Source organism: Melitaea cinxia, chromosome 4 (assembly GCF_905220565.1).
Source record: "Melitaea cinxia chromosome 4, ilMelCinx1.1, whole genome shotgun sequence".
Classification (NCBI taxonomy): Eukaryota; Metazoa; Arthropoda; class Insecta; order Lepidoptera; family Nymphalidae; genus Melitaea; species Melitaea cinxia.
Window position 1 is genome coordinate 12,166,788 of NC_059397.1, and position 69,719 is coordinate 12,236,506.

The window sequence follows — 69,719 nt, forward strand, 5'->3', positions numbered from 1 at the left end:
CTTGGAAGTCACAAATAATTATTCCAATTCTGAAACCAGGCAAAGACCCACTAAATTCTAATTCATATAGACCCATTGCTTTATCATCCACTTTGTGCAAAATTACTGAACATCTTATCAAAAATCGACTGGAATGGATAGTGGAAAGCAGAAAAATTCTCTCGCCCTTTCAATTTGGCTTTAGAAAGGGTTTGAGCACCATAGATAGTTTGAGTATTCTATCAACAGACATTCGAACTGCTTTTGCAAAAGGTGAGTTCCTGGTAGGTATTTTTCTTGACATCACTTCTGCATATGACAATGTACTGCTTCCGGTGCTCAGGCAGAAAATGCTACAACTGAGTATTCCTCCGAGGATAGTGCATTTCATTTACAGCCTGTTGTCTTGCAGAACCATAGTGGTTAAACACCAAAACCACTCTTTACTCCCCAGACTTGTCTGGAAAGGTCTACCCCAGGGCTCAGTCCTTAGTCCTCTGCTGTACAGCATTTACACTCACGATCTTGAACTGTCTGTTAATAGTTTTTGTAATATCCTTCAATACGCGGACGATATTGTCCTGTATCGTAGATCAAATTCCCAGGATGATACTACTTTTCGGCTAAATTCTGCTTTGCACTATCTTGACCAGTGGCTTTCAAACCATGGCTTATCCATTTCCGTCCCTAAAAGCCACGGAGTGGTATTCACAAAAAAGAGGAATATCCCGTCCTTTGATTTGTATATTAGGGGTCAAAGCATTCACTTCACGGATAAGGTCAAATTCTTAGGCATTGTTCTCGATTTCAGACTGAGCGGATTTTCTCATGTAGACTACATTATTAAAAAATGCGAAAGAAACATTAATTCCCTTAGAGCAGTATCAGGTGTTTGGTGGGGTGCCCACCCTTACACTTTAAAATTAATTTACAATGCAATAGTACGAAGTCATCTAGATTATGGAACATTTATCTTAGACCCCTTTAACAAAAGTGACTCAGAAAAGTTAAATAGAATTCAATATAAATGTCTAAGAATTATTGTTGGTGCAATGAAATCTACACCAACAAATGTCTTACAAGTAGAGTGCGTTGACCCTCCTTTACATCTCAGAAGGAAATATCTGTGCGATCGTTATGTCATTAAAACTCTCCAAATTTCTTCCCATCCCTTATGGTCTCGACTAAACGAGCTTTCCCTTCTTTGCTCCAATAGTATGAGAACCCTCCCATCCTGCCTATTAGACAGCTTTCTTAAATTCACCAGATTACCCCATCCTCTAGCATCATATCCCTCTAACCCTATTTTTAATACTTCCTATCAAGCTTTAGTATATCCCCCTCCCGTCATCACAGATCTTGGTCTAGTTAAAGGTGCATCTGATACAAAAACAAAGTTTCAAGAAAAGACGTATCAAAATTGGTCAGACTATCTTCACATCTATACAGATGCATCAAAGCTCTCCCCAGATAGTTGTGTTGGTGCTGCCTGCTGGATTCCTAAATATAAAATTGTCCTACAATTCAAATGTCCTCCTCATTCGTCAGTATTCACAGGAGAAGCTGTGGCACTGTTGGAGGCAATTTTATTTACACTTTCTCATAATATTCCAAAATCTGTAATTTTTAGTGACTCACTAAGTTCCCTGTTAGCGATTAAAGCTAACCTGTTTCGTAGTAAATTAAGAATTTCTATCGTTTTAAAGATAAGGGAGGCTTTACTCTCATGCTATCATAAAGGCTTAGAAGTTTTACTGGTATGGATCCCTGGCCATTCTGGTATTCCAGGTAATGAGACTGCAGACTCTTGTGCCAAGTCAGCGGTTCAACTTGGCTCATTAGAACATTTTTGTAACTCAAGTCAAGACCTGCGATCGTTGGCGAAAACTCATCTGGACAAATCCTGGACTTCATCATGGGTTGAGTCAACATCGGTTAAGGGAAAACACTACTCTGTCATTCAGCCTAATATTCCAAGGCGCCCTTGGTTTTTTCTTCATAGACATGCCGACCGCTGGGTAACATCAACAATTTGTCGCTTGCGCCTTGGTCACTCATGTACTCCAGTGCATTTAGCAAAAATTAGGGTGCGTGATCACTCACTGTGCGAATGTGGCCTCGACGAAGGTTCAGCATCCCATATCCTTTTCAACTGTCCCAAACTCCTTTACCCTATTTATGATGTCCTTCCCCCTGAAATCCCCCGTCCTGTAAATATTGTTTGCTTATTGATGCTTGTATTTAGTCCTCATTGTACATTCTTGTGTAGATATATCAAACGTAATAGAATTAAATTGTAAATAAATTAGGTAATTGTTCTATTATTTAATTGTTTATAGTGTAGATGTAAATAAATTATTAAAATATTCTTGTTTATGTATACAGTATATTTAGTGCTTGTGTTGTTTTAGGTTCATAGTTTGATATATAATACCTACTATTTTGGCAGCCTTCAAAATTCTACTGAGGTTGCTACCTCTAATTCACCGACCAATCTCCGTCGTGTCTTCTCCATCTTACGTGACATTGGCGAAATCATCTGTGCTATTCGGCACTAGTGAAAGCCATTAATTCTAAATTCATTCGAGTATACCTATATAATAATAAAATACGGAGCCAAAGAGAATATAAGTATATAAGTGTATAATCTATGATATAAGGTCTACGGAGCTAGTAAGTTACCTACCCCACCCCAGCCCGCAAAATAATGATATTTGTAATAAAAAAAATACTAATTGATAGATTTTGAATTGCTCAATTCAACTACGTTGTCCTTTTAAATTGCTCACCTCAAATTATATAATTAAAAATCAAAATTAAAAAAAAAAAACAAATATTTTCAAACTCCTATATCTTTCGATGTATACAATATTTTAAATTGCTCAAAGTGTTAAAAAACTGCTCAAGTTGCATTTATAATTGCTCAAGTATAGTTTGGAACAGATCCACTTCCCTTAATTTTTAAATAAATATAAATAGTTTGCACAAATAAAATATTGATATTTGTAAAAAAAAAAAATACTAATCGATACATTTTCAATAGCTCAATTCGACTACGTTGTCCTTTTAAATTGCTCACCTCAAATTATTTAATTATAAATTAAAAAAGTCGTTGAAAAATATTCTTTTATCAATATTTTCAAACTCGTATATCTTTTGATGTATACAATATTTTAAATTGCTCAACGTGTTAAAACCCTGCTGAAGTTGCATTCATAATTGCTCAAGTACAGATTTGAACAGCTCCACTTTCCTTAATTTTTAAATAAATATATAAAGTTGGAACAAATTTAACGTTTATATCGATAAAGTGAGCGCTGCAGATGCGCATAGACAATGATAGGAAGCCAAAAAAATTGCGGATATTCGTAATTAAAAGATGCTAATCGTTCGATTTTCAATAGCTCAATTCAACTACGTTGGCCTTTTAAATTGCTCACCTCAAATTATATAATTAAAAATCAAAATTTAAAAAAAAAAACAAATATTTTCAAACTCCTATATCTTTCGATGTATACAATATTTTAAATTGCTCAAAGTGTTAAAAAACTGCTCAAGTTGCATTTATAATTGCTCAAGTATAGTTTGGAACAGATCCACTTCCCTTAATTTTTAAATAAATATAAATAGTTTGCACAAATAAAATATTGATATTTGTAAAAAAAAAAAATACTAATCGATACATTTTCAATAGCTCAATTCGACTACGTTGTCCTTTTAAATTGCTCACCTCAAATTATTTAATTATAAATTAAAAAAGTCGTTGAAAAATATTCCTTTATCAATATTTTCAAACTCCTATATCTTTTGATGTATACAATATTTTAAATTGCTCAAAGTGTTAAAGAACTGCTCAAGTTGCATTTATAATTGCTCAAGTACAGATTTGAACAGTTCCACTTTCCTTAATTTTTAAATAAATATATAAAGTTGGAACAAATTTAACGTTTATATCGATAAAGTGAGCGCTGCAGATGCGCATAGACAATGATGGGAAGCCAAAAAAATTGCGGATATTCGTAATTAAAAGATGCTAATCGTTCGATTTTCAATAGCTCAATTCAACTACGTTGGCCTTTTAAATTGCTCACCTCAAATTATATAATTAAAAATCAAAATTTAAAAAAAAAAAACAAATATTTTCAAACTCCTATATCTTTCGATGTATACAATATTTTAAATTGCTCAAAGTGTTAAAAAACTGCTCAAGTTGCATTTATAATTGCTCAAGTATAGTTTGGAACAGATCCACTTCCCTTAATTTTTAAATAAATATAAATAGTTTGCACAAATAAAATATTGATATTTGTAAAAAAAAAAAATACTAATCGATACATTTTCAATAGCTCAATTCGACTACGTTGTCCTTTTAAATTGCTCACCTCAAATTATTTAATTATAAATTAAAAAAGTCGTTGAAAAATATTCCTTTATCAATATTTTCAAACTCCTATATCTTTTGATGTATACAATATTTTAAATTGCTCAAAGTGTTAAAGAACTGCTCAAGTTGCATTTATAATTGCTCAAGTACAGATTTGAACAGTTCCACTTTCCTTAATTTTTAAATAAATATATAAAGTTGGAACAAATTTAACGTTTATATCGATAAAGTGAGCGCTGCAGATGCGCATAGACAATGATGGGAAGCCAAAAAAATTGCGGATATTCGTAATTAAAAGATGCTAATCGTTCGATTTTCAATAGCTCAATTCAACTACGTTGGCCTTTTAAATTGCTCACTTCAAATTATTTAATTAAAAATCAAAAAAGTCGTTGAAAAAAATTCATTTATCAATATTTTCAAACTCCTATATCTTTTGATGTATACAATATTTTAAATTGCTCAAAGTGTTAAAGAACTGCTCAAGTTGCATTTATAATTGCTCAAGTTCAGTTTGGAACAGCCCCACTTTTTTGGCAGGCAGATTTCATACTTTCCTCGTATAATTAAAATACATTGTTAAAGTAACATTACTTTCCACTGTTATCCTCAATTGCCGGTTGCTTCTATTAAATAGTTTAAGGTGAGCAATTTAAAAGGCCAACCTAGTTGAATTGAGCTATTGAAAATCTATCGATTAGTATCTTTTTTATTACGAATATCCGCAATTTTTTTGCTTCGCATCATTGTCTATGCGTACGCGCAGCGTACACCTGTCTTATGATATGAACGTTAAATTTGCTCAAACTATTTATATTTATTTAAAAATTAAGTAAAGTGGGGCTGTTCCAAACTGTACTTGAGCAATTATAAATGCAACTTGAGCAGTTCTTTAACACTTTGAGCAATTTAAAATATTGTATACATCAAAAGATATAGGAGTTTGAAAATATTGATAAATGAATTTTTTTCAACGACTTTTTTGATTTTTAATTAAATAATTTGAAGTGAGCAATTTAAAAGGCCAACGTAGTTGAATTGAGCTATTGAAAATCGAACGATTAGCATCTTTTTATTACGAATATCCGCAATTTTTTTGGCTTCCCATCATTGTCTATGCGCATCTGCAGCGCTCACTTTATCGATATAAACGTTAAATTTGTTCCAACTTTATATATTTATTTAAAAATTAAGGAAAGTGGAGCTGTTCAAATCTGTACTTGAGCAATTATAAATGCAACTTCAGCAGGGTTTTAACACGTTGAGCAATTTAAAATATTGTATACATCAAAAGATATACGAGTTTGAAAATATTGATAAAAGAATATTTTTCAACGACTTTTTTAATTTATAATTAAATAATTTGAGGTGAGCAATTTAAAAGGACAACGTAGTCGAATTGAGCTATTGAAAATGTATCGATTAGTATTTTTTTTTTTTTTTTTTTTTACAAATATCAATATTTTATTTGTGCAAACTATTTATATTTATTTAAAAATTAAGGGAAGTGGATCTGTTCCAAACTATACTTGAGCAATTATAAATGCAACTTGAGCAGTTTTTTAACACTTTGAGCAATTTAAAATATTGTATACATCGAAAGATATAGGAGTTTGAAAATATTTGTTTTTTTTTTTTTAATTTTGATTTATAATTATATAATTTGAGGTGAGCAATTTAAAAGGACAACGTAGTTGAATTGAGCAATTCAAAATCTATCAATTAGTATTTTTTTTTATTACAAATATCATTATTTTGCGGGCTGGGGTGGGGTAGGTTAGTAAGTTTCCTTATAGATCAACCTTATTTATTATTATACTCTTTGCTAGTAAGTTTAGTGCAAATATTTATTCTACTCTATGGTTTAGTGCAAAGAGTAAAGTAACTTGCTTATACAAGTTTAGTGTTGGTTTAGTGTGCTTTTGTGATTGTATTAAGATGTATGTTTATCAATTTGTCCAATAAAGTCGCGCTCAAACTTGAATTATAAAATAATATTTTTAATTAAAATAATTTCATACTTACGATTATTCCTCTACGCTAGTTTCTTTACTTAAAAACACCAATTAAACGTAATAGTTTTTTACTTCTACATTAAGCAGTAAGTCCACATTTTATTCTTATCTTAATATTATTAATAGTTAACCTCGAAAACTTAACTTTATCTATATAAATAAAAATGAATGTTGCTAAGCGCTCTACTCGAGAATGGCTCGACCAATTCAGCAATTTTTTTTTGTATGCTCCTTAAGGCTCACGGAAGGTTATAATACTAAAAAAAATAATTCAAAAAAAATAAATTTTTATTGTTAACTTTTGACAAAACGAGCAGCTAGTTTATAATATCGGTAAATGTAATTACAATTTAGAAGATTCATAATTTTCATTTCATTTATTTTTCATTTATTTTTATAATAACCTAAGACCGAAGAACTTCTCTTCTGTTTTTTTTTTTTTTCAGCCGGTTCCTTAGTTTCAAAGGATATATTTTAAGTTGACTAAATTTTTTTTTTATAATATTTTCAAAGAGGAAGCATAAATATACTGGTAGTAAATGTTTTAAAATGTTAATGTTATTTACTCAAACCAAAATATTTGTTTAAAAATTATAATGATGCAATTTAATATAATAAGACATTTTCAGGGAAAGAGCAAAGGTGAATAAAAGTTTCTATAATTTTTAATGTTTTTCATTTTAATTAATTTTAGCCCATTCCAATATGAGTCATTCAGGAGGATCAACAGGAAACTTGAAAAATGGATTAATAGACTTTACCGCTGGGTCCTTAGGTGATTTTTATGATCTAATCTGATATTGTTAATTGTCATAGAGCTTATTAAATAAATACTTGTATTTTTTTAGGTGGTGTAGCAGTCGTGTATGTTGGACAACCTTTAGATACAGTAAAAGTTAAAATGCAAACCTTTCCACACCTTTACAAAGGAATGTATCACTGCCTAAAACAAACTCTTCGTAATGACGGTATTGTCAGAGGACTATATGCTGGGACAACACCTGCAATAATTGCAAATGTTGCTGAAAATTCTGTGCTATTTGCTGGATATGGCTATTGCCAAAAGTTTGTGTGCAACATTGTGGGAGCAGAGGTAAAGTATCTAAACATACAGAAATTCTACAGACATAACATTTGAAGGATTGCGATTCTAATAAATTTCCAGGATAAAATGCTTAGTATAAAAAAAGAATATAAAACAAAATTAATTTTTTCAGAGTGTTGATAAACTTTCAATGTTCGGAAATGCATCGGCTGGATTCCTCGCAGCGTTCTTCTCATCTTTCACTCTGTGTCCAACAGAGTTAATAAAATGTCAGCTGCAAGCCATGAGAGAAGTGAACATCCAAAGCTCACAAACAGCTGTATGATGACTCTCCTTTGGGTATTTCATTAAATATATTTCATATATCTTTTTACATATAATATAAACTAGCTTCATTCAGGGAATAGTGACTTCACATGTTCAACGTGATTCATTAAATTGGCATAACTTTTTTTATTTGTGAACCAATTAACATGAAATAAATACTTAATGTTAAGCTAAGCTTACCACAATATATTAGTAAAGAACACATCTAAATCGGATAATCCGTTTCTGAGATTAACATGCACAAACAAACAGACAAAAATTCTGACAATCATTGTTTTGGGTGCTATCTGCATTGATAACAAACCCAATAATATTTTTTCTCATATATCGACACCAGAAGTATCATTTAGCTTAAGGGACAAACCACAGTTATACAGGAGAGATAAAAACGATTATTATTTTCGAAACCTGTCTGTATCTTTTGTAATTATGTTCCAATTTTAATGGTGTCTAGGGCAAATTTTCTTAAATTTTTCCATTCTTTAATATAATAATTTCAAATTTATGAAAACTTTGTAGTTTAGAAGATAGCATGTCCCTTACATTAAAAAAAAATGGTTAAGTTGTCCCTTACCCTACTCAAATTTTATGAACATTCAATGGGAAATAATGTAAGCAGCAAGAAAAAAATAGAGCATTATATGGTAACAGACTCTTTTATTTATTTATTTAATATTTTTATATTTACCAACAGTGTTTGTACTAATACATTCATAAAATTAAAAAACTAAAATATACACAAAATACAAAAACAAATTAAAGGTAAACACACCATGCAACTATACAAAAAATAATTGTGTTTGCTCGCAAACGAAAAAAAAAACCGACTTCAATTACATCGACGAGTAATACAACGTGGATCGACGAAAAAATAGTCAAGTAACTACGCGTTATCAAAGATTACTCAAAAAGTAGTTATCAGATCTCAATAAAATTTATATGTGACCACATGACAAACATCAGCTTTTGATTAAATTAAAAATTATTAAAATCGGTACACCCAGTAAAAAGTTATTGCGGATTTTCAAGAGTTCCTCTCGATTTCTCTGGGACCCCATCATCAGATCCTGGTTTCCTTATCATGGTACTAAACTAGGGATATCTTCTTTTCAACAAAAAAAGAATTATCAAAATCGGTATACCCAGTAAAAAGTTATTGCGGATTTTCAATAGTTTCCCTCGATTTCTCTGGGATCCCATCATCAGATCCTAGTTTCCTTATCATGGTACTGAACTAGGGATATCTCCTTTCCAACAAAAAAAGAATTATTAAAATCGGTACATCCAGTAGAAAGTTATGCGGCATAATACAACGTAGGTCTACGAAAAAAGCGTCAAGTAAAAACGCGTTATTAATTATAACTCGAAAAGTAGTTGTTATATCTCAAATAAATTTAAATGGAACCAATTGGCACACACCACCTTTCGATTAAAAAAAAATTTGTCGAAATCGGTCCACACGGTCAAAAGTTCTGATACATAAAAAAAAAAAATTAAAAAAAAAATACAGTCGAATTGAGAACCTCCTCCTTTTTTGGAAGTCGGTTAAAAAATGTAAACAATTTTCCGAATATCAGTCAGTACCTATCTGACACTGTATGCTTTCACTACAATCTACTTGTCACTGTTGGTGAAACTTGGTCAAATAAAACAAGCTCTTCACGTGACTAAAATTCGTGCTGAATATGTAATACTAGTGCTATAGTGGTTGACTATTCTACAGAGTCTAGGGATAGCGGAGTTGGCTCCTAGGAAGGGCAGAAGGGTGTTACAGGTTTTTGTGGGCACTCACGAGGGACCCTAAAATATATTTTTTGTAACACTGGCGGACAATCTATTTTATTATTAACTAGCTTCTGCAGGCCTAGCATGCGCGCCACGACAAAATTTTGTCTACCCCTTTTCTCGTATTATCTCTCTATGTCTACAGTAGCTAACATGCGTGCACGCGATACTCTTCTCGTTACGTCAATAGAAGAGATAATCATTAAATTTTAGTGATCTGTGATATTTATCTCTACGGAAGCTAACATGACATCGTAATTTTGTCGAATTTTGTCGTTTTAGGAAGAGAAACTTCTCGTTTTCAATATTATCGACGAGAAAGACGATAAATAAAAAATAAATAAAACCGGGTGCCTATTTTTTGTATACCATGGTGTTTCCCTATTATAATTATATAATTTCGGTATACGAAGAGCGGGAAATGCGAAAAGTCGAGTGAAGTGTGCCATATAATGACACAAAAAACGTATTTGCGCCCTGTTGCTTCTTATTCTAAATAATAATAATAATAATACTTTATTTCAGACCAAAGTATAAGTCCATATTGGGTTAGTACAACAAGACAAGACAACATTCAGAATAAAAAACAAAACAAAATTATATTAAAAAATCAATAAGTAAATATAAAATTAAATAGAATAAAAGTAAAATCAATAATCAAAAAAAAAAAAACAAAAATTCAAAAAATTTTAAAAATTAAAAAAAAAAAAAAAACAATGCGTGATAGAATTACAATTATCTAATGTGCGACAAGATATAAAGCACAACACGAGCATATTGTTTTACATATATAATTAAATTCATTTACTTACGCCGTTTTATTTTCCATATTAGATTTTTTAAATTAGATATACACTTTTTATCTTAGCCAAAAGGCCGAGAACATTGTTAAATAAAACATGTGTCACTCGTTTGAAATTATACTGTGAATCTAAACGTTAGCTCATCCCGGTTTGGCACGATTGGTCAATAACCTTGTAAATTCAACTTTACGGCATAAGAAATAAGAATGATATTCAGTTGTGATTATGGTTGATAATGTTTCTGTACTCGACAAGGCGAAGTCTTCGGAAGAGAATTTTGTCTCTCGTAGTGCGCATGTTAGGGTAATCGAGAAAATACTCGATGTAGACATTATCTCTCTCTCTCGTCAAGAGATATCTCGTTGTATGCATGCTAGGCCGGCTGGATGCAGTTAAAATCTATGTATTCAAATCTTTCGGTAATAGACGGTATTTTAAAATACTTTAACCGCTCGTTGTATCACTTCAACTGATTTGCCAGTCTCTGCGAGCAGGTAAGGTGCCACATAAACCTTTTCTGAATCCGTTCAATTCGAAGCATATGTAAAGCATAATGTGGACGCCATACTACACTAGCATACTCCAACAGACTTCGTACTATACTAAAATAGCGAGTTATCCTCCTCCTAAAGGCTCTTATATTTCTAATAATGAAACCCAACATCCTCGATGCTCTCTTTACAGTGTCATTAATATGTGCGACAAAAGACATCTTTTTGTCGAAAATAACACCTAAATCTCTAACCGAAACCTTTTCCTCCAATTCAACACCACCAATTAGATACTGGGTTCGTATGGGCTGACTCTTTCTAGTGAATGTAATTTGTGAACATTTAGTGGGGTTAATTTGCATACCGTTTTTGTCACACCATTTCTTTTAATTATTTTTTTATTTTATTTATTTAACAATTTATGTACACTAGGATAGCAAAAGGAAATAGCTCTTATAAACAATGCTGGTACAAAGGCACTACTTATGCCATGATGGAATCTCTTCTAGTAGTCCTGCTACAGGAAACTTATAAAAGAGTCGCAAAATTAGCGTGTACAATCTAAACATATAGATAATAAAAATATAATATATAATAAGTACATAATTATAAAATATATAAATGCACACATATACACACGTAGATACAAAAAATACGATACTTATACATACACGCATACACATACGATACATAATATTATAATACATACGATAATATATTCCAATACGCATAAGGACACTTAATTAAATTGATTTTAGACTAGGATTGATTAAGGTAGAATTTTCTCACTCTTTTCTTAAATAGCGATAGTGTTTTGCAATCGCGAATTTCATATGTTAGGGAATTCCAAAGTCTAACGGAATGTACAGTAAAGGAGTATGAATAAAAATCGGTACGGTGGGTGGGCATCTGAAGAAGAGAACGTTTAAGAGATCTGCACGGAGAATCATCATCGTGAGAGAAAGAAAAGCGGTCCCGTAGATACGAAAGAGAACGAGGATTAAAAAGAGTCTTAAAAAGGAAACAAAGTATTCTAAAATTTCTACGATGGCGGATAGGTAGCCATTGAAACTGCTAACGAAAGTGACTTACATGATTATATTTTTTTAAGCCGAAAATGAAACGCAAGCATAAATTTTGTAGTCGCTCAAGCCTGTTAAGTAATTCTTCGGTGGCATCTAAACAAGTACTACTGTGGCTAAGGTACTAAAGAATATAGCCACCCCCTCTCTTCCCGTGGGTGTCGTAAGAGGCAACTAAGGGATAACACAGTTCCGCTACCACCTTGGAACTTAAAAAGCCGATCGGTGGCGGGATAATCATCTAACTGCTGGCTTTGAAATACACAGGCCGAAGACGGGCAGCAGCGTCTTCGGTGTGACAAAGCCAGTACTGCGGTCACCAACCCGCCTACCCAGCGTGGTGACTATGGGTAAAACACATGTGTTCACGTTATTTTTGGCGTAAACTTGTGGAGGCCTATGTCCAGCAGTGGACTGTATAGGCTGTAATGATGATGATGATAATCTAAACAAGTGACATCGGCGTAATCAATGATCGGATTTATGAGAGTTTGCACAAGAGAAACTTTAGTCTTGAAGGGTAAAAAATTTTGTAGTGCTTTTAGAGAATGGAGCGAAAAGTATACCTTACGACTGATCTCATTGATATAAGCATTCCAGTTAAGATTGCAGTCAAAAACAACACCTAAGTTCTTAGCCGAGTCGGAAAAAGTAATAGGAACGCCGTCGACGGTAATAGGGGACGGTAGTTCAGTTATATCAAGTCGAGAGCGAATGCGTTTACTACCTATGATTAATGCTTTAGTCTTTCCCGGGTTAACAGTAAGACCGAAGCTATCAGCCCATTCAGTAATACGCCTTAGATCATCATTGATAGAGATAATAGCAAACGCGACATCATGTAACTTACAATGGCGATATATTTGCAGATCGTCAGCATATAAGTGGTATTTGGAAGATATGACCTTAGTGATAGAGTCAATAAAAACTAAAAAAAGAAGAGAGGAAAGTACGCCACCTTGGGGAACTCCCACAGTAAGGTTACACCAGTTGGAATACGATGTATTTACTTGAACACGCTGTGAACGATTCCGAAGATAAGATTCAAACCACGCTAATGCGGATAAAGAAGTATTAATAGATTTTAGTACGCCAAGAAGGATGTCGAAGTCGATAGAATTGAAAGTATTACTAAAAACAATAAGTATAAGGATTGTAAGCGATTTATTCTCCATTGCTAAGCGAATATCATCAGTTACGTCGATAAGAGCCGAAGTTGTGATATGGCCTGGACGAAAGCCAGATTGATATGAATTGAGAAGATCATTAGAGTATAAAAAGAAAGAAAACTGCTTGCGGACAATGCATTCAAAAACTTTAGAGAGAGTAGGCAATATGGAAATAGGTCGGAAATTAGCTAAAGAAGAAGGATTGGTAACTTTAGGCAAAGGAATAACATTTGCTTGTTTCCAGGCTTTCGGAAAGGTACTTGTGGTAAGAGAGTAGTTGAAAATATGGTTAAGAATCGGTAATAAGAAAGGGAGAATCAGCATAATCATTTTCAAACATAACTTGTCATTGCCAGCGGCCTGCGATGAAATTGAAAGGACTGCAGTTTTAATATCTGAATCAGTTATAGGTATAAAGGAGAATAGAGTATTGGGTAGTGGTAATTCTGATAAATATTTTAGAGTGACTTTTTTGACGTTAGAACAGTTTCGTAGGAGAATGGGAAAAAAATTTGTTGAGAGCATCTAAGTCAAAATCACTAGGTGAAAGGATAGGATAGGTATTAGGACCCACGGACTTAAGAAATTTCCACACGTTTGCATTACTTCTATTTTGGAGAGAAGAGTGAAAATATTGACGTTTGGCGGCACGACAAAGACGGTTGCATCGATTACGAAGAGTTTTGAATTTTTGGAGATTACCTTCGGAAGGACAAATTTTGAATTTCCTTTTAGCGCGATCTCTAAATGCCATTTCCTCCTTGATAGTATCGGAAAGCCAGGGAGCGGGATTATGCTTGACTTTGATTCTTTTAAGTGGTGCATGCCGATCATAAAGGTCTAAAATCTTCGCATTAAGGTTTTTAACTTTTTCGTCGATACTGATGCCACTCAATACATCAGACCAATAAACATTCGAAGCATCACTTTCCAGCGCCTCCTGATTAATATTCTTATAGCTACGTCGAAAAATTAATTGAGGTTTAAATTTAGGGGGACGCACACGATAGGACAGGAAAAGTAGATCAAAAAGTTATCTAAATCTTTCTACATTTATAACTCGTAGCAGCTTAAGATCATCATCGTATAAAAGAGCAGAGGTATTTTTAAAGCATCGGCATAAGTCATTCACAAACAAATTGAACAGGATAGGCCCTAAGTGTGACCCCTGGGGCACATCAGATGTTATTATAAATTTATCTGATTCAAACACATTAGCTATAACATAGAAATAACGATTTGTCAAATAAAATCTGAACCAGTCTAACATCGAGCCTGAGAAACCGTGCAATGATAACTTCTTTAACTATGCGCAATGTAGAACCTTGTCGAATGCTTTACTGAAGTCAGTGTCGTCCAGTGAACGTCCACTAGAGTATTTTTATCCAAAGCTTCAACCAACGCATTCTCTAACAAAATCAAATTAGTAACCGTTGATCTTGCTTCAAGAAAGCCATGTTGATCTTCTGAGAAGAATTTTCTGCAATAGGATCGTATTTTAGGGCATATCAGTGACTCAAATACCTATGCAAATATACACAACATAGATATAGTCTATAGTTTGTGACATAGTTTGGATCTCCACTTTTGGGTACAGGAACAACCTTAGCTATCTTCCACCGCGAAGGAAATACTCCAGTTCCGATCGAAGTTTAGTGTTGCAATTTGATGTAAAGATACTTATATCTACTTAAATAAATGATAGTACCTGGGTGACCGAGCTTAGCTCGGTATTTTTAGTAAATCGTGTTTTTCTTTGGAAATCATATTTAAATACGAATTACATATTTATAAAATATGATTATTATTTTTTACCAACAATAATAAAAAATATAAACAAATGTAAAAAAAAAAACTAAAATAAAAAATAATAATAATTAAAGAATAACAAAGATAAAATATGAATAACATTTTTCGATTTTACCGACAATAATAAAAATAAGAACTGGCTCTTTAAATAAAAAATAACGAGTGCAATTAGAAGAAAAAAAAAAAAGAAAAAAATAATAATCGATCTGAAAATTTGAGGATGGTCTTTTCGGTCGACCGCGATCGGCGATTTCCCACCTGAGCTATTACAACTTGATTGACATTTACGAAATTTACCTTCGTATTGTAACGATATTGTAGCCATTTTTTCATTGTCTAAAAACTGGGATAAAAGGACATCTTCTAAAAATGAACCCTAGCTAGATTTATTTATCTACCTCGAAATTCCCTGCATACTAAATTTCATGAAAATCGTTGGAGCCGTTTCCAAGATTTAGATTCATAATATAGAGATATATACATACATACATACATACAAGAATTGCTCGTTTAATAGTATTAGACTTAGAACCTTAAAGTCTATATTTCATTCACACTAATATTTATAATTCTAAGGAAATAATTGTGTGTATTTGTAAGATTTTTACAGCTAAGCCAGGTAATAAAAAGTATATATAGACATATATTATATGACCTATTATATGTACTACGTGGATAACTCTTGTATACATATATTCACTAAACTAACATGACAATTTTAAATATTTGCCATCCCTTTTCGCAGGAAAGTGGCATAGGCCTCTTTCCCCATGTAGGAGGATTTGAAGCCGCGTTGGCGCAACGGTCACAGCCATGGATTGTGCCTGTTGCGCTGGCAGTGCGGGTTCGCTCCCCGCACATGACAAACATTTGTATTGGCCGAACAGGTGTTTGCCGTGGTCTGGGTGTTTGTGCAGTCCTTGTGGGTCTCCCCACCGTGCTACGGAGAGCACGTTAAGCTGTCGGTCCCGGTTGTTATCATGTAAACCTGATAGAGATCGTTACTCATAGTAGGGATATAAATATATCCACCAACCCGTATCGGTGCAAACTCTTGTTTTTTTCATACGCAGATCTTTAATTTGTAAAAGTCGCTGAAGTAAATACTGTATCGGCCAGACTATTGAGATAAATAAAATCAGTATGTTCGAAAACATTTACACAGTATGGCTGAGGCCGTTTTCGGGTAAATTCCATGTAACTTGGCCATTGAGAAGGTGCCCAAACGATTAGTTTTTTAACTTCCTTCTCTATAATAGCATGCATGCTATCCACTGGCCTCACTACTACGTGCCTCATTCTGCATTATGTTTTCGTAATCAGAAACATTGTTCCGCTCTGGCCGTAATTTATCGGTATGTAACGGTAGTCTAGTATTCAATCTACGTGCCATTAGTAACTTAGGGGGGGGGGGGGGAACTAACTCCATTTCGTGGAGTGTTATGTAAGTAACTGAGATAAAAGTCAGATCCTGACTCCAATGACTTCTTAATAATATTTTTAACCGTTTACACGGCGCGCTCGCTCAATCCGTTAACTTGAGGATAGTAAGGAGATGTCGTAGTATGAGTAAACCACCAAGTAAAACAGAATTACCTAAACTCCTTTGAAGTATATGCAGGTCCATTATCAGTAACAAGTTCTACCGGAATCCCATGCTGTACAAACTGATCTTTTAAAGCCATAATAACAGCGCGCGTGCCAATTTTTGTTAAAGGACACACCTCTGTAAAATTAGAAAAATAATCGACAAGAATCAGATAGTACGTTTTTCGAAAAACAAAAATATCTGATCCTACCTTTCTCCAAGTTCCAAGGTGATAGTAGAACTATGTTATCCCTTAGTCGCCTCTTACGACAGCCACGGGAAGAGAGGGGGTGGCTACATTCTTTAGCGTAACCACACAGAAGTTCAATCATAAACCATAATAAATAAGATTAATCAACTTTGCAGAATTCAAACTAATGTATGTCAAAAACTTAATATAATATATTAATTACGTGTCACGTTGTTTGTCCGCAATGGACTCCTAAACTACTTAACCGATTTAAATCAAATTTGCACACGTGTGCAGTTCGATCGAACATGAAAGATAGGCTATATTTTATTTTAATATATGTAATTATTATATTTAAAAAATAAATAAGGCGATACGAAGTTCGCCAGGCCAGCTAGTGATTACTATATGATTTCATATTTGATAATAAATAATGTTCATTCAATAAATATTTGAATTTTGTGCATGTCATAAATTTATGGCTATATCATTACATAGTATAAAACAAAGTCGCTTGACGCTGTCTGTATGCTTAGATCTGTAAAACTACGCAACGGATTTTCTTTAGAAATAGTGATTCCAGAGCAAGGTTTATATGTATAATACACGCATAGTATAGCAGATGAACACTGATATTTTTAGAGGTTTCTAATGTGATGTCGTAAATAAACACATATTTTGCGTTTACATTGCAAATATATATTTTATCTTTTATATTTTGTAATCAGCATTGCGCCCATGTTAAGCCGGTTATAATCTTGTATTTAATTATTAAATCATCATTATAGTAATTTTACCACATCAATAATAATCATTAAGATAATCAAAATTAAATTAAAGTTGTAATTGAAAATTAACTAATATAAAAAATAAAAAAAAAACTGTGCGTAACTACCTATAATATTATTAAATAACCAAAATTCCATTAATTTAATTAAATAATGACATTGGGATATTTTCCGATTCTTATAATAAATAATACTTCACGTATTATGGAATTGAAGAGAACAATTTTTATTACATTATTCATTTGCATCAATCATGATTTAAAATAGTGAAATTCATTATTAAGAATAAATTTTGTTTTAGGTAAAAATTACTCCATTTCAATTGACACAACAAATTTTAAGACAATATGGAATACAAGGTCTATTTCGAGGGCTTATACCAACAATCATGAGAGAAATGCCTGGATACTTTTTCTTCTTTGGTGGATATGAAGGTAGTTTTTTATATGAACAAGATACGTTCATATTTTAAACTTGTATTGTGTAAAAGTAGCAAGTACATTAATAATATAAAAATTTTTAGTAGTTTTTTTTATTTTATTACATATTTATTTTATTTATGTATGCCTCACATTTTTCAGGTACAAGGGAACTATTAGCAAAACCTGGTCAATCGAAGGATGATATAGGTTTTGTGAAGACGATGATAGCAGGAGCAGTCGGTGGATTAGTGTTATGGACTGTTATTTTCCCTACAGATGTCATCAAGTCTCGAGTACAAATCTCAAATAAAAGTCAAAAATTTCTCACTGTTGGATTGGAAATCATTCAAAAAGAAGGTATATATTGCTAACAACTATCTATGTAATATGTATTTTTTTCCTAAATATTATGTAATGAGCTTTAATTTTTTTTGTTTGTATGCAAAACTACTCACTACAGTATTAAAACTACACTAAGGGCTGTTTTACCAATTGTAGAAAACGCTATTTGATGGATAATGATATCCTACAGATAAAAGTTTTTGATGTATTATTCTTTCGCACCATCGAAATCCAATGTATTTATGAGATACTAGCTTCTGCGCGCGACTTCATCAGAGTGGAACAGATGCGCGCGCAAAACTTGATCATTATTTTGCTGTGATGTTATTCATTGAAATCGAATTATGTAAAAGGCTATTTTGTTTTAAATAAATACTTGTGATGAATAACGTGTTTATTTCGATAAGGATTAATATCATGTTTATAAAAATATCTTCGCAAATAATGCATTATTTTAGAACGAACTTGATTAGCATAAAAAAGGTTATAGTGAGCCAACATTAAAAGATAGATATATGCTGTCGCGGACTTTTTTTAGAACTTTTAAAGAGGATCAATTCTGTCATACATGATTTTTGCGAAACTTTAACTGTTTTCACAGCGCACGCAGCGGAAGCTCTCAAAAGGAAAAAAGAACCCCCGATTTTGAAACATTCTTCATTGGTTCTCCGCTCCTTTTGGTCTTAGCGTGATGATATATAGCCTATAACCTTCCTCGATAAATGGGCTATCTAACAATAAAAGAATTTTTCAAATCAATCAAACAAATAAACTCTTCAGCTTTATAATATTAGTATAGATTTCTATTCCCAAAAATGAATCTAGAAGCTAGTTTCACGTCAATCAATTAAAACAGGTCCTAATGACCTAATCTACCTCCTTTTTCTAAAGTCTTATCATAACGTATTTCCAAGATAAAGTTTATCCACAATTGGTGAAACAGGTCCTTAATGTATTTGTGCTGATTAATTAACATAAATAATACCTACGCACACTTAATGTGTAAATTTATTTGACAGGAGTGTTGGCCCTTTACAATGGTCTGAAACCTACATTAGTTAGAACAATACCAGCGACAGCTGCATTATTCGTTGTATATGAATATTCGAAGAAATTTATGCATCAGTCATTCGGTGATTAGGTACAAGCTGTAAAAATGTATAATGTTTGATTTATAGTACAATAAAATGATTCTTGAGACTGTTTTTTTTTTAATGCGCTAATTGACCTTATTTCTCGTTAAGTGCTAATAACAAACAAGATAAAGTCAATCACTCAAGGCAAAGAAATTGATAAATATTATATTCCTGGCCATTTATTGGTATATTATAATCTAGTAGCATAATTTTAAAATTATGTTGTTGGTATTTACTTTTTTTTATACTTTATGAATTAGCTTTTTTAACCGACTTCCAAAAAAGGAGGAGGTTCTCAATTCGATTGTATTTTTTTTTGTGTATATATATATTTTGTGTATATATCATTTTTGTTTTAGTCGAAAGGCGGTGCGTGTCATGTGGTCCCATTTAAATTAAATCACGATCAAACAATTGCTTTTTAAGTTATATCAAATAATGCGTATTTACTTAACTATTTTTTTGTTGACCTACGTTGTAATGTTGTATTATACCGCATAACTTTTCACTGGTTTTACCGATTTTAATGATTCTCTATTTTATTCGAAAGCTTATACTTGTCTTGTGTTCCAATTTTATTAAGATATGATCACTACTTTTTGAGTAATCTTTGATAACGCGCATTTACTTGACTATTTTTTCGTGTATCTACGTTGTATTACTTGTCAATGTAATTGAAGTCGATTTTTTTTTGTTTCCGAGCAAAAAATTATTTCTGACAATTTTATTTTTTTCCTCGTTTAACTATAATCGCACAAGATCTACACTGCATTCCACGCGACATAGAAGACATAGATAATACATTAATAGATACGAACTTAAGGTCAATTGTCGTCACAATCGATAAACTCTAATCTTCAGTAGGTATTATATTATATTGTTATTATCGTTCGACTTTAATCTACAATCATTTAATACAGGAAAAGTTTGTTTGTTTGATAATGCTAATCTTATCTTATGCTGCAGTGTGATCTTACAAACTGACTCTACAATTTTTTTTTTGTAAATAAAGTTGTATTAAGGGGAAGAGCAAAAGAGAAAGTCATAAAATATCTATAGCATTCATTTTTATTTGCTAAATCTGGGAAGGTTTTATAGTTCTTATTACATTTTAATTATTAAATATTACTATTCCTTACAGTAGAATAAACATAATTTACAACATTTTGTATTGAATAATTATTAATTACTAAAAACTAAGTACTTTATTTTGGTAAATTACAGTACAGTGCAACCTTAATATAACAAATATCAATTTAACGATTTATATAAGATTATTAATATTTTTAAATTATTATATATAATAAATTAATTGAAATAATTAGATAAATAACATTAAACTAAAAAACCTTAAGTATATATATACATAATATAATAATTAAAAAATATTATTAAAAGGAGTCCCTTTAGGCAAGGTTCCGAAGATACTGGCAGCATTCCCCCTTTGAATAGCTAGACTAATTCTTTGTCCGAAGTAGCTGCCAGCTCTTCGGTCTCCTGTGACGTCGAATAACCTTTTAGATATTTCCTTAAAAAGGGTTATAGCACTAGGACCCCACGGACCAAGGGTCTCGACACCGAATGGGACAAAATCATATTCGGAGCCTAGACCCCTGTATTTGTCTGCTTTTGTTTTTTCCGCCGCTTCACAAGCCGCACCAGCTCTGTTGTTGGTTCCATGTAGATGGGAAGGGGCCAGCGTGTCTGAACAGGTTGCATCCCATACCAGCACCCGGCCCATCTTCCATGGAATCAAACTCATACCGTCCGGTCTCTTGCCATCGTCTCTTGCAATACCAGTCGGCTCAAGTAGACTTGGCACGTTGACGGTGGCAAGGGACCGGCGTATGATATCGTTAAGTGCGGCATGTCTCGAGAAGCGGCCTGCACTTTTTAGGCATGACAGACCGTGATGTCCTAGCTTATCGACATCACTGCCACAGGGACATTTATGAGGAGCGCAGACCGGAACCCCAAGCCGTAAACAGGTTGCGATTCGGAGCGTGTCAGGCTCAAGAAATGTTCCTGTATTTGTCGAAGGGTACGCGTGAAGCCAGTAGCCAGCCTCATGCGTACCCACGGCCAAAAGCCTAGCACGCGCCGAGCCTGTACTACAGCTTAAAAGATTTTCATAAGTCAATTTGCAGTTTATGTCGTCCCAGCTCCTCTGTGAATTTGGAGAAACTGGAAAATTTTGACCTGGGCATGCAATTTTAATTATTTATGTTGTTGGGAAATAAAATTGTCAACTTCAAAATAATATGATGCAATACTAATGTGTCAATACATTATGTCAATTCTAAACAAAGAACCTTAATGAAATTGTAAAGATTTAAGATAATTAAGTATTGATAACTTGAATTTTATATTAATAAGTGCTTATTTTGTTAGTATAGTTATAAATTAAAACAAAAGTATTACTGTGCAAGTAATGAGTGAAAATTACCAAATCCATGATATTTTACACTATTCAAGGAAGTCTAAGAAAAATCGAAATGGAACTTCCTTAGAAGCTTTTTCAAACAGTAGAAGAGATGATAATGAGGAATTACCAGAATCGCCAAGAAGCGATAGAGTAACAGCAGACACTGCAAGCTGTAGTTGCGATATAGACATGGATGTGGAAATAGCTAATATTCTTCACAAAAAATGTCCCGTTATTGTATTGGCTCAACAACAGTTACAACGACTTCTAGATGAAACGGATAAATTACTTTGTGATAATAGTCATTGTTGCAGGTAGATAACTTTAATAGAGTATTGTTTTATGATTATATACCAGGTTTTTTGGTTAAAAACAGGTCATTTTGAAAGGATTTTTTTTTTTAATTCAACATCACATAATTTATGAAAAACTTGCCAGAAAAACAGCTTGTCTTTTGCGGTAAACCAATCGATAAGCCATTTTCCAACTTTCTTGAGATTGCGAGCCTATACCCATGATGCGAAGAGCTCAAAGTCAAATAGCGCCAGGTCTTTGGAGTACGGCGGATGCGATTTCAAAGTGTCTGACTGATTTGCTGTGTGAAACAAAGCATTGTCGTGTAACGAAATCACATTGCCATGTCTTCTAGCCCATTTCTGTCGTTTTTCGATTAATGCGTGCTTTAAATTTATCATTTATTGACGATGGCGTTTTATATTAACGGTTTCGCTGAGCTTTAAAATTTCATAATACCTACTCAATATTACTCTGACTAGACAGAGAGCATGGTATTTTTGTCGAAGTGATTTGTGATAGGTGTTGATGGACTGGCTTAGCTAGGTGAAAAACATGATTTTTTCCGCTTCAGATTTTCTAAATAAATCAATTTTTCGACAACCATTACAATTCGATGCAAAAACGATTTCTTTTCGTGACGTTGAAGCAGAATTTTATAAGTGACTTGCAATTTTTCTTTTGACGTTAATTCGAACTGTACGGCACACATTTACTGAGTTTATTGATCTTTCCCATTGCTCGCAAACGTCTACCGATAGTTTCTTTTGATACATGTAATACTCCTGCTAATTTCCGTTGATTTTGAATTAATTCACCATCTATTATCTTCTGCCATTCCTCGTCTTCACATTTTTGATGTCTACCAGATTACTCATTGTCTTTCACATAATCAATACTTTGAAATTGTTGAAACCATGTTCCAATCGATGGAGCGTATTTACTATTTGTATCTACTAGCACACGATGACTCCCAATAGCCCTTTTTCTAATGGTAGAATAAATAAAAAAGTGCGTGCGTAGAAAGTACACATGTCAGAAATGACACTTCTTTGACAAACTAATTTGTAAGTCTTGTTTATATTTATACAAATCTAAAGCTTTAGATTTCAGTTCCAGCCCCATCGACAAAAACGTTGCCGTTTCATCAAAACGTTGCCGTTTCATCAAAACGTTGCCGTTTCATCAAAACGTTGCCGTTTCATCAAAACGTTGCCGTTTCATCAAAACGTTGCTGTCTCATCAAAACGTTGCCGTTTCATCTGTAAAAATTTTAATCTTATGCGCCTAAAGAAGTTTCACTTCAAAAAAGTAATGCGTATTGTAAATCTTCTGTTTCAGTTTCTTTCGGCGAAGAATTTTAGGGCCACTATTTTAAACTTCTCTTTCATCGTCATAATAAAGTCCTTTCGCTTTAAAAGCAAGTTTTAGTATTCATACCGGACATTTCGAATTCTGGAATGAAGTATGATGGATGATTCTATTGTCTTTGTATTTTACAAAATAGGTGACGATATAAGAAACCAGTAGTGATAGAATAGGGTCTGTAGGATCTTTTCAGTAATCTGCGTCTTTATAAAGGTAAATTAGCAAAATCTGCGAGCTTAACTCGCGCCCGGGGCACAATACCTTTGGCTAAAGCCCAATGCGAAAACCATATAATATGTCCAGCATGTTTTTGTTGCGGACCATTGGCGACCCTTTGTGGGCCCCCTTGCCCTCTCTCGCTACGCCTCTACCAATTACCACTAATTTAATCCCAAGAATTTCATACAATTCTTGCGATTAAATTAGTTTAATCACTACTTAAATTTTAATTTCTTTTCGTGCAACTCGGCGTAAGCCTCACAATTCGCTAAAATACAGCTGATGATCATCCCGAACTATTACAATTTTTCCGTATGAACATCGTTTTAAATGCATATATTATCGTCCTTTTTATCGGAATAAAAACTTTGTTTAATTTATTTTTTCAGATCTATATACGATGTTTTTAAGTTATTTAAAGAAGTAATATGGAATCAACATAAATGTAACTGTGCTCTTACATTTATAATCCTACTAACGTTTATCATAGGCCTTATACTCGGCGCAGCTTCATGTGGAACTAGCCTGCGGAAGTTTAATAGCCCTATTCTTTCGTGTATTGATAATTTATTCATATCAGATAAATATTCAACCCTTGATGATTCATTTCGTGCTATTGTTTGATATTAAAACAATGTATTTATATGCTAATATACGCTCTGCCACATAATTTGTGTCTAAGTAGCTATACTTAGACACAAATTATGTGGCAGAAATTTTTAGGAAATATAGAAAGAGATAATAGGTACTTGGGGTCTGTTTAACTAGTTGTGAATAACGTTATTTGATAGATGACATTATCCAACAGTTAAAAGTTTTTGATTAATTAATCTTTTATACCATCGAATTCTACTATATTTATGAGATATTTCTAGTCGCATATATTAATCTTAAGGTTGTAGCTTATTAATTAAAGAGAAACAGGTCCTAATAGTCTATTCAACCTTCCACTGTCAGTCTATTTGTATCGTCATCCACAATTGGTGAAACAGGCCCTTGAAGAGTAAGATCCCTTATATTATATATATATCCCATATATCCCCATAAGATCCATCTCCGACCTTACTTATTTTCCGATGAACAAAATATATACAATATGCTAGATGAGGTCGACGCCCAATTCTCAGATATCAGCTACTTAAACAGTACGTAAAAATTGCACGTAATTTATCCTTACAAAATATTTTAGCAATTCCTTAAACGACTAAAATTTTTAACTGTATTGTGCTACAGGTGCTTAAGTTAATAAACTTATTTAAAATTTAATGTTTGATCTACATAGTTTGCGATTGACGATCGTTCTTAAAATAATCCTAAATACCATAGGAAAAAGGCAGTATAACAAAATATGAACCCAAATGTCGAATACAAGAACTTATTACTTACAGTTTTAAACTTATTATTTTGTAGGCCAGGCCTATGATAATGGACATTGCATACTCATAGAGCGAGCACTGTTACTAATAATTTTCTTATTACCCGACTGCCAAGGAAGGGTTATGTTTTTTTTATCTTTATAACAAGAGTTGTTGCAACATTCAATATGATGTCCATTTAATATACGTTGAAGAAATGAACACGATTTAGACGAGTATAACGATTAGGTGTATTTTTTGTTTGTATATAAAATTTAAAACAATGAATTCATATGTCTAACTTCCTGAAAATCCAAATCCAAAATCCTTAACAACTATACATCTACGTATATCTTTAATATTTGGAACATGTTCTATTTACGAGCTATGCATTAAAAAACGTAAAGGGGCTGATAGACGTGCGAACTTAAAGGACGCGGTTTTTAAAATCGCGAACTTGCTTGGCTCGACATCGGTGACACACGTAAAGCTTACTCATTCTGTATTGCGATGTCGTCGACAGAAAAAGCTTTGTGTTTTTTAGGAATTGTATCGTATTACATTTTAAAAAGCAAAAAAAAACGAAGTCCTAAAATAATTCATTTTCAGTAATTTCTCAGTCAAAACTAACAAAAATTAAGCGTTGCGCGTCCACGGACTGGCGAAACATAATTGTGTTTGCTCGCAAACAAAAAAAAACGACTTTAATTACATCGACAAGTAACACATCGTAGGTAGACGAAAAAACAGTCAATTAAATACACAATTATTAGAAATAGCTCAATAAATACTTGTTAGATAGTTTTCAGGTATATTAGCAGCGGATGGAGCGAAATAAAAGGTTATAATGTTGGATTAATTGCGTTTATATTTTTACTTTTGGCGCTATACAAAAAATGGATAATCGCCTTGACCGGCGCACACAGAGAGAGTTGCCATACATAAAATTAAATTACCAACCAAACCAAAACTATTATAATTAAAATATTAATGTTGTCACATTCTTACAAATATTCAATAGATAGCAATCAAATTGATCACCCGACACACAACACGATTCGATTCAAATAAAAATCATGGAAATCGGTCCACCGAGTCAAAACTTCTGAGATAACATACATGAAAAAAGTGCAATCGAATTGAGAACCTCCTCTCTTTTTTGGAAATCCATTTATACCATTTTGACTAGCCCGTTGGCGTAGTTTGTAGTGACCCTGATTTCTGCTCCGGGTGTTGTGGGTTCGATTTCCACCCCGAGTCTGGGTGTAATTTATATTTATTTATACATATATGTATTATTTATATGTAAGTTAATCAAAAAAAAGTAGCTATACCAGTCGGCTGTTACCTACTCGTATAACACAAGCATTAAGTTGCTTACTTTAGGAACACGTGTGTGTATGTGTAAATATTTATTTATTTATTATTTATTTATACCTCTTGCGTCACATCCCTAGCGGTCAACTATAGACGACTTCAGCGTTCAGGGGGAATAAGAATGCATGTTTTTATTTCAATGTTTCTCAGTACCTGTAGCTCTAAAAGACTTGTTTTTTATACTCAATGTTGCAGGGATATTCTATTTTCAGAAATGTTGAATTAAAAAACCAGAAATATTTTTTTATTTTATTTAATATTTTTGTTGTCCGAGTTTTTTGTCGCCTATAGACGTCGTTGCACAAGACTCGCAAGCCTTTGTTAAGTATAGGCGACTATGGCGTTCCAAAAGGTTAAAAAAAGAAGAGTGAAAATTGAATTAATTCCTATTATTGTCTTTTTAACCGACTTCGACTGTATTTTTTTTTTTTTTTATGTTTGTTACATCAGAACTTTTGACTAGGTGGAGCGATTTCGACAAATTTTCTTTTAATCGAAAGGTGGTGTGTGCCAATTGGTCCCATTTAAATTTTTTTGAGATCTAACAACTACTTTTCGAGTTATATCTAATAATGCGTTTTTACTTGACGCTTTTTTCGTCGACCTACGTTGTATTATACCGCATAACTTTCTACTGGATGTACCGATTTTGATAATTATTTTTTTGTTGGAAAGGGGATATCCCTAGTTTGGTACCGTGATAAGGAAACCAGGATCTGATGATGGGATCCCAGAGAAATCGAGGGAAACTCTCGAAAATCCGTAATAACTTTTTACTGGTTGTACTGATTTTGATAATTTTTAATTTAATCGAAAGCTGATGTTTATCGTGTGGTCACATATAAGTTTTATCGAGATCTGATAACTACTTTTTGAGTAATCTTTGATAACGCGTAGTTGCTTGACTATTTTTTCGTCGATCTACGTTGTATTACTTGTCGATGTAATTGAAGTCGGTTTTTTTTTTCGTTTGCGAGCAAACACAATTATAGTCACAAAGTTAAAAATTTTGACGGATATGCTGAATTTTTGCAGTAGTAACTAGTAAGACTGCTCTTTGGAGCTAAAGCTAGTTGATTCTCATTTTAAGTCATATTTAATACTTTACTGATTAAAGTGCTTGTGTATTTATGAAATAACATAATTATATAACTCAATTTAAATAACTCTTTCATTTTTTCTTTTATTACTCAATTGAACTTAAACAGCCCTAACCACCTAACCTTATCTATACATATAAGTAATAAAATGGTAGGAAAGTCAAAACTGTACATTGAATATTTTTTTTAAAGAATACTTGGGGTGTGATCTACAATCGATACCGAAGCCAAAAATATAGTTTTTAGAATTTTTGTCTGTATCTCTGGATAAACTCAAAAAGTATTGCATGGATTTACTTCAAATTTGGCACGAATATTATTAAGAAGTCGGGTGAACATATAGGCTACGTATTATCACGCTATCACCTACGGGGAACGAGCAGTGAACCTTTATTTCTTCAATGCACTCTGTAACAACGTGTAATCTAACGACGCATATTTGAATGTTGTTGTTATTATAATAATAACCACGTTATAAGCTAGCTTCACACTATAAAGACATTCTTTAGTATATTTAGTAAAGGCATTGCACCCGTGCGAAGCCGGGGCGGGTCGCTAGTGTACTACTATAATGATGCTATTGTTTTAGTTCTTATATTTTGGGGCTAAGTTATTTAGATCTTCCTAGAAAAAACTAAAAACTGGAGATATCAAACTATCTCAGTCATGCTATTGATGTTTTAACAGTAAAAAAATAACCTCACAAGAAACCTACATCAACTTTTAGAAATTCTGAGACCTTTTATACCTGCAGTAGCACAGTGTGGACAAATTTAGCGACATATACTTCTCTGTAATAGGTGGGTCACCCGCGACCATGGCGTCTGCAACTTGTCCAAAATATAGTTTCAGAATGACAACTATGGTAAGCTCCCATAGAATTCAAAAATTTCATATTGAGGCTTACAATACAAAAGAAAACAGTATAAATCTGTGTTTACAATTAAACTGAATTACAATAAATATATAGTTTAAGCTTTTTTTAAATACAGAATTAGTTAACATAATACATAGTAGGTTAGTAAATAATCAGTCAGTCAGTCAGTCAGTTCAGCCTATTGCAGTCTACTGCTAGACATAGGCCTTCCCAAGTTCGCGCCAGACATCCAAGTTTTCCACAATCCTCATGCAGCCTACACTGGCTACAGATTGTTGGTCCAGTGGGCCGGAGGATATCCCACACTGCGTTTGCCAAGATGCGATCTCCACTCAATGACATGTCTGCTCCAACGGCCATCATTCCTACGACACAGGTGACCAGTCCACTGCCACTTCAACTTGCTAATTCTGTGGGCTATGTCGGTTACTTTCGTTCTCTCGCGGATAGTCTTATTTCTAATCTATCTTTGAGAGAAACACCAAACATAGTCCATTCCATTGCGCGTTGGGGGGCTTTAAACTTGTGGACCAGTCCCTTCATCAGTGTCCACGTCTCTACACTGTATGTTAACACAGGCAGGACGCATTACTCAAAGACAAAAGTCTTCAAGCATTGCAGAATTTTCGAAGTGAAGACTTGGCGAAGCTTACCAAACGCCCCCCAGCCTAGCCGAATATCAATATGAATCATCTCAGGATGAACTTTATACTACCACTCATGGCAAATAACAAAAATAAAAATAAAAAACATAACACCAAGGCCGCACCGGGGGCGAACAACCCTGCTGGAGCGCCTACCACCAACCAACCGGCTGCACCTCAGGCTCATAACCTGAGTGTTGCGCCAACAATCGAACCGGCTGCACCTCGGGCTCACAACCTGAGTGCTGCGCCAACCCAGCTACTGGCTGCACCTCAGGTGCAGCACCTGAGTAGTGAGGCAAGTACAAGCACTATTGACCTCACTTCTCTGAAGGCAGCAATGCCGACAGCCACCCAACCCTGGCAGGACGAGTCTTGCTGGAACCTGGTGACTGTTAAGAGAAGAGAGGTCAAAAAACGTGACCAGGTGTCGGCTCGCAAGGGGAAGCGGGCTGTAGTCCGTGCGGAGGCGCGGCGAACGCGACGCCCGACTGATGACGGGAGTAGGCCGCTTGAAGCTGCCGAAGGGAACGGAAGGACCCACGCTGCCCCTGTCAGTGTTGCGCTGGTCCCTGGCGAAGCCGGGCCAGCTGCACCTGTGGGGGCACCCTCGGAGGTTGTGGCAACTGCTGCTGCCTGCGCCTCCACAACCAAACGAGCCAGACGCCGAAACAAGAATGCGACGAATGCGAGCCACGGGGAGCATCCAAGTCGGTCGAAACCCGCGAAGCGGGACCGACCGGATGACTCCTTCACCCCCCAGGGTAGTGGCAAGCGTCGCAAGCCCACCCACACTATCGGTTCTATCAAATACGCTGACGCGTTAAAGTCTAACGACTACTGCGTCGCGATTATGATGGAACCCTACCACGACCTCTCCAAAGAGCAGGCTGAGGCAATTGAGAGGCAGTTGCAGGGGGTGATGGACGAGGAAATATTCTCGCCCACCACTTCCACAACACCCGTCGCTGCGCCACAGTTTAGGGGGAAAGCCTTCCATAGTGAGGGCACCCTTAAGATGTGGTGCAGGGACGATTTTGCCCTCCAATGGCTCCGCCGCTCCATAGGGAGGATTTCGTCACCACGCGCGGGAACCAGACTGGTTGTAAGAAAGCAGTCTGAGATCCCGCGGCGCGTCAAAGTAGGGCTGTTGATCCCGCAGGTGGAACCGGAGGATACTCTGGATAAGATCCGCCTGCGGATCATGTGCCAGAACCCGCAGTTCCGCGTCTCCAACTGGGCGCTTTACAATGCGGTGCCAACGGAGGAGAAGGCGACGATGTATCTCCTCCTTGGCATCCCGGAGGATGACGCGGAAAAGCTGAGGGAAAGCGAGCGTAGAATTTACTACAAATTTGGTAATATCTACGCTCGTTTCCACGACGACCGCACTACTGCACTGCCGAATCTCGGTGCGGACGAGAAGGTCCCTAGTGACCTAGGCAGTGCAAATAACAATATGGTGGAGGGACAGCCGGGCTCCAGTAAGGAGCCTGTCGTCGACACCGGCTCGTCTGAGGTGAGTCCCCAGTTTGATCTGGGTGATCTTTCCAAGGATGAGCCAGGTGACCTTGACGACGCCATCCTATCTAGTGATGATGGCGCTGCCAGCCCCACCTAGAAACCAGTTAAAAATCACCCAAATCAACCTCCAGCATAGCCAGACTGCGACGGCTAACCTACGCAGATTGCTGGAGGGAAAAACGAAGACCGTGGCCCTGATCCAGGAGCCGTGGATCAGGAACGGGAGAATCTGCGGTCTAAACAACATTGGAGGTAAGTTACTTCTAAATAATAACGTATACCACCCACGCACTTGTATCTATGCACACAGGGACGTGAACATCACCTTAATAACCGAGTTCTGCAGCAGAGATCTTACAACCGTTAGGCTCCAAAAGGAACCCTCTTCGGGCCTGCCTGATGTGGTGATGGCATCCGCCTACTTGCCGGGCGATGCTGACATCCCCACTCCGGAGCTGGCCGCGCTTGCTGAGTACTGCGAGCGCCAGGGTCTGGAGCTCATCATATCCGCTGACTCCAATGCGCATCATGCGCTATGGGGCAGCAAGGACAACAACCAGCGAGGTGAGGATTTTGTTTCTTTTTTACTCGCAACTAAGCTTAATGTAATTAATAAAGGATCGGAACCAACCTTTGTAACTTCGAGATCCCAAACCATCATTGATCTAACTCTGGCGACAGAGCATGTGTCCGAATATATTTCAGATTGGCATGTGTCTGACGACGTGTCGTGCTCTGATCACCGGTGGATCAAATACAACCTAGAAGTCACGCTGACGTCACCTGCACCCCGCCGTAACCCTCGGAGGATGGACCGCGGCAGGTATGAGCTTCTGACAGCGGAGAAACTCAAAGGCGTCGAACTACCCGATAACCATGAAGGCACGGAGGACATTGATAACCATATCAACCAGATAACTGACTGCCTAATCACCAGCTTCGAACAAACATGCCCACTTTCATCACCTAGAGCGCGACAGTTCTGCAAGGGGCACTGGTGGGGACCGGAGCTCGAAAAGCTACGACGCAGGGTGAGGAAGTTGTTCAACAGAGCAAAGAATTCTCGTCTAGAACACCACTGGGATGCCTACAAGCAGACCCAATATCACTACAAAAGGCGCATCAGAATAAGGAAGAAGGAGTGCTGGAGGCGCTTTTGTACCAACATAGAAACGAACAATCAGGCGAACAGAGTTAAGAATATATTGTGCAGCGAACCGGTGCACAACCTGGGTAACCTGAAAAAACCGGATGGAACATACACCAAAACGGATCTGGAAACTTCAGAACTGTTAATAACTACACACTTCCCAGGATGCCAAATCGAAAGAATTGCGGCATGGGAGGAAGAGCCAAAGAAGACACCTATAATGGTGGACTGGATCACCGCCAAGAAAATTGTCACACATGACAAAGTAAAATGGGCCATCAACAGTTTCTTACCATACAAGTCGGCAGGACTGGATAAGGTGTTTCCAGGTCTGCTAAGATGGAGTGATAGGAAACTTATCGACCACCTTGTCTCCATTTATAGGAGTTGCTTAGCTTATTGCTACACTCCAAAGTTATGGAGGGAAGTTAAGGTAGTCTTCATACCTAAACCCGGCAAAGGAGACTACTCACAACCAAAATCATTCAGACCTATTAGCCTTACCTCCTTTCTATTGAAAGTTTTGGAAAGGCTAATAGATCGGGAGCTGAGGAGCACAACTCTGGTTGAGCAACCCCTGAATCCCAACCAACATGCCTACTCAATGGGCAAATCAACGGACTCTGCCCTGCATAAGGTTATATCCTATATAGAGGGCAATCTCCATCACAAAATATCAACCTTAGGCGCCTTTATTGATATTGAAGGGGCCTTTGATAAAACTAAGTTCACCAGCATAAGCCGTGCCCTGACCAAGCATGGAGTCAATAACACGATTGCCGGGTGGATTGACAGCATGCTGAAATACAGGGCCATCCAATTCACTGTGAATGAAATAACTAGAGGCGTTGTAGCGAGAGGGTGTCCGCAGGGGGGGGTCTTCTGTGGAACATAGTGATCGACGAACTGATCACCTTGCTCAACGACCGCAGATTTCTAACAGTGGGCTATGCAGACGACTTAACTGTACTCATCAGTGGACCATCTGAGAGGACAGTCTGCGACCAAATGAGGGCCGCACTAAAAGTCGTTGAACAGTGGTGTACGGACCACGAACTAACAGTGAACCCCGCAAAGACGGAACTTGTGATGTTCACAAATAAACGGAATTTAGGAAACCTTAAACTTCCTAAATTATTTGGCACCAGTCTTGCCCTAACCAAGGAGGTCAAATATCTTGGAGTAATCCTGGATAGTAAGCTTCTTTGGAACAGGCATTTAGACTCAAAAATCAACAAAGCCAGCATAATTATAATGCTTACATAATGCTTACATTGATAATGCTGAGAGAGAAATTAATCGAAATAGTAAATATTTTTGGTCATTTATAAAATCTAAGAGGGAGGGGTCTAATGATCTACCTAATCGTATGTTTTTTGGTGAGACTTCATCATCTGATGGCGAAGAGATTTGTGGCTTGTTTAATTCGTACTTTCAGTCTGCTTTTGAACCGGAGATGCGTGAGAATGGAGTCTTACCCGACAGTCAACCCTGTGTGGACTTATGTACAATCGAACTTACTACTTCTATAGTTGAGAAATATCTTAAAAATCTTAATGTTGACAAGGGAGTTGGACCGGATGCTTTACCCCCCCGGTTTCTTAAGCAATTTTGTGATGTGCTGGCATTACCTATATTTTTGTTGTTTCGCTTATCTCTGAACACCGGATGCTTACCAACTTTATGGAAAAAATCCTTTATAGCCCCTATATTGAAATCCGGTAATAAACATGATATACAGAATTATAGGCCTATTTCAAAACTTTGTTCCATTGCAAAGTTGTTTGAGAAAATCATTTACGATACTATGTTTCCAACTATACGTTCTTATCTGCTAAATCAACAGCATGGATTCATCAATAAACGTTCAACGGAAACCAATCTTTGTGAATTTATACATCGGGTTTCTAGTTCTATGGATCAGGGACATCAGGTTGACGTCGTATACACGGATTACTCTAAAGCCTTCGATAAGGTTTCACACAGTCTTCTTCTCCTTAAGCTAAAGCGTTTTGGAATACACGGTGATCTTCTTCGTTGGTTGGATTCATATCTTCGCAACCGAAGTCAGGCTGTATCTATTAAGGGTTACTTATCATCGTTTATACCTATTACATCGGGTGTGCCCCAGGGCTCTCACCTCGGTCCTCTACTTTTTAATATATTTATAAATGATATAAGCAATGTGTTTGTGTCCTCTGAATTCCTTTTGTACGCTGATGACACTAAAATATTTAAAACTATCAAATCATCAGCTGATTGTTATGATCTTCAAACCGATTTAAATAGTCTCAAAATATATTGTAATTCTAATTTGCTTCATCTGAATATTATGAAATGTAGTATAGTTTCTTTTTCACGTAAACTCAAACCTTTAATTTATAAATATACTCTTAACAATACTTTATTAACCCGGAAATCTGAGGTGAGAGACTTGGGCGTTACACTAGACTGTAAACTTACTTTTGGGAGCCATGTTAACAACATTTCAACAAAGGCCTATAGTTTGCTTGGATTCATTATGAGGGTTGGATCTGAGTTTAGGAGACCTTCCACGCTTATTCTTCTTTACAACTCCTACGTTCGCTCTGTACTTGAGTATGCCTCTACGGTCTGGAATCCACAGTATGACGTTTATAGGAATCGGATTGAGAATATTCAGAATAAGTTTCTGAAGTATTTGTCGTATAAATTTACTGACTTACCAAACAAGCCATTGAGTCTGTCTAGTCGCCGTTCTGTTCGAGACCAAATATTTTTATTTAAAATTGTTAATAGTCACATAGACTCTTCATTTTTACTCAGCAATCTACTTCTGAACTGTCCACGGTCTGGTTCACGTCATCCGAGGTGTTTTCATACTCCAACCTGTCGTACATCCTATAACGCTAATTCTTTTTTGATCAGAGCTTGTCGTGAATACAATGAGCATTTTGAGAATTTTGATTTATTTCATTTATCTTTGCCTGAATATAGAAAGCAGTTGTCGAATTTCATTGAAACAATTTAATGTAGAATGAATTTTATATCGTTTATTTGAGCTTTTTTTTTTGAGTTTTTGATGTTGATTAATTTATTAAAGCTTATCATTACTTTGGAGTGCTTTTATGAAATAACAATTGGTGGAAACTTTGCTGGATTTTGTAAAATTAATTTGTGTTAATATTTTTTTTATTATGTATATCTGTTTGTTTCCCAAATATTAAATAAATAAATAAATAAATTCTCTGCCAATGCAAAAGGCTCCTCGGCAAAAGCTGGGGCATATCACCTAAAATTACTCTATGGCTTTACAAAACTATTGTCAGGCCTATAATCACCTACGGTGCGGTAATCTGGTGGCAGAGAACAGAACTTACAACCGTTAGAAACAAACTCCAGCGGTTTCAGAGAATAGCATGCTCTGCAATCACTGGCTGTATGCGTACCGCCCCAACAGCAGCTCTTGAGGTTATGCTTGACCTGGCACCGCTTGACTTGTTCATACAACAGGAGGCGGCTATGTCAGCTATCAGGCTGAAACACTTGGGCTTGTGGTGCAACCAGGAGGGTCCACACAATAGACTTTGGAGCAACCTTGTGAGCTATGAGCCACTACTTGCTGCTCCTTGTGATAGGATTCCCAAACAACATATTTTCGAAAGAAAGTACCATATACAACCGTTTGAGGCTGAAAGAGACCAATCCGGCATACGCGAGGTCCGCATCTACACGGATGGCTCCAAAATGGGGTCTGGCACCGGTGCCGGAGTGTACTCACAAGACCTCAATATCAACTTATCACTAACGCTGGGCCAACACAGCTCCATCTTTCAATGTGAGTGTGTTGCGATAACCCATGCAGCCACCGCCGTCCTGTCAAAAGGCATTAGGGATTACAATATCCGTATTCTGTCGGACAGCATGGCCGTACTTAAAGCGCTAGAGAGCAGTTCGACTAACTCTAGTCTTATATACGAATGTCATCAAACCCTGGAAGTTTTAGCCTCACACAATGAGGTAACTCTCCAGTGGATAAAAGGACATAGTGGATCGCACGGAAACGATGCTGCCGACGAGCTTGCAAGACAAGGGTCCAGTACAAAGGTTGCCGGCCCAACCATCCTATTGCCGCTACCATTTGGACAACTGCGCTCGTGGGTAAGGCAACGTACACGTGCAAATCACAATGCCCTTTGGGCAAACCAAACCGGCTGTAGACAGTCCAAATTGATACTCACGGAAGTATCACCGCACCTAGCGTGCCGACTGCTCAGTCTCAACCGCCTGGACATCAGAATAGTTGTTGGCACGATTACCGGCCACATGGCACTCAACCACCAACTATTCATCATGAATGCAACAGACAGCCCTCTTTGCAGGGGCTGTCTGGCTGCTGAAGAAACAGCCGCCCACGTAATCCTGGAATGCGAGGGAGTGGCCGCACACCGGGCTACCATCCTTAAGGATATAAGGACGCTCCGAGAAGCCTGTGAACGCCCCAGGAGGCTTCTGAGCTTCTGGAAGGAGCTGGGCTGGCTGAACTAGTCAGCCCACTTTTCACGCATAATGGACCACCTTTGCGTCTAAATGCGGAAAATAGAGCCCAACACAAATAAAAATACAAAAAAATATGAATCATCATCAATAGTATATAATCACTTATAATAAAATAATACACACCTTTAAATTACATCAAATCACAAGCTTTATTAGCCGGAAGCCTTAATTACTCTATATATTCAACATGAAATTATTAACTAAACTTAAAAGTACACAACATTGATCTAACATTTCCTTACTTCATTAGTCAATAAACAAACCTCAATCCAATATTTGTGAATAGATATTTGAGAATAGAATTGTGGGTTGGTTGGATGAAACATTATAATACTTTTATTTCCGATACTTGAGCATATTGGGGAAACAAAAAATATTTGAATTTTGTGTTGATTACAATATCTTTTAATTTTAACAGGCATTGAATTACACTCAAGTTCCAATTTGTTTAAAGATGCACCTGGAGTATAAGAAGAAAAGATTTAATGTCCATATTACTTTTCTTCACACCACTCATTTTCTTTACGAACTTGCTCTTCCTCAGCTGCTGTAAAATCATTCTTAATGTTAAATGTTTTGCGAATTTCTTCAGGTGTTTTGCCCTTTATCATGTTGGCTACCGTCTTGCAAGTGACATCTAGAAGACCTTTTATATCTAAGTAGTTAGCTGCCAAAATCAATTCGAACAATGTACCCTGATCAACTTTTAAGAAATCCGCATCCCAAGACGAAATGTCATCAGTTCTTTTTTCTTTGTTCTCGTCGTCTTCCGGTATAGGAGGATCATCTTTATGATACGTTGCCCACTGAATGACCTTCTTTAAGATAGCTGAATTTACGTTAGGTAAAGGCACAACTTCTTCCTCGTCATCGTCCATACCCAAATCTTCTAACATAGTTTTTATTGTTACGGAACATTTGGCTATTTCTACATCAACATCAAATATTTCATTGTCGGATGACTGCAATTTAATGTTCGGCATCTGTAATTATTACACAAAATTAACACATTATTCCCAACAAGACGCCATCTTATAAATAAAAATAATCGTCTAACTCACCTTTTATTTTGATTCACTCTATTTAAAATTGAATATCAATCTGATTTACAAATTAAACAGTTTTCCAAAATCACTTCAAAGAATTAATTTCTACCTTTTAAAAATTATTTGTATCGGATATCTAATGTAGGTATTTAATGTAATCGAAACGAAGGCATGAAATATAGACAATTAGACAAGTGTTGCCTATTTCAAAATTATTTTGGGTCCTAAAATCGATAAGAATATGAATGGTTTAATATTATAAATTAGTGTGTAGAAAACATTTCTTAGTGTTTTCTATCCCTCATATCCCTCCTATTATTTTGTCTCATATGCAAATTTTATTTTAAATCTGTTTATGAATCTCACCGCTTATTGTCAATTTTCATTTTAGGCTGTTCCTAGTTTCCTACTAGTTAACAGTACAGGTACTGTATGCAACCAAATGTTATAGGTAACGTTTTACTGTGTGGCTACGGTACTAAGAATATAGCCACCCTCTTTCTTCCCGTGGGTGTCGTAAGAGGCGACTAAGGGATAACACAGTTCCGCTACCACCTTGGAACTTAAAAAGCCAACCGGTGGTGGGATAACCATCCAAATGCCGACTTTGAAATACACAGGCTGAAGACGGGCAGCAGCGTCTTCGGTGCGACAAAGCCAGCCCTGCGGTCACCAACCCGCCTGACCAGCGTGGTGACTATGGGCAAAACACATGAGTTCACGCTATTTTTGGCGTAAACTGGACTGTGAACTGTACAGGCTGTAATGATGATGATGATGATGATGAACGTTTTACTGCGTTTACCGATTTTGATGATTCTTACTTTAATCGAAAGCTAATGCTTGTCAAGTAGTCTCACTTAAATTTGATCGAGATCTGATTAGTATTTTTTGAGTAATCTTTGATAATGACTATTTACTTGACTGTTTTTAACCGATTTCAAAAAAGGAGGAGGTTACTCAATTTGACTGTATGCATATATATATCTAATATATAAAATTCTCGTGTCATGGTGTTAAACATTGAACTCCCCCGAAACGGCTCGACCGATTTTAATAAAATTTTGTGGGCATATCGGGTAGGTCTGAGAATCGGCCAACATCTATTTTTCATACCCCTTAGTTATAAGGGGGGGGGGGGGAATTAAGGGTGGTAATAACATATATGGCAAAACAACGTTTGCGGGGTCAGCTAGTATATATAACTTCCTCGTTTATGAACCGATTTTGATCATGCTTTTTTTGTTGGAAAGTAGATATCCCAAGTGTGGTACCATGATCAGGATAACCAGGATCTAATGATAGTATCCCAGAGAAATCAAAGGAATCCCTCGAAAATCGTTATGACGACTATAGTTTGTTAATTTTTTTCGTCTACTTACGTTGCATTACTTGTCGATGTAATTGAAGTCGGATATTTTCATTTGCGAGCAAACACAATTATGAAGCATAAAGTTGTGTCTTAATGTTTTACGGATTAACGCTGTTGCGCTTTTTTATTTGTATTATACCTCATAGCTTTTTGACGTGACAGCGTCTAATAAATCGATGAACGCTGGCTGCATGCACGAAAAAGGATGACCAATTGTAACGTTACACTCGTCCCGTTAAGCTCATCAATCCTCTCAAAAAATCATTTATTATTAAACTGTTCTAAACGGTACTTGAGCAATTATAAATGCAACTTAAGCAGTTTTTTAACACTTTGAGCAATTTAAAATTTTGTATACATCCAAAGATATAGGAGTTTGAAAATATTAACAAATGATTTTGTTTCAACGACCTTATTGATTTTTAATTAAATAGTTTAAGGTGAGCAATTTAAAAGGACAACGTAGTTGAATTGAACTATTGAAAATCTAACGATTAGTATTTTTTTATTACGAATATCCACAATTTTTTTTTGGCTTCCCATCATTGTCTATGCGCATCCGCAGCGCTCACCTGGCTTATGATATAAACGGTAAATTTCTTCGAACTATATATATTTATTTAAAAATTAAAGAAAATGGAGCTGTTCCAAACTGTACTTGAGCAATTATAAATGCAACTTGAGCAGTTCTTTAACACTTTGAGCAATTAAAAATATTGTATACATCAAAAGATATAGATGTTTGAAATTATTGATAAATGAATATTTTTCAACGACTTTTTTGATTTTTAATTAAATAATTTAAGGTGAGCAATTTAAAAGGACAACGTAGTTGGATTGAGCTATTGAAAATCTATCGAGTAGTATTTTTTTTATTACAAATATCATTATTTTGCCGGCTGGGGTGGGGTAGGTCATACTTTGTCGCAATGGCAGATGTCCAACGCCATCTATTTAAATTAGGTAAAACTACTTCAGTGAATATCAATCAAAGGATGTTACGTGGCCACATACACTATAACGTATTGAGCTGTATTATAGCTAGGGTACCAGTTTATTCTTTATAAATAATTTTAATGAATTTTATGAATTATGTGTTAGTCTTGTGAATTATGATCCCATTTAAATTTGATTAAGATCTGGATCTGACTACTTTTTTCGTCTACTTATGTTGTCTTGCTTGTCAATGTAATTAAAGTCAGTTTTTTTCGTCTGCTAGCAAACACAATTATTTGTATATTTTATCTAATAGAAAAATAGATAACTAATCATTATATCTAATGTTTTATTAATATTATAATAATATCATTTATTCAACATTTCTTATATTCTAGCTATTGGCAGAGATCCGGTAGTACTTTTTTTTAAAAATCAGGAAAAAAAATTTACTGAGGACTGAGCTTTTTGGGTAAATAATTAAATTAGTTCTGAATTTTATTTATAGACATTAAAATATAATTTATTTATAAAATGAATTTAAATAGCGTTAAAATTTAAATATATGAACTGAAAATAAAGATACAAGAATATTACAAACAAAATAATTATGAATTACAACTGACTTATAGCCAACCATAGATATAGTAAAAAAAAGTAGATAATGCGCGGCCTTTGTTGTTAGTGAAGCCACAAAACTCGGCTCCTTCAAGTAAATACACGCGCTCACGCACACATATGCATCAAACTACGCTCATTTTCGTTAGTATGTCACGAGGCTTCATACAGTAACTTTGCTTATAAAATGCCGTCTTGTGTGATTAAATGGTGCAAAAACAATACCAAAATAAACAAAAAATCTGAAGGAATATCGTTTCACACGTAAGTACATATAAAACTTTAAATTTATTGTTATTCCAAAATAATATTGAGGTTATTCGGAACTTATAATTTCAATGTCACGAAATGATGTACCACGGGAGTGTTGCCAGTAGTTCTTTTTTTCAATACCCCAAAATGTGGGTAAGTAAATTGTACGCAATCAGAAAAATAATTAAGTAAAAAGTAGACATAGTTATTGTTTTTTTTTTTCTCGTGTTATTTTATGTTACATAAATTGAAAATAAAAAAATCAAAATATATTTATGAATTATTAACTCGTTTGTTTTATGTTTTAACTTTTTACAATTTTTGAGTAAACTAGGTACCCATATTTTACTATCAAATTTCATGGTTTTAGGTTTCCAACGAATATTTTAATAAGAGGTGAATGGGTAGCGGCTGTAAGACTGAGAAAATGACCACAATTATGCTGGCCATGCGCATAAAGTGAATTTAATACGATTAGTGATTGAAAAATATTTGAACATAAGACTACATCATATTAGTAAAATGCAAACAATGACGATGACTCTGAGTTCTAAGCGACAAAAATTTAAAAAACTTATACAACATAAAGGATTCTAGGTTTAAGAAAAATAGTTAAAAAAAACCGACTGCAAACTGAAAAGAGATAAACGGAGGGGATAGGAAGTGTCCATTCATACGATTATCTTACGAATATATTTTTTTATTATTCTACCGATTTTTTGTTTTATTTTTAGTAAATTTATTTAAAACTATAAACAGGTTTTTATTTTCACATACCCATTTTACCTATATTAAATTAATTGTTTAATAAAAATTTTAGGGACTTTTTTTAAAAGGTGTCAACACTTCACTCACTCACACATCTTTAAAAAAGTGGCTTCAGTTTTCTGTTCTAGGTGCGTTATCTACCCTTTTTTACTTGATCTATGTAGCCAACACACCTTATAAAATAAAGTAAAAGAGAATATAAAACTCGTAATCATAAATAATGTTTATATTTGTTGTAATTTTACATCAATGTAAATATTATAGAGTAAACACATATTTATAAAATTTTGCTAAGGTCTAAAATACACAATTTTCATAATAAAAATATAGTTTGATAGAAATTACATGATTTTGTTTTTATAGGTAACTAACTATCAGATAAATTCGCATTTGTGCTAAAACATATATTTGGCACCATTACATTGCACGTATAGCAACAGCAAAAAACCTGTATACTCTTTATAATATGCTTAAAATAAAGTTAAGTACATTTCGAGAAAAATCGAGATTATATTATGCAATATATACGTTTGATATACATTTTGATAATGAGGCTGTTCATTTTTTTTTTCATTTAACAGATAAACTGATATTTCATATCACATAGTAATATTTATACAAGTATAAAGTAAACAAAGTATTTATGTTATAGTATCTACTACTGATAAAGACTACCTTAACATACAATATATTGATTCATACATTTAAACTCTTTGGAAGATATATTTTTATATGAAGATCTATTTTCATTTAAAAAAAAATTAGTAATATAAATAGTTACTTTTTCATACAATTTAAAAATATACACCATTGTAAAGCTGTAAATTGTAGTAATTGTAATAGTTCATAAATAGCTTTAACATGCACTAGACATAATAATTTAACATGTTCACTTTGAAGAAAATTACAAGATAACAATCTCCTTAAAAATATACTGATAAAGGTACACATCACAAGCTGGCATAATTAAATAAAGTTCTCTTATAATTAAAAAAATAAATCTTTCAAAAACATTTACTAGCTTATAATATATGTATGACTATAGTTTTTCTCCTAATACTAACAATAAGAATAATTTAGTTATTAGAGTAACCGAGCCTTTCTTTTAAACGAAAATAAACTTTTAAACTTGGCCTCAATACTGTCAGAATCATTATCAAGAGAACAAGTAATAGGCAAGTGTATCGTAAAATTTCTCCAAATGACCACCAGACAGAGAAATTCCCCAGTAGTATTGTAATTGTGCCCAAGCAAAAGGTAATAAGACCGAATGATGCATGAAGCAATTTCGTGTAAATTGGTGCAAGATAATTTTTGAGCTTAAGGCTGTAAAGTGCTCCTAAGCCACCAAGACTTGTAGACACCATGAATATGAACGAAGTTAGTCCAAACTTTCCATGTAAAGAAGTAAAATGTTCTTTATTGTTGATAATCTTATGAGAAAGTATAACAAGAAATCCAATAAAAATAAATAAGATTGCTATTAACTGAATAACCCAGTGACGGGCACTTCTAAGTCTTATAGGCATCCATTCAGTAGCTAAGTCGCCTGGAGTAACAGCATTTACTGCTGAAGTCATAAATATCAGCCACTGAAATGAGATATCAGGGATATTACACATAATTATTTGCCTAAAAAACCTTTACCATCAATATTTATTAACCGACTTCAAAAAAAGGAAGAGGTTACTCATTCGACCGTATATATATATATATATATATATATATTTACGTATGTGTGAGGTTAACTCTGTCGTTTAAGAACCGATTTTGATAATTCTTTTTTTGTTGGAAAGGAGACATCCCTAGTTTGGTACCATGATTAGGAAATCAGGATCTGATGATGGGATCCCAGAAAAATCGAGGGAAACTTGCAAAAATCCACATAACTTTTTACTGGGTGTACCGATTTTAATGATTTTTAATTTAATCGAAAGCCGATTTTTATCATGTGGTCACATTTAAATTTCATTGAGATCTGATAACAACTTTTTGAGTAATCTTTGATAATGTGTATTTACTTGACAATTTTTCGTCTACCTATTTTGTATTACTTGTCGATATAATTGAAATCGGTTTTTCTTCGTTTGCCTGCAAACAAAATTATTGTAAATATAACCTATACAAATAAATAAAATTGGTGTGTCTGTTTGTAATATTAAAATAACCGCTTTTTAGTAAATGCATACACACGGTACATATACGAAAATAATATTTAGAATTTTGTTTATTTTGTAGCTCTGCGAACTGAACAATATTTTTTTCGCGGGCACTGCTACTATTATATATGATATGTTATTGAAATATATAAAACTTTATTATAAACACACATTGAGGCTATGACTTACAAAACGTTATTAAAATAATTTGGTTAAATGTACGTGGGTAAGGGTAACCATGTTAAAAACTTACCCCTAAGGACATCAAAGTAGGGTGAAAGGAGAACAAAGATGTTCCATTCTTGAAACAGCAATAAAATATTATTCCAGTAAATAACAACGCACAAATATTACTCAAAATGTTTAAATAGCTTGGTTTTGCATTATTATTCGACGAAACAAGGTTAGAGGTTTCTGATGTTCTTTCTGCGGGCGGCATTGGGGTCATGTTGGTTGTGCCAGATTCAGGACTCTCCATTCGAATTAAAAAAATATATAGTCTGTTTTCAAGAGTGACTAAAAAGAGAGAGCTGGAGAGAGCGACGTCAAAAATCTTTCTAAAATTATGTTCTCTTTTTTATGTTTGATAAAAGTGGCTACGTTCCACTTAGGGCCCGTAATGCCTGGTAATGCCAACAGCCAGGTTCATGAAGTTGGCACCCAGAATTATGAATTTATAATTTATGATAATTTAGTTTTACTTAATCGTTTGCGCGTTAAAATTTATGAAAAAAGGGATCAATCACATTAGTTTGCGCGTGACCTCGTTTTTGAGAAAAATCTAAATCAAAATTGGGTGCTACAACGCCAGCACCCAAAAATGAAATCCACTTTTGGCTTAAAAATAGCAGTATTGAATATTTTTTTTTAATATTATCGACTGCGCATGACACGCGCAGATGGCACCCGAAAGAATTAATGAGCGATAATAACTCAATAATAAATTATTAATATTCTAATATTTTTTATCGGGAAATAATCAGTACGTTTCACTACGCAAATCCATACTGAAATCATAGATCAAGTAAAAAAAGGTAGATAACGCACCTAGAACAGAAAAGTGAAGCCACTTTTTTAAAGATGTGTGAGTGAGTGAAGTGTTGACACCTTTTAAAAAAAGTCCCTAAAATTTTTATTAAACAATTAATTTAATATAGGTAAAATGGGTATGTGAAAATAAAAACCTGTTTATAGTTTTAAATAAATTTACTAAAAATAAAACAAAAAATCGGTAGAATAATAAAAAAATATATTCGTAAGATAATCGTATGAATGGACACTTCCTATCCCCTCTGTTTATCTCTTTTCAGTTTGCAGTCGGTTTTTTAACTATTTTTCTTAAACCTAGAATCCTTTATGTTGGATAAGTTTTTTAAATTTTTGTCGCTTAGAACTCAGAGTCATCGTCATTGTTTGCATTTTACTAATATGATGTAGTCTTATGTTCAAATATTTTTCAATCACTAATCGTATTGAATTGACTTTATGCGCATGGCCAGCATAATCGTGGTCATTTTCTCAGTCTTACAGCCGCTACCCATTCACCTCTTATTAAAATATTCGTTGGAAACCTAAAACCATGAAATTTGATAGTAAAATATGGGTACCTAGTTTACTCAAAAATTGTAAAAAGTTAAAACATAAAACAAACGAGTTAATAATTCATAAATATATTTTGATTTTTTTATTTTCAATTTATGTAACATAAAATGACACGAGAAAAAAAACAATAACTATGTCTACTTTTTACTTAATTATTTTTCTGGTTACGTACAATTTACTTACCCACATTATTATGAAAAAAAGAACTACTGGCAACACTCCCGTGGTACGTCATTTCGTGACATTGAAATTATAAGTTCCGAATAACCTCAATATTATTTTGGAATAACAATAAATTTAAAGTTTTATATGTACTTACGTGTGAAACGATATTCCTTCAGATTTTTTGTTTACTTTGGTATTGTTTTTGCACCATTTAATCACACAAGACGGCATTTTATAAGCAAAGTTACTGTATGAAGCCTCGTGACATACTAACGAAAATGAGCGTAGTTTGATGCATATGTGTGCGTGAGCGCGTGTATTTACTTGAAGGAGCCGAGTTTTGTGGCTTCACTAACAACAAAGGCCGCGCATTATCTACTTTTTTTTACTATATCTATGACTGAAATAACGTTTTACTCCAATCCATGCGCGGGCATTTAGTGGAACACGCCCAATAAGTTATTTTTTTTGGAGTTTATGGCCTGGTATCTAGACCTTTAGGCCAAGTCTTGAGTATTTTTATTCGATTTATTACACGCCCAATAAGTCAAGCCACACTGCCACAGATTTTCTTTATTGGCCACGTGATCTAACTTCTTTTTTTATAACTAAACTAGTATATCGCGCCGGCTTCGCACGGGTATTTAAGAAAAATTTCAAATCTTTTTGTTTCCTAATTTTCAAAAGATAGGATTAAGTAAAACTAAATTATCATAAATTATAAATTCATAATTCTGGGCGCCAACTTCATGAACCTCCAAGGGCGCAAAGAGCAACACGGAGGGGAGTAGTCATGTACAGGCGTTTCCCTCTGCCAAGGTATAAGTCCAAATGGCCATATGCGTACAATAAAACTAGTTGCAGCCGCACTGATCACTAGACTAAATCTAGTTGCGCGACTGAATCAACGTTCTTCAAAAAATGCCAATTTGTCTTGTTTTTTGCTGCAAAAGAGATCTACCACGTCAAATTTACTAAAACATGGCGTTACCTTTCATACGTAAGTATTTTTTAATAACATTATTACTTGTATACTTCTTTGAAACCTTTTTTAAACTTAAAAATTACAAATATTATCGGTCGTGTTGACTCGATTTGTTTACCAACACAGGCCGCTCGCCCTCATACAATATGCGGATCGGTCGAGCGACTGATCGGAGTCTATTTCCGAGAAGTCACTGTCGCCGAGCGATAGTGTTGTTACCGGTTTGTTTGTAGATAGTTATCGATAAAAACGGCAAAGGCAAAAGAGGAGACAGACACTTTTGAGATTTTGATTTATTTAAAATATTGTATTGCTAGCTTTTTTTAATAAACACAGTTATATAATAAAATTGCATTAAATTAAATATAATTACGTACACGTAGTATGAGTATTAATACATTTTACTAGAATTACTTAATGTCAACTTCGACCATAATGTTTTATACAAAAATTTGGCAGGTTTTCTAAAAATTCAAATTTAAGGGATACATGGAAAAAAAATTGTAATAACAGATTCAACTGGACACCCACAAAAATAGTGTAATTTGTTCAGATCATATCAATACCACTAACTTTCAAGTGTTGGCGAACAATAGAAGGAAATTAGTCGAGGGCACCAAACCAACACTAACGCCATACTGTTTTTGTCCCGCAAGTTTTTTTTTGTCTCATGTACAAGGTAATCAAGATATGGTTCACCTTAGTCATATTAGTGAAATGAAGCTTGGATTTATCAACTTTGAAAATTAACAATGTTAAATCCATCCTTTCAGAGTCATCAACAAATCATTCAATCTAGCAGATGAAAGGCTATCATCTTATGATGCCATTAGTGCTACGCTCCCTATTCCCGATTCGTTGACATCACCGTGTACATCATCAACTCCCAAAATGTATTTTAACTTTAAATCGTTTATTGTAGACTGGCATTATTTGGCACAACAACGTTGTAAAAAACGTATTGTGACATTATTATAATAGTTAGATATATGCTGTCGCGACACTTTTTAACTGACTTCCAAAAATGGAGGAGGTTCTCAATTCGACTGTATTTTTTTATGTATGTTACTTCAGAACTTTTGACTGGGTTGACAGATTTTGATGATTTTTAATTTAATAAAAAACTGATGTTTATCATGTGGTCGCGTTCAAATTTCATCGAGATCTGATAGCAACTTTTTGAGTAACCTGTGATAACGCTTATATATTACGTATATTGTATTACTAGTCGATGTAATTGAAGTCAGTTTTTTTTCGTTTGCGAGCAAATACAATTATTGTAGATAATGATGTGTTCTACAAAGTCTTACTACATTATATTATATTTCTATTATCATTCATTTTGCAGCGCACGTAATGTAAGGATTTTTTTTTTATCTCTTGGGTTACATTATTGGAGTTTTAGTAAGGATCCGTAATATTTTTGAAAATATAGTATAACCTATGTCGCTCAGGGATAGTGTAGCTTCTCAACGGTGAAATAATTTTTTGAATCGGTCCAGTAGTTTCGGAGCCTATTCAATGCTAACAAACAAACAATCGCCACATGGCGCCACCTGGCGGCTGATTGGCAATTTTTGATTACTTCGATTTTGCTACGCTGTGTTTTATCATTGGCGTTTCGTATTCCGTCGAAGCAATAACTTCGCCGTAACACGTGATTATTGCGTTTCAAATTAAACAGTAAGCAATCAAAAATTTTAACGAGTTTTCCGTTCGGGTTGCTTGTTATTATAAAGTTTAAATTAAATATTTTAATACCAGTTATCCGTGTTTTTTCATAATGTATTAAAAATAAGTAGAATATTTTTTTTACTACTACCTTGTCTAATAGAATTTGTTTACAGATATGGATAATCAAGATATAATGTTAAATACCGGGCCTGTGTCTGGCGACAATAGAGCATTGAATAAACGGCCCCGGAGCTCTAGTAGTAGTAGTACGAGTAGTACCTCTGGAAGCTCTTCATCTTCTAATAATAAGCGAAAGCGCTCACGTCGAAATCGACGTAAGAAGAGTAAGCGGGATCGGCAATTTGAGAAGATGGGTAAACTAATCAAAGAAGTAGGCGAGCTCCGTAAATATATTTTCTAGACATGTGTAAGTAATGCAATTGATACATTACGCGTGATATTACTCGAACATGAAATATGGCATCACACATTACGCGACGAAATGAAGTATTACACATCACACTTGACATTACGCGCTCTGTTCGGTCGGAATGTTGGATTTCTTATCTATTTGCTCTAACTTCACTTACTGAGTGAGACACGGTGATGCGCGGCGCACTTTTGCAACCAGTCATAACCTCACTCTCTAGCTCTATATTATTTTCGTTAGTATGAGTGAGAGCGAGCTACTGAGCCGTGGCGAGTTTCCGTCATTTTTTTAAGTGAAATATGAATCGTATTTAAGAATGCTAAGGCATATTATAGCACAACACTGTACGTAATACTTTTTAATAATGCGTTACGCACTTGACTGCCGCTAAAATTCGAGTTCAAATTTCTGCTTTTGCATTTATTAAAATGTTTTGTTTGTTTATGTTGCTTGTGAAAATAAAATTATAAATGAAGTATTGGCATAAAAAAAGTAATCATTGTATGTATATAAAGTTGATTTTTAAATACGCCAGTATTCATGGTCATTAGTTTATTCCTAACTTATATTATAAACTAGCTGCGTCCCGCGGTTTCACTCGCGTAGTTCCCGTTCCTGTTATGATTCCGGGATAAAAAGTAGCCTAAGGCTCTCGAAGGTCTGTTTTATCTGTATACCAAAATTTGACAAATTCGGTTCAGCCGTTTTGACGTGAAAGAAGGGCGAACAAACAAACACACATTTATAATATTAGTAGGGATACGAAAGTAACTCTATCTACCTTTTACGTTTTCTGACTTTGATGAAATTTGGTATCAATAATCACATGAGGATCGAAACTAAACGGGTAAAATCGCGGATCACGGCTAGTATTAATTTAGTTGTCCATGTGTATTGGATTATCCTAAGCCTGGAATAAATATCCCAATTTTCCTTGGGGTTTACTTAAGTATGAAGGGAAACCAACTTTTTTTACAAATCAAAGCTAATTTTAGAACAAACTTTTAGAAAACCAAACAAAAAAAAAACAAAACAAATATTATGAATTTTTAGCCAGTTTCCACCTCTCATTTACCATTTTTATGCTAAAGTGATGTTTGGTCTGCTACGTAATACACCGAACACCGTACACTTAAACATACTATAAGTACAAAATCTCATGGAATGTTTGGTGTGATGACAATTACGTGATATATAGCATTTCATAAGAAATATGTCACGCCGAACAGTACACATTTCGGGTAATGTTCGGTGTGATGGTGTGATGCCATATTACTCAGTACGAAATGTAATGTAATATTACATTACACTTTGAAGCACTGTTTTGCGCAAGTCTAATATTTTCCTATCAAATAATGTCGAAGTAAACCGTTGTAATAATGATGACAATTCAATTTGTTCAGAGGTAAGTGGAGATCTGTGGAGAACTCATTTACATAAATAATATATATGTCACAACACACACACACACACACACACACACACACACACACACACACACACAAACACACAAACACAGACACGCTCATACCTGTATATATATATATGTATATATATATATATATATATATATATATATATATATATATATATATATATATATAAATTATTTCAATAAAGTAGAAAATAAAATTAAATATTATAATAATGATAAATTTAAATATCGTACGATGTAAATGGACTCGGCCTCTTATTTAACTTCGAACATTTTTTGCGGGAGGAAATTTACACACATGCACACTTTATCTAATTCCCACACAAAAATTATCGTCTGTCACTACGAAACTCATACTAAATAAAGTCACACTTACATTTTTCACACACACATAGATACATTCTGTGTCATTACAGTATAATGACACGCCGCAACTACACTGAGAAGTTGCTTACAGCCATGGTTGTAACAACTGTCGATATGCATTATCGATAAATTCAAGTACTCGGTTAGAGAGATAAGGTTTTTAAAGTGATACAAAGGTAAGATGTTATTATAAAAATAGACTTAATTTATTATATACTACAAATCAAACATCTTCATGTAAAATAAACGATTATAAAGAGTAAAAATTTGATTGTTTGTTTGTTAGCATTGAATAGGCTCCGAAACTACTGGACCGATTCAAAAAATTATTTCACCGTTGAGAAGCTACACTATCCCTGAGCGACATAGGTTATACTATATTTTCAAAAATATTAGGGATCCTTACTAAAACTCCAATAATGTAACCCAAGAGATAAAAAAAATCCTTACATTACGTGCGCTGCAAAATGAATGATAATAGAAATATAATATAATGTAGTAAGACTTTGTAGAACACATCATTATCTACAATAATTGTATTTGCTCGCAAACGAAAAAAAAAAACTGACTTCAATTACATCAACTAGTAATACAATATACGTAATATATACGCGTTATCAAAGGTTACTCAAAAAGTTGCTATCAGATCTCGATGAAATTTGAACGCGACCACATGATAAACATCAGCTTTTTATTAAATTAAAAATCATCAAAATCTGTCAATCCAGTCAAAAGTTCTGAAGTAACATACATAAAAAAATACAGTCGAATTGAGAACCTCCTCCATTTTTGGAAGTCAGTTAAAAAGTGTCGCGACAGCATATATCTAACTATTATAATAATGTCACAATACGTTTTTTACAACGTTGTTGTGCCAAACAATGCCGGTCTATACAATAAACGATTTAAAGTTAAAATACATTTTGGGAGTTGATGATGTACACGGTGATGTCAACGAATCGGGAATAGGGAGCGTAGCACTAATGGCATTATAAGATGTTGCATTGATGCTTGTCATCTGTTAGATTGAATGATTTGTTGATGACTCTGAAAGGATGGATTTAACATTGTTAATTTTCAGTTGATAAATCTAAGCTTCATTTCACTAATATGACACAGCAGGAATTTCCTGCTCAAAATATGGAGCAGCCCGACTGGGGTAGTACCTCGACCTTACAGAAGATCACAGCAAAATAATATTGTTTTCAAGCAGTATTGTGTTCCTGTTGGTGAGTAAGGTGACCAGAGCTCCTGGGGGGATTGGGGATTGGGTCGGCAACGTGCTTGCGATGCTTCTGGTGTTGCAGGTGTCTATAAGCTACGGTAATCGCTTATCATCAGGTGAGCCGTACGCTTGTTTGCCGACCTAGTGACATAAAAAAAAATGACATAAAAGAAGCTAGCAATATAATATTTTAAATAAATCAAAATCTCAAAAATGTCTGTCTCCTCTTTTGCCTTTGCCGTTTTTATCAATAACCATCTACAAACAAACCGGTAACAACACTATCGCTCGGCGACAGTCGGTGACTTCTCGGAAATAGACTCCGATCAATCGCTCGACCGATCCGCATATTGTATGAGGGCGAGCGGCCTGTTTCTTAAGTTTCCACCTTGGAACTTAAGAAGCCGACCGATGGCGGGATAACCATCCAACTGCTGGCTTTGAAATACACAGGCCGAAGACGGGCAGCAGCGTCTTCGGTGCGACAAAGCCAGTACTGCGGTCACCAACCCGCCTGCCCAGCGTGGTGACTATGGGCAAAACACATGAGTTCATGTTATTTTTGGCGTAAACTTGTAGAGGCCTATGTCCAGCAGTGGACTGTATAGGCTGTAATGATGATGTAATGATGAGCGGCCTGTGTTGGTAAACAAATCGAGTCAACACGACCGATAATATTTTTAATTTTTAAGTTTAAAAAAGGTTTAAAAGAAGTATACAAGTAATAATGAGATTAAAAAATACTTAAGTACGCCATGTTTTAGTGAATTTGACGTGGCAGATCTTTTTTTGTAGCAAAAAAACAAAACAGTTTGGCGTTTTTGAAGGACGTTGATTCAATTGCGCAACTAGATTTAATCTAGTGATCAGTGCAGCTGCAACTAGTTTTATTGTACGCATATGGCCATTTGGACTTATACCTTGACAGAGGGGAGCGCCTGTACATGGCTACTCCCCTCCGTGTTGCTCTTTGCTCTAATTGGACTTTCTTTTCTGTGTACGACGACCCGGCTTGCATAAAGGTACCAACACCGAAAATTACTACACACCCCTTCTGAACTGTAATCGTAATATATACAGTGGTAGTGAGTAATCTGATTATAACCACCACTACAACCATACCATCTAACTCCATAGATCTTTATGACAATCATAATGTAACTGATAAAAGCTTTTATTCTTTTCTTCTTTTTATTTTATAAATCTAGATTTATTGAAAGTGAATACGGCCATACGAATAAGTCCAGTAACTAATTTAACTTCGATATCGAAACAAATTTGAAAGAACCGGCTGTTCCTAAAACTTCAGGGGAATTTCTTAAAATGTTAAGCGATGTTCAACGTCTGGGTAGTTCGTCTTGGTCAGAAATAAGATACGCAGAAACATTTGGCCTCATATCTTGACAGAGGGGAACGCCTGTACAATGTACATGGCTACTCCCCTCCGTGTTGCTCTTGGTATTACTCATAATACTTTTCTGGACGATATATTGATAGTTCGATATTTAAATTTAAATATCGACGCTCAATATTTTCAAGTAAAACTCTTTTACTCAAACTTGTTTTGGGAATAAACTAGTAAATACGCGATGAGAGTGTTACGAAAAGTGTGATCGGGTGAGGTGAACGGAAGTTGAGATGGGCACATAAGTTAATGAAAGTAGAAAGAGAGAGAGAGACTTATGTTTCGTAACGCTTTCGTCGTGTAGTCTGAAGCTTACTCGTATTTTAAAGTAACTTTTTATTTTTTTATTTTTTCTCGTCAATTATTTAAGCTAGAACATCATAAACTTAATCTACTGAACTTTATTTACACTAGGTACTTTATTTTTTTTCTCTTTTAGTTTGTTTATTTTCATACTAGCTTTTACCCACGGCTTCGCTCGAACTGCCATTAAATAAGTAGAGAGATTTTATCTTTCGTAATATATATATATATATATATATATATATATATATATATATATATGTATATATATATATATATTTAATGAAAAGTATCCTATGTTACTTCTTATACCTCCAAGAATATATGTACAAAGTTTCATGATGATAAATTAAGTAGCGTGTTTTTTTCGCGTGAAAGCGTAACAAACAAACACATTCACATTTATAATATTAGTAATAATTATCCTAAAACGAAATGTAATTTTCGTAGGCACTTCTCCACGCAGAGAAAAGAAAACAGCTTCATCATTATGGGACAGACATGAAGATATGCTCTTGAAAATTTGTCTAATATCAATGAATTTTTTGTCACAAATTTTGTTACAATGTCTGCTGAATTAAGTATTATATCATCAACCTAATATTTCAAGTGTGAGTTGAGATAAAAATAGTTACCTATTAACCGTAGAGAGAGAATCCATCCATTAAAGAATAATTTTTGCAGGTTTGTTTCATTGTTTGCCTCTTCGATGCATCAAATAAAAAACATCGATGTATAGTCGATGTTGAAATATTAACGATACATCGGTTTGATTCGATGTATTGTTACTATACATCGAGTGTTTTTATACATCGAAGTATGTCGTCCACTTCTACTTTCAAGTCTACCTATCTCTCACCAACAGTATCATAGTGAAAGAGGCAAAAAATTTAAGCATGTTGAGACTTGTCTTGCAATCCTGCAGGTTGTTGTCATTACAATTGACAAGGGAAAAAAACCTTATGTCTATTGATTTAAAGAGCAAATTTGTAACGCGGTTCAGTTTACACGAAGCTGTATGTAAATCCGTGGTTTATTGTTGTTTTTGTCTTGCAACAGACAATTATTTTTCTCGATCCTTGCTTAGTTCGTCTTTGGCAGTGTATTGGTGAAGAGCGGATCTAGTGTATTTTTCATTTCGTGTAATGGTCAAGTATAAACGTGTCTTGTGTAATATTTTTAAATAGCGGATTTTAATGTTTCAGAAAAAAAATCTTTATTATACATAAACTTTTATTAGCATAATTTTTAAAAGATTAGTGCAGTGAAAATAAGAAAAAAAAAAACTAGAAGAAATGGTGCGGTAAGTTATTTTTATAAAAGTATTAGTTTTAGTGGTGAGCTTTTGCTGAAAAAAATTACGATTCGAGTTTCAAAAAGTTGAAAACGTATGTATATTTTTTATTACCCTCATAATATATTAATAATATTTAAAAAATAACTGAAGTATTTTAGACTTAAAAGTATTTACATTCATTAAACTGTTTAAAATAAACATAATATTATTTTAAAAAATAATGTTATTTGATATTTTGTATTTATACATAATTAATAATCTTGAATATTAACTAACCTATTTATTATTATAAATATTTTGTTATTAATATTTTTGTGTATAAGTACTTAAACGCTCTAAAATATCTTAAAGCAATTTTCAAAATGTTGTTTTGTTCCTTACAAAAATAATTAATTTATTATAAAAAAATGTATCTTACTACGTTAAAAAAATCGTTCGCCAAAATAGATATAACATGCAAAAAAAAATCTTATTATACTTTTGACTTAAAAAGAAAACACCAAATATATGGAAATTTTTTTAATATTAAAATATTGTACTTAAAGTGCCAATAAGATATTTATGTAATTTGAATGTATTTTATGGTTTTAAAGTTTTATTGTTAAGGAAGTATGAAAAGAATAGAATGGAATTATAAATTAATATTTTAAGTTTGATTATCACTTGTCTACATTAATTACGACGCATTGGTGCAACGGTCACAGTACTGGTTTGTGCCTGTTACACTGGCGGTTGCAGGTTCGATTCCCGCACATGACAAACATTTGTAATGGCCATACAGGCTGAAGCGTACAATTATTGAGTTGATTTGACATAACTTTCACACAAGTCATATGTAGCCGCTCAGGTACATGACCTGTGCTGATCAAGGTAATAAAGTTATGCATAAAAAATAATGCAATCTGATTATTTTATCATAATTGAAATATTTAATGATATATTTTATAAGGTAATCTCTATGTAATATTATATCTCATGAAGTAGAGTAGAGATTGTATCAAAAACCCTAGTGAAACTTGGAAGGAAAAATATCTGTTATTTTTCTCTTTTACTCGTATAATAAAATTTGTGTAAAAATTATAAAGCCTATAAAATATTTATTTGTGTGTATAAAAAACAAATACAAAAAAAATTATCATTATTGAGATGAACTTAATATTAAACATTCTTAGTACCTTAATTATCTTACTTTACTTTTTATTAATTTACTTTATAATAGAATATTTTTATTTGATAGGCTCCACTACTTGACTTATCCTACTCTTACTATAGACATAAGAACAAAATAACTAAGTTAATACAAGTATAACTTAAGTTATAATAAAATCACTTTTTCCACAAACTGCTTTTAAGTGAATGAATTTTTTTTGCAAACACAATTTTAGGACATTTGAGACCATTCTATTCCACACATAAGTTATAATAAACTGACTTTCCACAAACTGCTTTTAAGTGAATGAATTTTTTTTGCAAACACAATTTTAGGACATTTGAAACCATTCCATTCCACACATTCATCCATGCCACCATGACTACGTGATTTAAGTCTTGTTCCTATACTCAAAAATGGATGTCGCTCTGATGTGGTGCCTATGCCGTCTAGGCGCCTAAACACTTGCAGGTTCGGTTCCTGCCTTGGATGGATATTTGTCTGTCCTTTTGGGTATTCTTACCGTGCTCGAGAGAGCATAAGCTGTCGATCCCGGTTCTTATCACAGGCACCTGATAAGGATCGCAATGGAGCAGCGTCGTGGATTAAGTTCCGATCATTCCCGTTCACATGGATGATGAGGCCTTGAGGATGTTACAGGCTGAATCAGTCAATCAAAAATAGGTACATATCGTATTTTAGTATTTACGAAATAGTCTACGAAAATCTTCCCAAGGGATCGAGATTTGCGAGTTTCGTTAAAACACAGCAGGCCTAAGGTGATTAAGTTATACTTGTAGTCGTTTATTGTAAAAAACCATGTGAACATGAGGTTGAATAATTTGAACGGATTACATAATTCTAAATGGCATACCTATTATTTTAAGCTTTCATCATAATACTCTTTTAATACATAATGTTAGGATGACGTAACTTTGGGTAATAATAACACCATGTCGTTAACGCGCTTTTGTGCTTATGTGAAATGTTCTGTTTAGTTTTATTTTTGTTTGCGGCGTGATACCCAGTGCTAGGCACAGGTAGCCCTTGATGCGATGACTCATACACCTCAATCGTTGGTCTCGCTCGGTCCTGGTGAATGTCCACCGCGGGATCAAAAACCGGATTGCACTTGTCTCTTTCACAGCAAGAAACAATTTTACCCCTTACTTCATTATATATAAAGACTATTAATTTTTAATCTATTAAGTATTTGTAAATCAATAAAGTTGTCGTTGATTTCCTTCGTAGTAATTTCATTTGATGTCGCTTATGTACATAGTATATAAGGAACAGTACCAAATATGAAGTAAATATTTTTATATAAAAACATTAAAATCTAGGTATATCAGTAAGATTTTTATTTTCGGGCCTCCTACGATGTGATCAATTGTATTTTAAATCTCAAGGTTACCAACGCATATGATGAGTAATTCACGTAATACTTGATTATATTGACAGTTTAGCATTCAGAATAATACTAAAATAGAAAGTCTGTAATCATTATACCTACATAAATATTTTGCTGGATATCTTTATAATCGAATGATATTATATTGTTTGCCTTTTTTATAAATTTTACTTATTATTGGTAGGTACTTACTAGGTACTTATCTCTGCTATAGTTAGTAGTATAGTATGTGTATACCATCACATACTATGTTGGTTAACCTCGGCTATCAACCTACTTCCAAAAAAGGAAGAGGAGAATTTTTCACTAGGTAGACAGATTTCGATGATTTTATTTTAAATCGAAAGGTAGTGGTTGTCATGTGGTCCCATTTAAATTTGATAGTAATCTGTTGACTACTTTTTGAGTAATTTTTGATAACGCTTATTTACTTGACTATTTTTTCGTCTACCTACTTAATATTACTTACTTGTCGAAATAATTGTTACTATAAATAATAGTGATTAGAATGATGTATTATAATTGTAGCGTATAAAATATAATACAATTATAGTATTATTGTGAAATCTAAAAACTGTTTAATTAGTCGTTTAAATTTTCTATTCATATTTTAATAAGAAACATATAAAATACAGATATTCAATTACATGCAAAGAGCCTCCCTGCTCTTTATTTGTGGGTATCTCTCATAAACTTTAAATTACAAACGTTTTTATGAGATACCTATATTCAAGCTACCCAGTTAAAAAGTTATATAAAATAACTTATAAAAGTTAAAAGCCTTCAATTACTATGTCTTATATCGAGGTGTGTCATACCTATTATCTCTCCTTGAATGACGATAGGTACTCGCATGATATTTGAAACGCGAATCCAACTGTAAGTAATTAAGTACCTACCTATTTAATTTGTATAAGCTTTCAGACTGAATGTAAGACAATGCTATCGTATTATTGTATACAATAATGTTGTAAATTATTATCAACAAAACTAAGAATAGTCAAATCTCAAAGTAAGTCAGTCAATCTTAAAGTATTTTATACTTAATTTAGTATTATTTTCGATTTTTTTTTTCAATATGTTTACTAAACTCAACAACAGTTTACATGGTAACTTTCTAAATATATAATGTAGGATTTATCGTTTAGATTTATTTTTCAATAATGAAAAAAAAAACCTCCAAAAATATAATTTGTGTAATCTTGTAATAGAATAATAATAAGATAAGGGAACGCCACAAAGTACGGATCCCGTGACATGTTTAAACATGTTCCTAGCAATAACAAAGAGTCGTCTTTACAAAAAGTTGTGAGCTTTCATTCCCGCTTTATTCAGGTGACGAATAATTGCTATTGTGTTAAAGTTTTTCGACAATAACGTTGCAGATTATGACTTTGAAGACAATAACAAGGTACATTTTTTTGTCATTATATAGAGTTAACAAATAAGATCCTTTTAAATTGTTTTTTTCTTCAAAAACAATAATAAAGAACCATATTTTACATCTTTGCTGAACTGGGCGTTAATATATTTATCGCGTTATACGGTCTAAACATGTAAATAAATAAAGATATATAAGATATTGTAAGTTTGCTTTATAAATATTGATATTAAACTCTGGTTCTTCGGTATTAACCGTGATTGCATCACCGTCGGTTTTATACAGTTCATATAAGGGACACGTGTTAATTCAGTATATATTAAAATAGTGAGTGAATAAGATCGGCAACGGCAGGTCGTTAGGACCGTTCTTGCACATACGTCTCTGTATTATTTGTTGGTCTCTCCTATTATCCTTTTTGTTGTTTTGCACACCTCCCGGTACTCGCTCGTGTTAGTCATGTTTTCTAAAACAGTTTTACTTTTGCTCGGATGAAGCTACTTGGCACTGTTTTATCTAAACAGTTTATTATTACTATTATTAGAATGTATGTATTAATAAAAATAGGATTAGGTTGTATTGTTACGTATCTACCTAAATCGTAGCCTTATAGGTATAATGTGTAATGCGGTAAAAATTGAGACTACGCAAAAATATCCAAAGAATAGGAAATCACAATATAACAATTGTTTATTGTAATAGTAATAAGTAATAGGTACAAATAATCAAGAGATTTGTTATTTGGATATTCTACAAAGAAAACTTTGTTTTTTTTTCTCCATAAATCATGTTTTAACTTGTTTCATCCCGACCTTTTTAAGTTCGTTAGTAATGACGGGATGGCGGCTTTCAATTAAAATATTAAAAACCTAATCAAGACTATATTAAATGACTTAGATACAAATTATTTGTACGAAAATGTTATTAAAAAATTTCGCTATACGCGTGCGATTTCTTTCCCTTTAAAATTTATTGATAGCTACTGCCTAGATATATCATAAACCTTATCAATGAATATTGTTTTTAATTCCTAACTTTATATTAAATCATAATCAGTCACAACCTACTTTTGTAATAGTTAAAAGTTAAATTGATTGTACTTGATATAATAACAAATTAGAGATTGTTTAGCTTCATCATTCGTTGCGCGAACCCGTGGGCGGGTGTCTTCGTCATCCAACCGGTTACTACTACATATATTATGATTAATTTTGTTAGTTTCAAACAAAATACTATAGTGATTGAACTAAATTTAAAGTTTACAACGGCGCCAGTACACAACTGACTATATAATAACTTGTATGTATGATATTCGGTAGCTTTTGATTAAAAAAAATTAGAGGGATGAATAGTCATCGTATCATATTATTATCATATCAAAAAATAATAATTTTATGTAATATTCAAGCAATAGGTGATTTATTATATAATTGTCTTAAATGAAACATTTTTTTTATGGATCGACGAAGCTATCATTAGGTCATTTGTTAGTAAACAAAACAACACGTGCAATCTATGCACAATGTTGCATATGTACATGTTATAAACATTATAAGCAATACGTAATATTTTATTTACTACTTATTTACTTGCCGGTTTTATAACATGAGTTGATTATTTATATTACGCGATGAGGCATGTTATAGCTTCCTCATAGTACCTATATGGTTCGTTATATAATGAAATAACTTTGATGAAACAGCGTAATTATGATTCAGTAGTTTCTTTAACATTATGATTTGATTAAAGCAAACAGATAGAATTATATTTTTGATACTAATTGTTTTGAATATATTAGTCTTCGTACAACACGTAACAAGTATTGTTTTAATAATTGTGTTTGCTCGCAAACGAAAAAAAAACCGACTTCAATTACATCGACAAGTAATACAACGTAGATCGACGAAAAAATAGTCAAGCAACTACGCGTTATCAAAGATTACTCAAAAAGTAGTTATTAGATCTCGATAAAATTTATATGTAACCACATGATAAACATCAGCTTTCGATTAAATTAAAAATTATCAAAATCGGTACACCCAGTAAAAAATTATTGCGGATTTTCAATATTTTCCCTCGATTTCTCTGGGATCCCATCATCAGATCCTGGTTTCCTTATCATGGTACTGAACTAGGGATATCTCCTTTCCAACAAAAAAAGAATTATTAAAATCGGTACATCCAGTAGAAAGTTATGCGGTATAATACAACGTAGGTCGACGAAAAAAGCGTGAAGTAAAAACGCATTATTAATTATAACTCGAAAAGTAGTTGTTAAATCTCAAATAAATTTAAATGGAACCAATTGGCACACACCACCTTTCTATTAAAAAAAAAATTGTCGAAATCGGTCCACACGGTCAAAAGTTCTGATGTAACATACATTAAAAAAAAATTAAAAAAAAATACAGTCGAATTGAGAACCTCCTCCTTTTTTGGAAGTCGGTTAAAAAATATATCTAGTGAGTATTGCATAGGAAACTTAAAAGCACTGATCTTTCGGTCGGGTAAAAATCTTAGACTACAAATCTGGGGTGGCACTAGGTTTACCAGATGGGTAGACTAAAATATCTGGACAAATTTTCAAAAAGTCGGGATTTTGGGATTAGGGTCGGGACCAACGGGACAAATAAATATTAAGAATTATAAAAATCACTTTTTATTATAAAAATTTAAATCACAAAAACAATTAACAAAATTACTTTTTATTATAAAAATAAAAATCACAAAAACAATAAACAAAAAAAAAACATTTTTTGGCAGATTCTGAGATCATTAATTATCGCATCGCATTACATTTATTATCGCGATAGTTTTAGATTTTTGTTTTGCTGTTGTTTGTCGGGACATTTAGTTTTTTTTCGGGACTCTGGACATCATACGAAATGTCGGGATAATCCCGACGAATCCCGACCATCTGGCAACCCTAGGTGGCACTGGCACCGATGACTACTACTAACTTTGTTTTCCTAATTCAACTTTATTTTCAAAATCTCATAAAGTTGATATCAGATTCTTTCAGAAGAAATTCTGAGACATGACCACATCTTTTCACCCATAGTTGAGAAATGTTGGTGGTGTAACAAGCTCAAATCTTTCTCTAGTAGAAGATACCTCTGTCTGTTACAATTACGGTTATTAATTTTAGTAATGCGCACTAAGACAAGTGTAATAATAATACACAGATAAGGCGTACGGTGTGGAAGATCAGACCAATTTATCGTTATCGCCCCGTGCGATGCGTCATCGAATCTGTAGTCCGAACGATTAAAACTTTTATTTTTATTGTTTAAATTTATTTGCGCACACCTACGACTGTCCTTTTTTTATAATATCAGAGCTCTTAAAACAGCGAAATATTTCTCGCGGTAATGTTTATAATTGTAAGGATCTCGATTGATTGTAGATGTTACCGCTACTGTGATACATCTCTTCAAATAAATAAAATTAAAGTGCCTGTTTTTACATATTAAAATAACCGCTTTTAACTAAATTCATATGTACCTATGTTTACACGGCACATATACCAAAATAACATTTTTTACAATTTTTGTCTGTCTGTTGGTCTCTCTGTCTGTCTGTTTGTTCCGGCTAATCTCTGGAACGGTTGGACCGATTATGACGGGAATTTCACTGGCAGATAGCTGATGTAGTAAGGAGTAACTTAGGCTACTATTATTTTAGAAATTAATTTATTTTATAACTGCAAACTGAACAATAACTTTTTGTTAAAGTCCACGCGGACGAAGTCGCGGGCACAGCTAATATAGTAATAAATTTATTTTTCTTAATTGCTTTGCTAACACGCATTGAACCTGCGTGGTTTTCGATATCACCAAATATTTTCTTCGTGGTAGGTATATAGGAGAATAGCTTTTGCTTTGAAATTCACTTATTTACTGTTAATGTAAGCCATTGCATAAACAATTTTACTGGATAATAAAATGTCGATAATTATGTCACTCGAATACTTTACTTTAGTATTAAACATACGAACAAATGAGTTCAATGAATTATGTTCCACATTAATTTTACTCGAGTTAACTAGATAATACATATAATTTACTGAGTTCATGTGATATTGTAGGAATATACTTTTTCTGGAAAATGAAATCGAAGGTAAGAGAGACATTACTGGAATATTTTTATTTTACAAATATGTAGTTCCAATAACTGGTTTAGCCATAGTTACAGGTTGTGGACTTATTATTGCGAATTTTATGATAAGGCTTAAAAAATTATTGCAGAATTTATTTTAATGATCATACGAGATAAAATACAAAGATTGTTTTTTATTGAACTTTCGGTTACATGGATGCAGCACCTGGGTGATCGAGCTTAGCTCGGTATTTTCAGTAAATCGGGTTTTTTGGATTTAAATACAAATAATATATTGATAAAATATGGATAATATTTTCCGATTTTACCGACATAATAATAAAAAATATGAACTGGTTATTTAAATAAAAAGTCATGAGTGCAGTCAGAAAAAAGGAAAAAAATAATAATCGAGACATGGGGATTCGAATCGTCTTCTCGGTTGATCCCGACCGGCCGATTACCTGAGCTATTACAACTTTATTGACAATTGCGAAATTTACCTTCGTATTCTAACGATTTTGTAGCCATTTTTGCATTGCCCAAAAACAGGGATAAAACGAATAAAATAATACGAATAAATATCGATTTATCGCCCCCGAAATCCCCTGCATACTAAATTTCATGAAAATCGTTGGAGCCGTTTCGAGACTCAGATTATCTTAATATATATAAATCTCGTGTCACAATGTTTGTCCTCAATGGACTCCTAAACTACTTAACCGATTTTAGTCAAATTTGCACACCGTGTGCAGTTTGATCCAACTTAAAAGATAGGCTATATTTTATTTTGATATGTTATTATTATATTTCAGAAAAAAATAAGGTGATACGAAGTTCGCGAGGTCAGCTACTATATTATGTATATAGAAGAATTGCTCGTTTAATAGTATTAGATACGTAATATAATTTCTTTACGCTGTAAATGTGTTGACGTTTCAAAGGAAATTGTACTTATGTTTTTTTTTTTTAGTATTTACCGAAAAGGTTTTGTTTTATCTTTACGTTTATCTATAATATTATCCTCAAACAACATTTTGCCGACGCGAAACAGTCTAATATGTGACGTGACGCGAAAAATGAGGCAAGACGCGAACTCGATTCTAAACTAACTAAATATTATGGATAAGTTTTGGTAGAGTACCTCTCTTATCTAACATTTCCGTAAAAGATTGCACAGTATGATAAATTTAATTAACATGTCTTATATTATTCGTTGCAGGGCCCTGGTAGCCTATACGGCTACTTTGTGCTTGTATTCAGGGGTGCGAGGACAGCCCATAGCTTGTCAAACTGATGACCAGTGCCAGGACGACTTCTACTGCGTACAAGACGCCTTCGTGTGTCAACGGTGTCTCAATTGTGAGGAACTAAAACGTGATCCTTCCCGCGCTCTATCTAGCTGCATAAAGTCGATTGCAGAGTGTGGATCGTGTATAAAAGGGTAAGATTATTTACATTAGCTTAGCATCCTAGTATCTGTGTGTGTTTTTCGAGTTTTGCTTCTATTCGAATCACAGATATTTAAGGAAAGATAAATATTTTGCCAAATATTACCATCAATGCAATTAATTTTCTTGTTCCGATTATAGCACGACGTCTAGTTACACTTCTTTTAAAACTTAAAAACTGAAGGGTTATTCCGAATATTTCTTCAGCACTTGCTTTACCTAGGAAGAGTACAGATTTAGATCAAGGATTGCTGGGTTTGTCTAATGTCTACCATAACACACATTTTCTATACAAAAGGTAAAGGTCAGACGAGTAAACTTTCTTGCCAGAGGTCATAGCACTGGCTATTGCGCTGGCAGTCGCGGATTCGGTCCCGCTCATGACTGACATTCGTATTGGCCATATACATGTTTGCCGTGGTCTGGGCTTTTTTGCTTGTGTATTGTGTGTTTCCGGACCTCTGACGCAGGAGAAAATTCTACTGGTGGCCGTGTAGTGCAAAGCGTTTATTTATTTAAATTATGGTTATATCTTTCGTATATGTACATAATGAAACTTTTCTAATCCCAGGTTCGTGGAGGACCTCAGAGGCGACGTGAGCGCGCAGTGCGTGTTGCCGGATGTTCACGACGGTGACTCCCAGCCCGCGTACGTTTGGGTGGCGGTCGCCGTCGGCCTGGCGCTGTTCGTGCTGATGCTCATCGTTACCGCTATCTACTCCCTACGCAACATTAACACTCTGAAGATAATGGCCTGTGAGTAACCGATTTTTGCTCAACATTGATCTTTCTATTCCTCTAATCTCACCCCTTTGACTGCATACTCCTGAAAATCGTAATGCTTTATATGTACTTCTAGAACTTGGTTTTAAATAATGCGTAAGCGTAAGGGTCACCTGATAGTCACCAGTAACAACAGCAGCGTCACAAGCGCGTTGCTGACCCTACCCCAATCCCTCGAAGCTCTGGTCACCTCACCACAGGAACACGACTATGATTTAGCAACGCCTATGTCGAGTGATAACTAATATAATATAATAAAGTAGTAAAATACCATGTTCTGTTGGCCAGCGACTCGCGCATCGGTGCAGTCGCAGTGCGCGGGCGGGGGGCAGGCGGGCGCGGCGGGAGCGGCGGGGCAGGCGGGCCCGAGCGCGCCCGAGCTGCCGCCGGCGTACGAGGCGCACTACAGCGCGCGGCCCGCCCCGCCCGCCTCGCCCGCGCCGCTGCTCGCCTACAGCGCTGAGAGTGACGGTAACTATGCCTCTGTTGTCTGTTCTTATTAAGGACCGACCGAAATTTCAGAAATTTATTAAATGTATACATCTAGAATAAATAATAGAATAGTTACAAAAAAAAAGTATCATATGTTAGAATAAGAACCGGTCGGTGGACTCACGTCTCTGTTGGAGACATTAAGTAAGTCTAACTTAAACAATGGTGTTGCTGAGTAACGCCTACTTTGATTTAAAAAAATAAATAGTATGCCTTAGAAATAAAAAAGGAGATGGGTTTAAAAGCCCGTAGAGTATACTACTTATATATAAAAAAAAACTTTTACATGAAAGTACCTCTAAAGAACATTAATCATTTTAAAGCCTTAAACGAAGGCTTTTAATAATTTGTTTAAAAATACTTAGTCGAACTGAATGACATTGTAAAAGTATTTCGATTGTATGACTAATAATTAATCATAATACCTAGAGGTTTTTCCGAAGGAACATCAAATTCCTGGGATAATATATAATGCGATCTAGTAAAATGCACGCAAACGTAAACAGAGCGATCATTTGTTCAATCACGACGCATATCAGTGTGACCTTTTGTTCTAATTAATGCAAAAGTTTGTTGCGGTCAGTTTCCACATCCCATGCTAACTCATTTATTCATTCAATCTAACCTTGAATCTGATGATACTTATTTATAATTTGTTTTGTTTCAAATATTTCTCGAATGATTTGATATAAATGTAAACTTAAAATTTAGTGAACTAAATGAATTAGTGGGCTTCTGAATGTATTTATAAGAGTAGAAATAGGTTGTACGAACTGTACAGGATGAAGCAATGGAAGCAGGAGACTAGATTTTTGAATTATGTAAAAAAATATTTTAAAACTTTTAAAGCTGTTTGTATGGCTGCTAAATCAAAATATATCAAAGATAAAACTATTAATTCTGATGATAAAATTAAATGCACGTGGAATATAATTAATAGTATCTGTGGGAAACATAATAAGCAAACTATACCAATTGAATTAAATATAAATGGTGCTGTTGTAAGCTCGGATGACAAGTTGGAAAACGTCTTTGAAGCCTTTTTCGATAAAATACCCATTGACTTAACTTTCTCGACTGAATTCATCTTCAACTGATTCTACCCAACTTCTTAAAAATAACGTAAGCAAATGTAATGTTGATTTTTCATTCTCGCAAGTTGATTCTTTAGATATTCTAAAAGCATTTAAGAGTCTTAATATTAAAAAAAACAAATGATCTGTGGGGCATTTCAGTTAAATTAATTAGTACTATCATTGATGACCTCGCTCCGTACTTAGCTTTAACTTTTAACAATGCTATTAAAGTGGGGTCTTTTCTAGATTTGCTAAAATTTAGTAAAGTTTTACCACTTTTTAAAAAGGGAAGTCGAAGTAATCCCAGTAATTGTAGACCCATTTCAATCCTACCGTCCTTAAATAAAACATTTGAAAAAATTATACTAAATCAACTTCTTTTCCATTTTAAAGTTAATGGAATTTTTCACAGTGAACAATTTGGTTTCACTAGAGGTCGCTCTACGACCGATGCTGGTGTGGCACTTCTCAAATATATATATGACGCTTGGGAGAAATCACAAAATGCTATTGGTATATTTTGTGACCTATCAAAAGCATTCCATTGCGTGGACCACGGGAGAACTTATTAAGTAAACTTGAGTATTACGGCGTTAATGGTAAAGCTCGTAATCTAATTGCTTCATATCTATCTAATAGAATTCAACACGTATCAATAAACGGAACGAAGTCTTCTGGATCTGTGCTAAAATTGGGCGTCCCACGGGGGTCGATTCTGGGTCCATTTCTTTTTTTAATAAATATAAATGATCTGCCATTTTATGTTAAATATATTTGTGATATAGTTCTATTTGAGATGACACTTCTCTAATATTTAAAGTTGATAGGAAAAAAGTTAATTATGATGACGTGAACACTTCTTTGTCGCGAATTCAAGATTAGTTTAAAATAAACAACTTGGTTTTGAACGCCAAAAAAATCAAGTGCGTTGTGTTTTCGTTACCTAATGTTAAGCATCCAAATTATAATTTTATAATAAATAACGAGAGGCTTATTGTCAATGATACTACAGTTTTCTTAGGGATACATTTGGACTCAAAACTTCAGTGGAATCCCCATTTGTCATCCTTGAATGGTAGACTCAGCTCCGCACCATTCGCAGTTAGAAAAGTACGACAACTGACCGATGTTGCAACTGCACGCTTAATATATTTTAGCTATTTCCATAGTGTTATGTCTTACGGCCTGTTACTATGGGGTAATGCTGCAGATATTGAGACTATATTTATCTTGCAAAAAAGGGCTATGCGCGGCATTTTCGATCTTGGAGTCTCCCTACGGGATGTTTTCCAAAAGGTAGACATATTAACAATTGCGTCGCAGTATATTTATAATAATACTAGCTGTGCCCGCGGCTTCGCCCGCGTAGAAATCAGTGTGTCACAAAGTTTTCCCGGCAAACTTCCAGTGAAACTATCATCAAAATCGGCTTAGCCGTTCCGTAAACCTTCCTCTTGAAGCCCTCTCTCCATTGGTGAAACCGCATGAAAATCCGTTCAGTAGATTTTGAAGGAATCGATCACATATTCTTTTGGGGACTTTGTTTTATAATACACTAACTGTCGCCCGCGACTACGTTAGCGTGGTTATGAAGATATGCATTACTATTAAGATGTTTAACGCAAATTATTTTTTTATTTCAGTCATTTGAAGTGCTTATCACACTGAGTAACTTTTTAAAAGGTGCAATTTAGTATAATTTAATAGTTATTTTTATAACACCTCTCTATACACCACATTTTTAGTTTTATTTTCAGGCTGCAGTATAAATAACCTATCAGGCGAACTTATAACTGCTGTATATGTTTCATACAAACTATTAACCCCAATTAAACCCCCTTAGCGGTGGAATATCACAAAATCCGTTCTTAGCGGACGTCTACTAACTATAATCTACCTCCCTGCCAAATTTCATCTTTGTCAATCCTGGATGGATGGACCATCCAGTGGTTATTAAGTTCTCATGATAAGTGAACTTTCTCTTATATATATATAGATTACGATGCATTATTTGGACACCTTCTCACCATCTATAGAGCATACATTTTAAATTTTAAGTCTCTTACTTCAAAAACGTAGGACTTTCATACAAACTTCCAACCCTCGATTTACCCCCTTAGGGGTCGAGTTTCGTAAAATCCATTCTTGGCGATAGTTTTTGCCCTATAAAGAGCCTACCTGCTAAATTTCAAGTTTCTAGGTGTTATAGTTTAGGAGATTTCGTGATGAGTTGGTCAACCTACCATCCCCCGTTTTAACCCAAAAAGGGAGTTGATTTCTAAATATACATTATTTGAACACCTTCTCATCATTTATAGAGCGTACATTTTAAATATCAAGCATCTTAGCATCTTACTTCAAAAACATAGGACTTTCATACAAACTTCCAACCCCCGTTTTACCCTCTTAGGGGTCGAGTTTCGTAAAATCCATTCTTAGCGATAGTTTCCGCCCTATAAAGAGCCTACTTGCTAAATTTCAAGTTTCTAGGTGTTATAGTGTCGGAGATTTCGTGATCAGTGAGTCAAACTACGATCCCCCGTTTTAACCCCAAAAAGGAGTTGATTTCTAAAGATACATTATTTGGACACCTTTCCACCATCTATAGAGCTTACATTTTAAATTTCAAGTCTCTTACTTTAAAAACATAGGACTTTCATACAAACTTCCAACCCCCGTTTTACCCTCTTAGGGGTCGAGTTTCGTAAAATCCATTCTTAGCGATAGTTTTCGCCCTATAAAGAGCCTACCTGCTAAATTTCAAGTTTGTAGGTGTTATAGTTTCGGAGATTTCGTGATGCACTCATCAAGTCAACCCACCATCCCCCGTTTTAACCCCAATAAGGAGTTGATTTCTAAAGACACATTATTTGGACACCTTTTCACCATATATAGAGCTTACATTTTAAATTTCAAGTCTCTTACTTCAAAAACATAGTACTTTCATACAAACTTCCAACCCCCGTTTTACTCCCTTAGGGATCGAGTTTCGTTAAATCTGTTCTTAGCGGATGCCTACGTCTTATAAAGAGCCTACCTGCCAAATTTCAAGTTTGTAGGTATTATAGTTTCGGAGATTTCGTGATCAGTGAGTCAACCTACGATCCCCCGTTTTAACCCCAAAAAGGAATTGATTTTTAAAGATACATTATTTGGACACCTTTTCACCATCTATAGAGCTTAAATTTTAAATTTCAAGTCTCTTACTTCTAAAACATAGGACTTTCATACAAACTTGCAACCCCTGTTTTACCCCCTTAGGGGTCGAGTTTCGTAAAATCCGTTCTTAGCGGATGCCTACGTCTTATAAGGAACCTACCTGCCAAATTTCAAGTTTGTAGGTGTTATAGTTTCGGAGATTTCGTGATGAGTGAGTGACCTTTCGCTTTTATATATATTATAGACTAGCTGTGCCCGCGGCTTCGCCCGCGTTGTACTCAGTGTAACACAGAGTTTTCCCGACAAACTTCCAGTGAAACTCTCATCAAAATCGGCTTAGCCGTTCCGTTAACCTTCCTCTTAAAGCCCTCTCTCCATTGGTAAAACCGCATGAAAATCCGTTCAGTAGATTTTGAGGGAATTGATCACACACACTTTTGGGGACTTTATTTT

At 34.4% G+C, this 69,719-nt stretch overlaps 4 protein-coding genes across 4 annotated transcripts; 2 read left to right on the forward strand and 2 right to left on the reverse strand.

Moving 5' to 3' along the window:
• Positions 1 to 7,068: 7,068 nt before the first annotated feature.
• On the forward strand, positions 7,069 to 19,419 carry LOC123670210 (mitochondrial ornithine transporter 1). The gene is made up of 6 exons (XM_045603718.1): positions 7,069 to 7,153; positions 7,227 to 7,471; positions 7,596 to 7,742; positions 17,757 to 17,889; positions 18,037 to 18,234; positions 19,239 to 19,419. The coding sequence occupies exons 1-6, from the start codon at positions 7,084 to 7,086 to the stop codon at positions 19,358 to 19,360; spliced, it is 915 nt and encodes a 304-aa protein (XP_045459674.1). The 5' UTR covers positions 7,069 to 7,083; the 3' UTR covers positions 19,361 to 19,419.
• A 2,367-nt stretch (positions 19,420 to 21,786) lies between these two features.
• Positions 21,787 to 24,331, forward strand: LOC123670399. The gene is made up of 2 exons (XM_045603897.1): positions 21,787 to 22,094; positions 24,051 to 24,331. The coding sequence occupies exons 1-2, from the start codon at positions 21,787 to 21,789 to the stop codon at positions 24,283 to 24,285; spliced, it is 543 nt and encodes a 180-aa protein (XP_045459853.1). The 3' UTR covers positions 24,286 to 24,331.
• Positions 24,332 to 36,351: 12,020 nt separating this feature from the next.
• On the reverse strand, positions 36,352 to 37,467 carry LOC123670211 (S-phase kinase-associated protein 1). Its single transcript, XM_045603719.1, has 2 exons — positions 37,289 to 37,467; positions 36,352 to 37,210 (listed from the first exon to the last, which is right to left on the reverse strand). The coding sequence occupies exon 2, from the start codon at positions 37,208 to 37,210 to the stop codon at positions 36,722 to 36,724; it is 489 nt and encodes a 162-aa protein (XP_045459675.1). The 5' UTR covers positions 37,289 to 37,467; the 3' UTR covers positions 36,352 to 36,721.
• Positions 37,468 to 41,608: 4,141 nt separating this feature from the next.
• Positions 41,609 to 43,993, reverse strand: LOC123669901 (transmembrane reductase CYB561D2). Its single transcript, XM_045603417.1, has 2 exons — positions 43,632 to 43,993; positions 41,609 to 42,811 (listed from the first exon to the last, which is right to left on the reverse strand). The coding sequence occupies exons 1-2, from the start codon at positions 43,854 to 43,856 to the stop codon at positions 42,296 to 42,298; spliced, it is 741 nt and encodes a 246-aa protein (XP_045459373.1). The 5' UTR covers positions 43,857 to 43,993; the 3' UTR covers positions 41,609 to 42,295.
• Between the last annotated feature and the right edge of the window lie 25,726 nt (positions 43,994 to 69,719).

What these genes read in the sequence shown, in the direction of transcription:
- LOC123670210 (XM_045603718.1), top strand. Translation starts at nt 7,084, where the DNA reads ATGAGTCATTCAGGAGGATCAACAGGAAACTTGAAAAATGGATTAATA. An exon ending in TCCAAAGCTCACAAACAGCT is followed by an intron (nt 7,743 to 17,756) that starts GTATGATGACTC and finishes ATTTTGTTTTAG; the next exon opens with GTAAAAATTACTCCATTTCA. An exon ending in GGAAATCATTCAAAAAGAAG is followed by an intron (nt 18,235 to 19,238) that starts GTATATATTGCT and finishes TTTATTTGACAG; the next exon opens with GAGTGTTGGCCCTTTACAAT.
- LOC123669901 (XM_045603417.1), bottom strand. Translation starts at nt 43,856, where the DNA reads ATGGAGAGTCCTGAATCTGGCACAACCAACATGACCCCAATGCCGCCC. An exon ending in CTACTTTGATGTCCTTAGGG is followed by an intron (nt 42,812 to 43,631) that starts GTAAGTTTTTAA and finishes ATCTCATTTCAG; the next exon opens with TGGCTGATATTTATGACTTC.
- LOC123670211 (XM_045603719.1), bottom strand. Translation starts at nt 37,210, where the DNA reads ATGCCGAACATTAAATTGCAGTCATCCGACAATGAAATATTTGATGTT.
- LOC123670399 (XM_045603897.1), top strand. Translation starts at nt 21,787, where the DNA reads ATGAGTGAAAATTACCAAATCCATGATATTTTACACTATTCAAGGAAG. An exon ending in GATAATAGTCATTGTTGCAG is followed by an intron (nt 22,095 to 24,050) that starts GTAGATAACTTT and finishes TTATTTTTTCAG; the next exon opens with ATCTATATACGATGTTTTTA.